The sequence below is a fragment of the Branchiostoma belcheri genome, unplaced genomic scaffold (genome assembly GCF_001625305.1).
Source record: "Branchiostoma belcheri isolate BF01 breed outbred unplaced genomic scaffold, Haploidv18h27 scaffold75, whole genome shotgun sequence".
In the NCBI taxonomy this organism is placed as follows: domain Eukaryota; kingdom Metazoa; phylum Chordata; class Leptocardii; order Amphioxiformes; family Branchiostomatidae; genus Branchiostoma; species Branchiostoma belcheri.
The window spans coordinates 1,625,403-1,680,288 of NW_017804409.1; the positions used below are offsets into that span (position 1 = coordinate 1,625,403).

General features: G+C 40.0%; 3 protein-coding genes and 1 pseudogene across 4 annotated transcripts in view; 3 read left to right on the plus strand and 1 right to left on the minus strand.

The window, feature by feature from the left end:
- The window catches only part of LOC109485403, a 66,329-nt pseudogene extending 65,342 nt beyond the window's left edge, over positions 1-987 (minus strand). Inside the window, exon 1 of the transcript XR_002141124.1 lies at positions 838-987. The product of XR_002141124.1 is annotated as an uncharacterized LOC109485403 (transcript). The remainder of the gene's footprint in view (positions 1-837) is intronic.
- Positions 988-10,792: 9,805 nt separating this feature from the next.
- Positions 10,793-31,582, plus strand: LOC109485379. The gene is made up of 6 exons (XM_019788936.1): positions 10,793-11,505; positions 13,322-13,469; positions 28,869-28,992; positions 30,064-30,208; positions 31,111-31,193; positions 31,566-31,582. The coding sequence occupies exons 2-6, from the start codon at positions 13,326-13,328 to the stop codon at positions 31,580-31,582; spliced, it is 513 nt and encodes a 170-aa protein (XP_019644495.1). The 5' UTR covers positions 10,793-11,505; positions 13,322-13,325.
- A 904-nt stretch (positions 31,583-32,486) lies between these two features.
- LOC109485391 (GRB2-associated and regulator of MAPK protein-like) lies at positions 32,487-35,054 on the plus strand. The gene is made up of 3 exons (XM_019788953.1): positions 32,487-32,639; positions 33,264-33,945; positions 34,868-35,054. Exons 1-3 carry the CDS (start codon positions 32,504-32,506, stop codon positions 35,010-35,012), a joined length of 963 nt encoding a protein of 320 aa, XP_019644512.1. The 5' UTR covers positions 32,487-32,503; the 3' UTR covers positions 35,013-35,054.
- A 2,826-nt stretch (positions 35,055-37,880) lies between these two features.
- LOC109485428 (alpha-2-macroglobulin receptor-associated protein-like) lies at positions 37,881-48,474 on the plus strand. The gene is made up of 7 exons (XM_019789037.1): positions 37,881-38,154; positions 40,992-41,133; positions 41,654-41,796; positions 43,700-43,808; positions 44,550-44,749; positions 46,151-46,318; positions 47,408-48,474. The coding sequence occupies exons 1-7, from the start codon at positions 37,981-37,983 to the stop codon at positions 47,471-47,473; spliced, it is 1,002 nt and encodes a 333-aa protein (XP_019644596.1). The 5' UTR covers positions 37,881-37,980; the 3' UTR covers positions 47,474-48,474.
- Positions 48,475-54,886: the final 6,412 nt, after the last annotated feature.

The window sequence follows — 54,886 nt, forward strand, 5'->3', positions numbered from 1 at the left end:
TCCCCCTCTCTCTGTCCCTCTCTCCTCCTCCTCTCTCTTTCTGTCCCCCTCTCTCTCTCTGTCCCCTCCCTCCCTCCCTCTCTCCTTCTGTCCTCTCTCTCTCTTACTTTCATTCTTTCTCTCTCTCTCTTATAGACCGATACTTTTGTAAATAGCCTCATAATTCAGCGCTCTCCAAAACGGCTGCGAGGAGGTCCAACAAGTAGCTACAGCTTCAACCAGCCCAAAAACACCGACCCCCCTCCCCGAAAAAAGACGCCACCCTAGCCGCTTGTAAAAGACAAACCAAACGCTGCCATCGCTAGAAGCCTGCACAGGAGGCTACATCCCCTCGGCTTGTTCTACGCAATTATTAACTCTGTACAAACTGTACTTTATTCCAGCCTGGCACTGGCAGATACTCACATGGAATGGCACACGTTAAAGGGTTGACGATCGATACACATCACATGGCTATGAAAAATCAAGCATGAGTAAACGAAAATTCCGTCAAATAGCTGTATGTTTGTAGCTGTGTGCATGGCCTAACGGTACAGAGGCGCGCCTTTTTGTCAACGAAACTGAGTAAGTGCTTTTAAAAGAACATTTCACAAAAACAGCCTGAAAAGTCACAGTACAAAGTCCTCGATAACAACAAAATTACCAACAGCAAAACGCCCACAACGTTTAAAAGAAGAAAATAACTGCGCAAAATCCATCCACATCTAGTTGTACATATGCTCTATAAACTCTATCCAGTGCTAACAAAAAGTAACAACGAATGGGATTAAGTTGGAAATATTTCAACTAAGTTTGCTCTCCAACTGAAGGCTCTAACAGTGAACAAACGTTGCTTACCTGCTCTAAGCAGCCCTAAGAGGAAGAACACCGGAAGTATCATCTTTTCATGTCGTTGGAAAACTGTATAAAGGAAAAAGACTCTACAAGCAGAAAGCTTTGCTAACGACGAACAGCAGAGTGTAGAAGCCTGACTTAGGTGACAAAGTTCGAGGTGACAGGATTGTACCATCTGAAGTACATAGGGGTGTGTGCAGAAACCTATTTTTTATTTCCCCACCCTTGTCACCGATTCCTACGAATCTAACCCAAAAAAATATAAGAACAATAATCCTGCCATTATTAGCTAATTATGTTTTATTGTAATGCGAATTATTGTAAATATATATTCCTATAGTAAAGTTAACATCCCTTCACTGGTTTTAAAAACGCCCACTGCGCAAATATTGGACAGACGATATTTGGTAGGGCTTCGAGGGGCGTGAGTGTGATTTTACTGATAAAGGGAGAAACTTTATTGACACGACATAAAGTACAGAACCTTTCGTAAGGTCGCTTGCAAACAAGACAAGGGGTAGGGTTATATAACATAATAACTTACTTGCTTAACAGTTGTATAAGATAGTGCAAAGTATGATAGTTTCTACTAGTCAAGAACAATATTATTCTTGGAAGCTAAACTACTCTAGAAAAGACTGGCATGAGACTGTAATATTTGCAAAATAGTTGGGGGGGGGTTCTACTGTACTGTACTGCCCTATATTTACAATGTAGGGATAATAACAAATATCAACATCATTGCACAACAATTGTACAGGGTACAAAGTATGGCATCTACTAGTATATATAACGGATGTTAACGGATTCGCCCGCTTCATTTTTTCTGATTTTCTGATTTGCAAAAAAAAAAAAATTCAGAATCAACTGCAAAATGCTCATATTTTGCCCTGAACAGTTGAAAACAGTTCTTTTCTTCCTAGTTGTTACAGTTATTCCATCTTTCAATGCAGTGGTATCATTAAAAGTTCAAAATTCATTGTTTAAATTTAAACCAGCCTGGTGTGTTGACTTCATGGCTCCTATCGTATTTTGGGCCATAATAGGATGCCTAGTCCTGTTTTTATTTTTTTTCGCCCGCCCGCTCCATTATTTTTCTAGAAAAATCCGTTAACCAAGAAATTGAATTGGTGTGGCCTAAGGCTAACTTAACTAATACGAGAGTGTGTAGCTAGTGTAGGATGGGGATGGCCTTTTACAATCATTGGAGGAATTTCTAACGTTCTATCATTTACATTCTTTGATACATTTTTATTATGTATACTATGCAGGGGTTGTCGATGTCACATGTACTTATTTCCTACATCAATTTCCTATTAAACTCTCTCGAGATAAATCCTGGTATAGAAAATGATACTTGATAATTGATGAATTCCGTATATCAGCATGTTTAGACATACAATCAACAAATTATATTCGTATAGCCTCTACCAGGCTTCGGGAGGCGGCTGGAAAGAATAGAAATTGGCCAAATGGACAGAATAACTTGCGTGGGGGTGTTGGTCCGCTAGTGAGTACATTTTGCCGCACCCCAGGCATATTATTCTCTCTATTTGGCCAATTTCTACTTTTTTTCAGTCGCTTCCCGAAGCCTGATAGAGACTAATATTCAACAAGCTATGGACAAAGCCTATAGTCGATAATAGGAACATGCATTGTTTTGCATCTGGGAAGCAAGGATGTTGTTAATGGCTTGCATTACTTCCTGGAAAGAAAGGAAATACAAGGCTATCACAGGGAAGCACTAGTTCTAACATCAAGGTTAGGAGAAGTACTCCGGATATGGAAGTCGTGATTGGTTACAGCTGGACTTGACTTGACTCGCACTTTCTTCATAATGAATGAATGAATGAATGAATGAATGAATGAATGAATGAATGAATGAATGAATGAATGAATGAATGAATGAATGAATGAATGAATGAATGAATGAATGAATGAATGAATGAATGAATGAATGAATGAATGAATGAATGAATGAATGAATGAATGAATGAATGAATGAATGAATGAATGAATGAATGAAAGACCTTTATTGTACGTTTGTGCTCTAACAAGCTAAGTACAGGTCATGAATAGACAAGGAAAAGGATACAGCAATGACACTTAAACTACACATACCAATGTGATCTACTATGTTCAACTTCTTCTCGCTTCTTGACGCAGTTATAGATATACAAGCATATAGAACTAATGATACATGGTTTGTCAAGTTTCATTAAGAAATATGAATTTTTCTGATTCATTTAGATGTCCAAAGCTGTGGAACTATTATATAAGAATACAGGGAATCTCTCTCATGCACATGCCTTGCATTACTTCCTGGAAAGAAAGGAAATAGGGGATTGTCACAGAGGAGCACTAGTTCTAACGTCAAGGTTAGGAGAAGTACACCGGATATATGGAAGTCATGATTGGTTACAGCTGGACTTGACTTGACTTGACTCGCAATCTTTCTTTATCCCTTGGAAAGAATTTTTTTCTGCTGCCTATTTACCGAAGAAAGAGAAACACTTATGAATGCGATCACCAACAAGGCACATATAACATTACCTAAAACAATCTCAGATACTTTTACACTTCTCATGTCATGTTCCGACGAAACTTCCCTGTACATAGGCCAGTATATATCCATCCAAAGCTTTAGTTAAAAGAAATCATATTATATGCGACACAACCAACTGATGTACACTCTAGTTTATACAGTCATATATAAAAACTTGTACATTATCATGTCAGCCATGTTCCATATATATACATGTAACTATATTAACTTTTGAAATAGACTGTTATTTTCGATACATAGAACTTGTAGGTAATACTGTAGACGTGAGAGTAGATGCTAGCTAGCTATGTAGTACTGAAGAGCTTGCCATGCATTGTACCCGTTACAATTGCTGTGCAATAAAGATTGACTTGACTTGACTTAATTGCTGAAGATGACAAGGTACAGGACACAGTGATTTGCAACTCTAGCGGCTGCTGACATTAGCCTCACCACAGAAAGAAAGAAAAATACTAGAGTTCCCCAATCTCATACCTTCGCTAAATAATGTTAACCTTTATGACTGACAAAGTAAAGATTATTCCTCCTGATTATGCAAATAGGATCCTCATTTGCATGAATTATATCAGTTGATCATATTCATACTCGTCCATATCACGAGATATCAAAACGTTTAGCTGCAGTACCATAAGAAGCTCAAAATCTAATCATCTCGAGGTCTTATCAAGACCTACCCACCTACCGAATATGAAGTCAATTTATTTAGGCCTTGTCAAGTTATCGTGTTTACAGACACACACACACACACACGAACGCCTCTGAAAACATAACCTTCTTGGCGAAGGTAACAACATGCCAGAGGTGTTGGTCCGCTAGTGAGTACATCTAAGATGTAAATTCCACTTCCGCCCCCAGTGCATGTTATTCTCTCTATTCGGCCAATTTCTACTCTTTCCAGTCGCTTCCTGCGAAGCCTGATAGAGGATGATATCCGTACGTCTTCAACAAGCTATGGACAAAGCCTGGTCGTTAGTCGATAATAGGAACATGTGTGGTTACAGTTCCTTGTTTTGCATCTGGGAAGCAAGGATGTTGTTAATGGACATGGCTTGTGTTACTTCCTGGAAAGAAAGGAAATATAAGTCTGTCACAGAGGAGCACAAAATCAAGGTTTTGAGAAGTACACCGGATATGGAAGTCGTGATTGGTTACAGCTTGATCAGCATCACAATCTTTCTTCACCTCTTGTGAGTGATTTTTCAGCTGTTTGCTTTGTTTAACTTATTGCTGAAGATGACAAGGTACAGACCACAGTGATTTGCAACTTCTTAAAAACTTTTTTCTTACAAAACCCCAGTACCGCTACAATCTGATTTGTTTGTTTTCCTTGTTTTTTCAATCATTTTAATCGTTAATTTTTATGTTAATTATCTAATCAGTTAATTTCTGCAACAGCGACCTGAATTATAAGACTTTTGTTTAATTTCTTTTCATAGATGTAAAAACTAGTTTAGACACTTCAGTTATTATTTCTGTATCTTGATTTTGTTTAATTAATCAATTATTTCATTGTTTAATTTTGATGTTTAATTCAAATATGTTTTGTCATGTGTCATAGTTACCTTTGTTTGGGGTAGGCCCTTTAAAAAACCACCTAGGTTACTGACCTACCCCGCATATTCTCTGATTGTTATTGTTTGATTCTGTAACTTTTTTATTCGTGCAAATAATAAATAAATTAACAAAACAAATAAACTGTAGCGGCTGCTGACATTAGCCTCACCACAGAAAGAAAGAAAATATAACTGACAGGGACGAATACAACTTCTATAACGAATAACATTACAGGATGGACAGTCCAAGATGAAAAAAATAGGTACAACTAGATCATTGTATACTTACGATTGCGTGGTTTTAAACGTAGACAGGTTCATTCAAGTGTAAATCGGTTTGTATTAAGAAGACGTGTCTGTTTGTGCGATGCTTGTTTTTGCATTGCAGTCTCTGTATGATCTGCCAGGGGGCGTATTGTCTGCAGGGATCGAGATCTACCATCTCTGATTGCCTTGTTTTGCAATGTGCGTTTTACGTTGTGCGCGCGTCGTACGATCACCGTGCGAACTGGGGGCGGGGATATAGTTGATTATTTCTTATTGTTTATTGAAAACCAAAACCCATCGCAGCCTCACGGCTGATTTGTGAGGTTTGTACACAAATCGCGAGCACGTTACACTTGCTAATATCTTATTACATTTCGAAAAATACCTTAAATTGAAATTACTACTTACAAGTTTTAAGATCAAATACTAAACAGTACATTTTAAAAAACATTTTTCATCTATTCATAATCTTTAAAATAGAAATAAACTATAGTTTTTGCAGCTGCGACATTTAAGTGAGTTAAAAACAATTCTGAAAGAACGGCAATAAACTATACTATACTTGAAAGGGGCACGAAATAACAGCTTATTACAAAGTCTCATTGTACAGTCTGACAGCAGTGTACAAAAATGATTTTCTGAGCCTCTCTGTTCTGGCCAAGGGTAGACCGATGTTGTCGTGGTTTCTCAGTTTACGCCCCGTGGATGCCAGTCTCTGAGGTGGAACCAGTTCGTGAAGTGGATGTTCTGGTTTCATCATCTGATAAGCTGCCATGTGTGTTGCCAAATTCAACATCCTTGCTACGGAAAAGGATGTCATAAGAAATTAGATCCTCAATGTCTGTGGTTGGTTTTGTCACAGTATGTTTTTAGAAATCACGGCATCAAAAATGTACAACGTCCTCGAATGTGGCCGCGCCCTAACTTGTATCCGGGAAACAGGCCAAGCTCAAGTTGGTGTGGGCGACAGTAGTATGGCAGGTGAAGAGAAACATCTGTTCAGTTTAGTAAGGCCACATCGACTTAATTTTATGGATGACATTCGCGCGCGCATTGACTTTCGCCTGTCCAAAAAAAAGCCCAACGAGGCTCTGGCCTGGCTCTAGGCCTGGGTAGTCTATGGTAGTCAGCGACAATAGGGAGTAGGTGGTAACTCTGGAGGACGGCATCCAGGCTACCGAAGCTCCACGGCTGAAGACCTACCGGTACAGTGCCGATTCATAAACTCCGCAAAAATCCAGTATGTGCTGGCTTGTCGTATACATCGCTAAGTACTGCCGCAAATTCACAATACCAGCTAGCTTCGTATTCCTGTGGTTTAGTACCATTTTCTTTGTCGGAATTTTTTTTTATTCGCCCGCGCGCACTAGTTTGGTCTTCAGAGGATGTCATCCATAAAACTAAGGAGGTGTCGCCTAACATTCTCTTCTTTGCAAGCTTCGAACGAGAGGACCACTTCTTGTCTACGGTACACAAGAATATATGGTAGTCGCCAGCCAGCTGACACAGACTGACGGGGCTACGAATGATGTGGGTTGGGGGGAGATAGGAAGGGAGAAGAGATGGAATGGAAGGAATTAAGAGAGGGGTAGGGTGCTGAATGTGTACGCTAACAGGAAGTGGGATTTACATCTTACATACACGGATGTTTATACAAAGTCGTGACATGCTATTCTTGACAGAAGTCCATCTCAAAGCATATCTATGACCCATCTATAGCTTACTTCAGCAATCTCGACGTTGTGGGGTTGTGTAGCGTAGCGGCAGAGTGTTCGACTCGGGACCAAGAGGTCCCGGGTTCGAGTCCTGACACGCATCTGATCTTGTGCCCTTGGGAAATAAGGGACTTTACGCGACTTTCATCACTTCACTCAAGTGAAAATGAGTATTGTCATGTTCCGTATTTGTTCTCTACCTAGGTGACGGCATATTAAAAAAATAAGTCGATATAACTTGAGTGTGCTGTCACCACGTCTTGTGATTACATGTTGGAATAAAATAAATCCCGACATTCATTTCCTGTCATTTCCAAGTTCTAAGTTTGTTTAGGGATGTTCTCGTCATGTTGATGTCGACTCAGTATTTCCTGGAACATGCCGGTTACGTCCATCTGGAAGCGCCACCTTGCGATCTTCAATGTCACCACATGTATCAACTTCCATCATCAGCCAGTGTAAAAACCAACAAATGATCGCAAAGACTGTACCATTACATCAATGTCTGCCACATAATATATCTTTAGGTTTTATCGAAATGGTTTCAAAAAGCAAACATCCAAAGCTAACGTTTCCTAATAAACATTGGCAATTGCAAAGAACTACAAACAGCGTTCACAAAATAGTACATTGAACTTGGAGCATTCAACAAACAAGAGTGCTATCAGACAACTAACCACATACCAGCTTTGTAAATATACCAACCCGGGCCCTAGCTATTAAAGTAAAACAAAGAGGCAAGAAATTGTTTCTGTCGCTTCGTTTAAGTGTATATTATGTTTCGTTTGGCGTGTAGAAACCTTTCGTTTATTTTATAATCATTGATATGCATGTCACATTATCTACTTTATTTATTTCATTTGCTATATTTATTTTTCTACTTTTATGTACATGTACTTCATTAGTTTGTCGTACTTTTAATCATTATTACCCAATGTATCAATACTTACTTTTATTGTACTTAATAGGTTAGTTTATGTCTTTTTTCTATTTGTTCCTTCAGTATTATATATATGCTTTGATAATGTATGCCTACATGGCCCTTTTGGCGATATGTATAGTCCATGGGTAAATAAATGAAGTAAAATGAACAAGCCGCTAGGGGGCCCAAAATCTAATCATTTCTAGGTCTCATCAAGACCTACCCACCTACCAAGTATCAAGACAATCCATTTAATCCTTCTCAAGTTATCGTGTTTACAGACAGACACACACAGACACACACACGAACGCTTCTGAAAACATAACCTTCTTGGCGAAGGTAAAATTGAAATGAGAAAGTACTACCCAACCTACACAACTATGTCGATATACTTAGATATAGCTGGAGCATGGCAGATCAAATGACGCCTAGACCACGTGAACACAATGCACAGTGACCCTGCAAATATTTGTGCAATATTTCTACACAGCAAACAGAGAGTGCCTCCCCCATTGTAACACGAAAGACGGCAAACATTCAAATATAATGCAGAACTTGCTGCCCCAAACCTTGCAAGGGGTGACCCTTCTCTCTCGCCCTGACCCTGAAACAAGTAAGCTTTCTCAGGGGACGTTTCAGATATTGTAACAGTCTTCTAAACGGTATATATTTGTTTATTATATGACGATGGCATGCCCGTAGCCAGGATTTTGAATGGGGGGGTTCTTCCCACCGCTTGAGGTGACCTCGTAGGCGCGAGGTTCTTAGGGGGTCCGGGGGCATGCTCCCCCGGAAAATTGTGAAAAATGAACCTTCTAAATGGCATTTCGTGCATTTTTGAGAGGATTTCCAAGAAAAAAATCAGAGATAAACTCTTATTCAATGACAAAGGGAGTAGTTTTTCTATGATTCCAGTCCATCTTTTCGAGAAAAATGTTGGACCTTTACATAAAAAGTGGACCAAAAAGTGGACCTTTACATAAAAAGTGGACCTTTACATAAAAAGTGGACCTTTACATAAAAAGTGAACCAAAAAGTAGACTTTTAAATAAAAAGTGGACCAAAAAGTGGACCTTTACATAAAAAGTGGACCAAAAAGTGGACCTTTGAGCCTTGTGTGTGTGTGTGTGCCTCATGGCTTGTGTGTGTGTGTGTGTGTGTGCCCCCTGGCTACGGGCATGGATGGGCGCTTTTATATCGAAATATGATGCAGATTTGCAGTCCAAACCCTGCACTGGGTTACTAGCACTGGGTGACCCCACTCTCGTGTCGTGAACCTGAAACAAGTAAGCTTTCTGTGGGAACGTTTCAAATGATGAGGTAGAATTCTTAACGACGTTCGATTGTTGTATTGCACATGAACAGATGTTGATTCAACGTCATACATGTCGTAAAATCTTAAAATGCTTGACTATAATATATAGATATATAAAGTTCTTCGTGGAATAAAATTACGTATATGGATGACATCCGCGAGCCCATGAATTTTCGTCCGTTCAAAAAAAAAAGTTTTCGACCATACTGTGAATCTTACAAAGCAGCTGGAAAATTAGCAAATATGTGCCGTAAATTGAAAATATATATACTGAAAATCAATTCTAATCTCGTAGAATGCTAAAATCAATTCCTAAGGAAAAGAAGAAAAATGCGAAAAAAATGTCTATCTATTATTCTATTTATTATATTAAAAATTCAAATTCCACATAAGACTCGATAATGCTCGTACTATAAGCTCCATCTGTTCTTACATGTACAATTGTCGAGAAGAAGCAGAACCTGTACATATGTAGTTTTACTATAGATAGATTTTAGTCTACCATCGCTATTTGCCGTGACCTGTACTTAGTTCGCAATGAGCACTAAGGCCACACCGATTTAATTTTATGGATGACATCCGAGCGCGCATTGATTTTCGCCCGATCTCAAAAAAAAAAGATCACGTATTCCGAGGCTCTGGCCTGGCTTTAGACCTGGGTAGTGCATGGTGGTGATAACTCTGGTTGACGGCAGCCAGGCTACCGAAGCTCCAAGACTCAACAACTCAGTACATACGTACAGCAGTGTCGATTCATATATTCCGCAAAAATCCAGCATGTGTCGGCCTGTCGTATACGTCGCTATGTAATGCGCCAAATTCACAATACCAGGTTTGTATTCCTGTGGTTTTGTAGCATTTTTATTTTGGGCCGGATTTTTATTTTTTTCGCCCGCGCGCACTAGTTTGGGGGTCTTCAGAGGATGTCATCCATAAAATTAAATCGGTGTGGCCTAATGTACACTAAAGGTCTTTCTTCTTTTTTCAATTTTTTTTTTTATTATTCTCCATACCATACTCCGTGGCAACTTTTTTGCCAAACTTTTTTATTCACACGCTCGCATCAGTTTTTGGGGTTCCCAGAGGATGTCATCCATCTAATTAAATCAACATGTCATAATACGTACGGAAAAGTTAGATAAACATAATGCGCAAAAACCACACAATATATCATAGCGTATCAGTGACTTATTAATTGGGCAATTCCACTTGACATTTATTGATTGGGAATCTCATAGCGGAAAACTCTGCCCTTAACTATTTCCGCTCAAACTTGAAGACGTCCAGTGGCTTTCTTAGACTTCCTTGAGTTACTCCACTCCTCCGATATCCGTCTTAGAATACCCTGGAAGCCAAACTCGTTTTCCGGGCCGCAAGAGCCCTTCGCCCGCTGGTCTAAAGTACCGCTACGGGGTAGTCTAGCCCGGGGGGAGTTTTTTCAGGGCCGAATACTTCCCACGGGCTCAATTCCACCGCAGCGGTAATTTAGGTCTGCGGGCGAAGGGCTTCTGGCTGCCGAAGGAAACGGTTAGAGGCCCGTAAACTTGTCTGGCACCCAGACTATCTTAGAACCACTTGTACGCCCTTCCCACACGGGAAGAGCTCCGATTTCTAACCCGTAGTAACTTGAAACGCCCCCCTAAGTGGATAATAGAGTGGTCTGCATGTCGGTAAATGAGAGACAGGTCCAAAGGTGAAGTCATGTTTCAACACGGATCTTTTCATGTCCACAAAACCCGCGTTTTGTATGCAGAACAATACTCTTCTCATGCCCCGTTTGCATGTCGGTATTTGGACGGATGAAAAGTGCCCCCATTCAACCACCAGTACTTCTTCAGCCGGGTTGTACTGAGAAGAAAACTAGCCCAACTGTTGTGAACGACGCGACACGGTTTCTTGAGATCATTCCCCATTCACCTCGCCACAGCGGAAGTCTAGAGCCGCGGTAGGCAGCAACAAGTGGGTTGGAGAGACACCCCGCGAGTGTTTTGCTCTATATCGCACCAAAGGCTCTGCATAAACACGCCGCCTGAGACTCTGCTCACGTGATTTCAAGTGGCCTGTCCCTCAAGAGGACCCGGGAAAACGTCACTCACGGTCCGGGCTACTTCCCGACAATTGTCGTCTGCAGCGAGAACGAACGCGCGCGACGTGACGCAACACTAACCGGGCGATAAGAGACCCCCAGTTCCCGCTTGCGCGCGCCGGCTTTGCCTGGCTACATCCCGACGTGGTCAAATAAACAGTTCAATGCTGTCAAACTTCCCACATCGACCCCTCGTCAGTCGGCACCCAACCACCTGGTGTTAAAGTTCCCCGGCGAGAGCTCGAAGGTAAGTAACCGCGGTGTTTTATTCTACCACACCGCTAGTAGGTCATGTCAATGCGGCTTGTAAGGGTTGTCATTATGCCGTCTGTAGCGAGAGTTACTCGATGATTGCGGGTTCGGTAATTGCCATATTTAGACATCTTCTTCACGTCGCGCGAGGCGGGAGAAAGCCAATAGCACAAATGAGGGCTGCTCCTTGTATACTAGACACGTCCAGACGACATTTTAGACCGGCCGGGGTTTGCAGTTACAACCGGGGTAAGTCCGATTCTGGTGGCGTTGTCGCCTGAACACCTATCATGGCGATGCTTGGTAGGCTCTTAACGTCAAATTGAGTGTCTAGTCATTGGTTCGAATTCACCGACGGTGTACTTAAGTGTGTGCTTTTAGTGTGCATGTGGTGGAGGGGTGCTTGTATTTTGAGGTCACAACGAAAGACACCATGAATACAACCCACTGTATCTGTGTGTCTATAGCCCATTCTAGCGCGGAACCTATGATTTAAGATGCCTGCAAATAAATCAGTACATTTGTAGAAGATAAAGAGGCTCAGACAAATTGTGTTGTATTGTTGCATGTTTGTGTGTCTGTGTGTGTACAAGTGTACTGAGAGATATGGGTGCCGCGCCCCACTTTTGGACCAGATATTCTTTACACACGGTGTCGCATTACAAAATGTTGGTCTGAAAGCTAGGGCGGACCACCTCCATAGTCCATACCCATGTACGTGTTCTGGATAATACTTGCTAAGGCCACACCAATTTAATTTGTTGTTTCTCGGATTCGCCCTGTCCATTTTTTTTGATTTGCAAATAAAAAAATGATTTTAGGTTCTGAATCAACTGCAAAATGTTAATAAAGACATATTTTGGCCCCAAGGGTTGAAAAAAGTCCTTTTCGATGTAACAATGCAAATTCGTTTCATTAAAAGTTCAAAATCTATTGCCTTAATTATAAACCAGCCTGGTATGTTCACTTCATGGCTCATATTGTAACATTTCCGGTCTTCATGGGGTGCTTTGGCCTGTTTTTTTTTTTTTAATTTTATTTCGCCCTGTCGCTTCATACTTTTTTCTGAATAAATCCGAGAAACAACTAATTAAATTAGTAAGGCCTAAATACATTTATTACTCTCATGAATTACTATAGATGATTTAAAAACGTGAGATTATTCATTAGCCACTGCCTCAAAAGAATAAGTCAAACCCTAGTAATGCACGTAGAAGCATTTGTTAGATGTGTAGACTAGACACTTTTTTTACCTTGTACGCCGTTATTACAACAGCGTATTTCCTTGCAATTACATATAGCCTTCGGGCAAGCTATATATATGTAAGAGTCCTCAATAAAGCTTGCAATATGGATGATAACATTGGTGAAATGACAGTGAATGTATCATTGTGGAAATATATATTGTTAGTACATTAAAGGCTGCGGTGCAGTTTTTAGGACTTGGAAACCCGATTTTTCAAAGTCAATATTCTAGTCACTTATCTACATACTGAGTTGAAACCACACTATCCCAATGTATATTGGCCCTTATGGAGCAAAAATAACCAAAATTCTGACGGAAAATGGTCACTGGAAGGGCCCTTGGCTGATTTTTAGGGTACCTCCCATAAAATAAAGGACTCATTTTGGAGCTTATTTCTCGAGTTTAGGTACCCAAAGTACGAAATAATGATTGAAATGTGCTATTAAATGTGAAGCAGTATGTGTCAATATCATAAGAGATTTCTTTATTCAGAATATTTCCAGTTTTGCTGCTCTGAGATCGTATTGGATGCCTTTAATACATGTATGTCTCTTTTTTTGTACAGAAAGATGGCGAGGTTGGAGTACGTGAGTTGGTCCCCTCGCCGCTACACACTGCGGGAGTTTCTCCGCTCCTGCGCCCTCCCCAAAATCGTAAAGGTCACCCAAGGTCATTATGGGAACGCCGATATCGAACAGCTTGCTCTGGATCAGGTGAGTCCAATAGATCATTACGTCACGTTCGGCCTCTAGGCCACATCAATTTAATTTGCTGCTTCTCGGATTTTTTCTGAAAAAAATCAGGAGCGACAGAAAAAATTCAGAATCAATTGAAACAATTAGATGTTCAACTTTTAATGAAACAAAATTGCATTGTTACATTGGAAAACTTAAGAACTAGGAAGAAACGGCCTTTTTTCAACCGTTGGGGCCAAAATATGTCTTTCATTGAGCCTTTTGCATTTAATTTAGACCCCCACTCCCCCCAATTTTTTTTTTTGCAAATCAGAAAAAATGGACAGGGTGATCCGAGAAGCGACAAATTAAATTGGTGTGGCCCTACCAGGCTTCGGGATGCGGCTGGAAAGGGTAGAAATCGGCCAGAAAAAAAGATAACATAGCAGAGAAATAGCTCCGCACTGAGAGAACATAACAAGCTGTTAAAATGTTCTCTCAGTGACGACCAACTCCCCTGGTATGTTATATCGTTTTTCTACTCTTTCCAGCCGCTTGCCGAAGCCTGGTAGAGGCTAACGTTCACGTTCACTCATTCTGGTGCACTACTGTATCTGTATCTGTATAACCGGTATAACCGCCTTTCGGCGTAACACACCAGCTTCGCAGGCACGCGGCGCAGCGGCAGCTGGCTACATATACACCGATCGACTTGTTACACCTCATTCTTGAACTTCTAACTCTAGACATTGTTTAAAGCTATCTAATGACAATGCCCCTACTGTACTTGGTGACAGTGAGTTCCACTCTGCGATAGTTCTAGGAAAGAATGAATTCTTGAACACCTCAATTCTTGGTTGATAACTCTGGTACTTGAAGGCATGGCTATTTCTTGTTCTCTTCTGGCCTGGTATTAGGTACTTGTAGTTGGGACGTCCACCAGTTTATTAGTCATTTTGTGCATACTGTTACACATGTATAATCTGTTATTATAGTAAGGTCTGACATTTTGATAATTCGTTCCCCCGCGAAGAAGCTAAAAAAAATTTGGTCATGGGAACGTAGCTAGGACAAAACAAAACGATTTCTAACTGAAAGGGGAATATGATCCTTTTGTAGTGTGTGCTGAGCGTAGCTATTTTAGTTCAACAAAGCAACAGAATCAAACCGGGTCGATTAGGTATTGTAGAGACGTAAGAAAAGAGACAGGAACAAAATGTCAAGACGGAATAAAAAGTGTAAGATAACCGAGCTACGTTTGGTCAATAAATGCGAGTTAAGACGTGGTCATTTTTTATCTTTTAAGTTCACATAACGCCAGGGCTTTTTTTATATTCCAACATGTAATCACAAGACGTGGTGACGGTACACTCAAGTTTTTCAACTTATATTAGTGTCGCCACCAACACAGGGGACAGTACAATACTCATTTTCACCTGAGTGAAGTGAGGAAAGTCGTGTAAAGTGCCGGTGGCATGTCAGGACTCGAACCCGGGACTTCTTGGTTCCGAGTCGAGCACTCTGCCGCTACGCTTCACGACCCCGCCAGGACTTGGAATGACATGTGGGTTATGAAATGGAAAATGGGAAAAACCTGACTTGCAAAGTTACTTTATAATATCTTCCCTACCCGTTTTTCTTTCTATGTACACGTGCTTTGAGTACAAATATAACCATTTTATTGACTGGTACGTATAACCACATTTAAGTACGATGGCATGTTGTTTCACGTATGAGATTTTATACACATTGATACATAGTCAAGGTCACACAAAAATACTTTTCATCTAAAATGATTGATTCTCTCGGCTGGTGGCTACAGTTTTCATCTATAGACCTCTAAGCCTCAACAAAATGTATTTGCGACCTAACGGCCTACCATTTATTTCGTCAAGACTATTGTTGTTTATTTTCTTTGTTGTTTGTTTTATTTTACAAAAGCGGAATACAGAAAGTAAATATCAAATAAAACAGAACATAATAATATAGATAAAATAGGAATATAGATACTAAATAACCCATACAAAATAAATGTCCTGGGGACAGAAAAAATGCCATAAGCCCCCCTTTCAATAAAGAACATAATTAATAATAACAATAATAACACTAATAAAAGAAAATAAGATAACTAATTAATCATATGATAATAGTTGTGGCCTTTACCCACTGGTTATGTTTATAAATTTAAACTTTTTCTTCTAAAAAGAAGAGAAAACCATCTTATTCCATTCAACCCAGGTCCATTTTCAACTTCAAATAGGGTATGAGTTTATTTTCCCATCTGTTATAAAGTAGACAATCTCATAACGACGTAAATTCCATTCAAAAACGCTAAACAAAAGGTTTTATGACAAGGTGTGGTGAACAGGACGTTATGTTGTAAATTTAACTAGAAGAAGAGAAAACCATTTTATTCCATTCAACTCAGGTCCATTCTCAACTCAAGACATCGGGTTTTGTTTTCTTTTCCCATCTGACAATCTCCTAATGACGTAAATTCCATTGAGAAACGCTAAACAAAAGGTGTGGTGAGAAGGTGTGGTGAACAGGACGCATAGGTGTGGCTGAGGACATTCTAAGGCGCATTCCAAACACTTTTAACCGCCCACCGGGCGGACGTTTTCCTTGACAATGAAAGCATTTCGGGCCAGCTGACCTCATCTTTATCAGTCTGCGACAGACCCTAGGATAGACTATAGACATCGGTAAGGCCATGTTGATTTGATTATATGGATGACATCCTCCGGGAGCCCCAAAACTGATACGCGCGTGCGAATAAAAAAAAGTTTTGCAAAAAAAAAAGTTCTTTTCATTATGAAATCTACGTGGTCATGAGGGTTGAGCAAATGGCACAGAATATGGTTTGGCGAATAATCTAGTCTTCAAGTTTATTTCTTTACAATTTCGCTTTTTTCGTTTGATTTTGGCATTCTACGACATTGGTATAGTTTTTATTAATTTTTTTTTGTAACTTATGGTATATTTTTGCTCATTTTGCAACTGTTTTGAACGATTTACAGTATGGTTGAAAACTTTTTTTTGGTAAACGGCCGAAAATTCATGCGCGCGTGGATGTCATCCATATAGTCAAATCAACATGGCCTAACAATATGATGCCTAGAACTTCAACTGAATCTTCTGACACTTCCAGAAAATCATTCAAGCAATTGTAGCCAACGACTCTGCCATTTATTGTGCTCAAGAGCAGTCTGAAAGATCACGTCCTCCGAGGCTCTGGCCTGGCTCTAGGCCTGGGTAGTTCATGGTAGTTAGCGACAATACGGAGCCGGGCATCCTGGCTACCGAAGCTCCACGACTCAAGAACTCAGTACATACATGTACATATACAGTGCCGATTCATAAATTCCGCAAAAAGCCAGCATGTGCCGTTTTGTCGTATAGGTCGCTATGTACTGCCGCAAAATTCATAATACTAGCTTTGTATTCCTGTGGTTTAGTAGCATTTTTATTTTTGGCCGGAAGATTTTTTTTATTCGCCCGCGCGCACTAGTTTTGGGGTCTTGTGTGGCATTAGGAATGATAAATAAAACTTACTTAAGTTCCAAAAGATTTTTCCTAAACTACTTTGAACTTGAAAGAATGCCCCAATTGTACTGAAAGCTAGTGTCATTTTACTAAACTACAAAACTCCAAGAGCATTCAAAACGATATCTAAACTTGTTTTTTAATTCTTTAACTTGATTGACGCTCTGATAATTCGGTGATAACCTACAGTACTTTTCTACCTCTCTAGAAGCGACTATTCAAATCTACTGAACAGACTTCATAGCACCGAGACGCCAGTTTTATCTTAACATGTACGTTCCAGTTGACACGCGACAATGTTGAAAATTCCACTTAGGATTCTTCAGTATTCAACGGAGGACTTGCAAATAAATTGTAGTTAGGCCACTGCAAGTAAATTTTATGGATGACATCCTCCACAGACTCCAAATCTAATGCGAGCGGGCGAAAAAAACAAGGCGGACCGAAAAAAAACAAGGTTCCTACATTTTAAAAATTCGACTCAATCATTGTACAGATGGGTTTGATTCAGTGAGAACATCACATGTACACAGCTAACATCACATATCACTGCATCAAAGTAAGAAACAAAACATTAAATCATATAATACTAAATTTCCTTGTCTCCTCTCTTTATAGTTATCTGCCATCCACTTTCCGGCATGACAACAGACATCTTTGCCCATTTTCGGCATGGTGACCACTGTCAGAGGGCAATAAAATTTCTTGTTTTTTTTCCAAAATCAGGCGAAAATTTATGCGCGCTGATGTCATCCATAAAAATTACTTGCTGTGGCCTTACCAATTGCCCCTGACGACCGACGGTTACCAATGACCTCTTGATGTCATCCGACTATTGTCCGCCCGCCTCCCACGGTGATATAGTTTGAACGAGGAATTTTTGCACGATTGGATATTTGCATAAGATATCAGAAAGGTGGAGGTGATAATTAAAAAATGTTGGATTTTGCCCTGGACACGTGGCGACCCTAACATATAGTACACACACACACACAGCGATTTCACACAATAATGTACCCAAAAAAGTCTTCGACTCGCGTAAAACCACTAAAAAAACAAACGTTATTTTGCTAATCTTCAATCAGATTATTTAAAGTAGCCGTTATCACCGTAAAAAACAACATGTCTGTCAGAAAATGTCAAGATTTTCCCACCGAATATCTGCTTGGAGAATAGCGTCTTTATTCATGTCGCCGATTCAATGCCAACTAAACTAAAATTCTTTAACTCGCCTAAAACAATAAAAAAACGTTATTTTGCTAATCTTCAATCAGATTATTTAAAGTACCCGTTATCATCATAATAATAACAAGTCAGTTAGAAAATGTCAAGATTTTACCACCGAATATCTGCTTTGAGAAAAGCGTCTTTATTCATGTCGCCGAACTGAACTAAAATTCTTCAACACGCCTAAAACAATTAAAAAAATAAACGTTATTTTGCTAATCTTCCATCTGATTATTTAAAGTACCCGTTATCATCGTAATAATAACAAGTCAGTTAGAAAATGTCAAGATTTTCCCACCGAATATCTGCTTGGAGAATAGCGTCTTTATTCATGTCGCCGATTCAATGCCAACTAAACTAAAATTCTTTAACTCGCCTAAAACAATAAAAAAACGTTATTTTGCTAATCTTCAATCAGATTATTTCAAGTACCCGTTATCATCATAAAAATAACATGTCAGTCAGAAAAATGTGGAGATTTTCCCACCGAATATCTGCTTGAAGAAAAGCGTCTTTATTCATGTCGCCGATTTAATGCCAACAGTACTGAACTAAAATTCTTCAACTCGCCTAAAACAATTAAAAAAACAAACGTTATTTTGCTAATCTTCAATCAGATTATTTGAAGTACCCGTTATCATTATTATAATAACAAGTCAGTCAGAAAATGTCAGTATTTTCCCACCGAATATCTGCTTGGAGAAAAACGTCTTTATTCATGTCGCCGATTCAATGCCAATTGAATTCTTTAAAAAATCTGAAAAAAATTCAACTAGCCTAAAACAATAAAAAAAACCAAAGGCTTTTATGCTTATCTTTAAGCAGATCATTTGAAGTACCCACAGTCATCATTATAATACATAGAAAGTTTATTGCAACCGTTATTATAATAACAACATGTCTGTCAGAAATGTGGAGATTTTTCCACCGAATATCTGCTTGGAGAAAGGCGTTTGTATTCATGTCGCCGATTCAATGCCAACTGAACATTTAAAGGGCCGACGCCTTTATCTCCCCACAAAACCCCTTCTGTGGCACGTCTATATCAACAAAAAGGAGTTTTTTTTGTCCGCCAGGTTGCTGATATGTCTGCTGACCTACATGTTATCAAAGAGAGCTTTACGGGGCTAAGTGCCTGAGCATACTTGGTTACGGCTATATAGCTAACCTACAATGCCGTTGTTTTTCCCCTCTAACACTGTCTACTTTTCTCCGGCTTTGCTGTAGATATCAGGATGTTTCTTTGGAGAAATTGCACATTTATGGTCGGGGGAAAATGCCCTTTCTATGATGTATGAGTGCGATTAGTAGATAATTATGTCCTAACACGGTAATTTTACTGGTTTAAGCCCTCGATTTGTTCTCAAGTGTCTACTTTGTCCGACAACGCTTGTCTATTTCCTCGCGGGGAGAAACATTAGACATTACAAGGTATTTGCATCTGTATAGGGCATGTTGGCGACTCGCTAGGTCAAGTTTATTATTACACACACCGTTCCCTGGGACCATTTCTGCCGTGCTTTGGCCACAAGACGGTGTTTCACCCCCACCACAGTAATTGATATCCTAATCTGTTGCAACAATACGCCTCCTTCGTTTCAAACGTAACCGTCCGTACAAAAAGATCCCCCCGCACTTACGCACACTGAAAGGCGAGACAGTTCATCATTCGGCCCGGCGCTTTTTTCGTCCACATCGTGTGAAAAGACGTGGAGTTGACTGTTTGTTGGCGTCCTAACACCGGCTGTTATTAGAGCCTCTAGGCCTTATATCCTACTACAAAGGACGCGGAACAAAACTTAAACCCAAATTAATTTTCATCGTTTTCTACTTTTCAACCGTTACAGTGACGAAAGCATCGAATGCCGTTTGGTAGTGAATGTAGGCAAAGAAAACTACGGTGCGTGTCTGAAGCTTTGTAGTGCTTCTATACCGAGCAATATATAGCCAGGTTTCTAACAAGCGATTTAAGCCCCTGTCACACATTCAGAACCCTCCCCCGAACACCAGCCGCCCAAGGTTGGCTTGGGTTCGGGAGCAGTCGAACCAGATTTAGGCAAAGCTACCTTTCTATACGAATCGAATTGAATTTGAGTCAAATCCAAGGCAAATTTGACTGCCAACCACGCCCCTATCCAAGCTTGGAAAGGTATGAAGATTTTGAAAATTTTACCTAAAATCACACAGGCAGAGCTTTAATCGTCATGTAATTCATATATTCAAACCACATTGTTTCTCAAGACATATTTCTGAAACAATGATTTTATTGGTATATCTGCTTCATACTAGTATTTTTCCCAGAACACATTTCAGAATCCAAAGTAAGTACCACGAGTAAAAAAAATGATGATTGCATTTTGAAACCCACCCGAAAAAAATGATACCGTGCAAACCATATTCAACCTCTTTCGTGACATTTATTCGCTTAGAAAGTGCATTTGAATTATTACAAGGACATCCCTGATAATTCTCAAAACTGTACATCTACATCTGCATTCTAGATTCATAACACACCCTGCACCGTGTCCAATAAAATATCCGCACTCTAAGCTTTCTAATAACACCCTTCCACTACCGCTGCGCTAAGTACTTTACAATAACCCTCTGTCCACAAAAGTGTGCGTACGAGCCAAATGACACGTTTTCTGGACTAAGAGCCACTTCTTAACATTTCAATCATTAGCCATTGATCGTCGCTGCATAATTACGAGGTGACGCAATGCCCTGTCAATGTAAAGTACCTTATAATGGACTGAATGTAAAGCAGTTTACAGTTCCAAAGACCGGCCGGTCTTTAGAAAATGCCCTACGTGGGGTAGTGACGTCACACGCATGGGATAGTTAGGCGGTGACGTAATGTGAAAACGTCCCCTGTACTGCACAGGGTCTTGCCATTCCTGATAGGCCATGTTAATTTGATTATATGGATGACACCAACGTTCGGATGAATTTTCGTCTCACAGCACGAAAACAGACATTTAAGCAAATTTTCCACAATATGTAAAGAAGTATTTAAGTTGAGAAAATAAATATTTCAGTAGACTTCACGACTTCGTAAAGGCTGCTGAAAGGAAAACTCCGCCTTTCCGTCACCTTTCAGTGTGCTTAAATACGACGTAAACATATTTCATATCTTTAAGCTTTCTTTACAAATCCGTAAATAGATCTGTTTCAAGAAAAATAAGTTTTCAGCCGTACTGCAAATCGTACAAAGCATGCATCTGCAAGCTGTGCAAATATAAATAAATGAAGGGAAACGATACTAATGTCGTAGAATGCCAAAAGCAATTCCAAATGAAAAGAAGGAAATGTGAAGAAATGAAAAGTCTATTATTCGCCATAACATACTAGGTGTGTTTAGCCTTCATGACCGCGTAGATTTCATAATGAAGGCAACTTTTCACCAAACTTTTTATTCGCACGCTCGCATCAGTTTTGGAATTCCCATAGGATGCCATCCATGTAATCCAATCAACATGGCCTGAAGGATTGATGAATTAACGGATCCTTTATGGCCGATTTATAGTTTGTGGTAGCAACATTAACAGTTGAATAACATAATCAGAGCGGCCTGGCAACTGCAAATAGTCACAGGCATGAAAAAACATGACTGAGTGACTCACACTCAGCCGAGCTTGTATGTGCAGTATAGAAGGCTACAAGCTACCTATTATATAGGTGTACATATAATGAGGGTATTGAAGACGAATTCCAATTTATGATGCCATGTCCAACATATGAAAAAAACAGACTAAAGCTGACGCAATCCATAGCTTCCACTCAAAATCAGATATCTTTAATGTGCTCCTTTCATGTCCTACTCAGATATCAGTGTACGTTGGAAAATTTGATATTTGAATCACTACAAAAGCGACATCATATTGTAAATAGCTGATATATCCCCTGAATTACAGAATGTTTTAATAATATTCTTCCTTAGAAAACACAATAGATTAGGTTTAATATCATTATGGACTTGCTCGTTAGAATTATATTTTAGTATTGGTTCGTGTATGTACCCTTGTTGTTTCTTTGCCATACATTGTACCAGCTACAGTTGTTGAGCAATAAAGTTGATTGATTGTAAAATAATGGCCATATAACCCTGTTCAATGTCTAACAATATGTCTCTCTGTTGTGAAAGCTTTTCGACCTCTTTTTCTATGTTTTTCTGGCAAGATTGTTTCATTATATTCCTTCCTCACGTCGTGTGAAAGGTCCACTTGTCGGAATAGGTTTGCTGCAAAAAAAATCAATATCTCGATGGAGTTTAAAACGTGGACAGATGAATCAAGGAGCAAAAGTCATAATACTGTGGCCACAAAACGACCTTGCAGTAATGTTTGTAGAGTTATACGGTGTAAAGTATACATGCTAGCTCTAAATGTCTCTTGTATATTAAAGTCACATGTACGAGTATCAATCGCATGTACATGTAGAAGAAAATGATCTCAATCTACGCCCAAAAGCAGTTACTCAAGCAACTGGATATGATTTTGGAAACGGTCAGACGTTTCAGCTAGTATCCAGTAGCTTTCGTCAGTGACTGGCTAGTATCCACTAGCTGAAACGTCTGACCGTTTCCAAAATCGTACCCAGTTGCTTGAGTAACTGCTTTTTGGCGTATCGTATCACCTGGATGTCTAACCTTCATCGATGATCTCAATGTAGTTTTAGCCCACCGAAGAGCTAATCTCCCACTGGTTGTGACAGAGAAGACAGACACTATGTACAGTATTTACAGGTTCATCGTACCGGGTAACTTCCCCTAGCTCTTTTAGTACAGCACAATGAACGGTGGACCACAGTTTGTTTTTTTCATAAGATATTAGTAGAATTGAATTTTTTCGACATTCTCTCCCAAATGGTACTGGTTGTACAATTGAAAATACATCATATTGGAATCCAACCCCAACTTCAGTGCAATACTCGGGTTACTAGTTTTCATAGCAACATATTGAAGCGGCACCAATTTTTCTCTGTTAGTTCTGACCAATTAGGACCCGTAATCCAATTAACAAATTCTTCTGAACAGTCCATAAATAGACTTTTTACCGACGCCGAATATAGTTACGATAGAGACAAATATAGATTGATGGATGATAATCGATCTTATATTGTTTGAGGCATTCCGATCATTCAATTGTTTTGTTTGCACCAGACCTTAGATGCATGCCTTTGGTTCTGAAGCCCGTCATTGTTCAAATAAAAAAGCTAATTAAGTTATCAAGTCTAGAAATAGTAACGCGTCATAGACAAAACAGGTTAAGGCGTTTGAAAAATGGGTACCTGTTATAGAACACAAAGATCGAGTCATCTTAAGCGGACGGCTTTTAACAAGTGTTAAGGGCGGTGGAATGTTAAGTGGAGCTTCTGTTGAAAGGAGACGCGACGACCCGTGTAGACCCTCACACCGGGAGTCCGGGTTGGACGTGACCGTACATCGGGTCTATTCATGCCGCCTGACAGGGGAGAACCTTCCGCTGCCCAGTCTTTTATCTCCGTTTGACTTTCTTAATTATGGCTCCATTTTTGCCCCCTACTGCACACTCCTGCACGTCCTTGAACTCTCACCGACTTTTTGTCTGTGTCCCTCCTTTGGTATTCGCACTTTTGGCAGTTTTTTTTTTACATAATATGGCTGTTGTTACTTTTTGATTGCAAACTGATGAAGGTGTTCTTGGGATAGCCATAGTCTCTACCAGACTAACTACGCTGGCTACTAGTATATATAGGAGAATATTTGCTAGGGGAGTTTGGCTGCGTTATAGTTGGACTGGCCGCGCAGTTAAAGAAACTAACTAACTTCCCGCGGCCGGACTCCATTGGCCAATTTTACTCTCTTTTTTTGCCGAATTCTACGATTCCGTATTCCCGTAGAAAGGCCTGGTGGAGGCTACACGGATTGTCCTCTATGTGTTCATGCCTTATACAAATTCAGCGGTCTTGTTTACGGAAAAGCTTGGCTGCATGAACATTTTACGCCATAAAAATCATGACGACGACCTAGGTAATCTCCAAGCAGATCTTTTGGTGGGGGTAAGACAGTATCAAATTGGCCAGTGTGTAACCATTTCCCCACCCAAGAGCCTGGTGGTCAAGGCAATAAACTACTTGGCAAGAATATTTTGATCAGGCAACAACTAGGTGTTAATAGCCTTTGACGTTTCGAGTGCCGGCAGATCTTGGGTGGGGAAATGGTTACAGACTGGCCAATTTGATACTGTCTTACCCCCACCAAAAGATCTGCTTGGAGATTAGACCTAGGGCCAATGGGACCGTGCCATGAGAACAGTAACAGTGGCTGTGAGTGACCCAAAGATTTCGGAACAGATCTAGCTATATGGATCATCAAGAGATATAATATATGAATCTTTATTGCATGTTCTTGCCCAGATGGGCTAAATGCACAAATGTGACCAAATGTGGTCGAGAGGATAAAAACATGAGTATTGCATACTGGAACGCTATATTCTAATGCTAAGTGCTAGGAGTCTATATATTACAACAATACTATATACTATCATCTACTGTTAGTTGCCCTTTCTTCTCTCTTTTTGAATCATCTGGAAACATAATTACATAGTTTGTCTACTGTACATTCGTTCTTGTATGACATCAAGTGTTTATACATGTCCTGCTTTGACATTTTCTTACATATCTTGTCTAATTGTAAAGTATCGAATACCTCTTGGCGTTCATCTTTATATGATGTACAGTCAAGTAGGAAGTGTATCTCATTTTCAACATACAAATGATTACAGCATTCGCATATCAATGATTCTTGGGGAATTATGACAATAATGGGATAGGAGGCCGATGCATATGTAAATGGGAAGATCCAAGTTGGCAGACACTTAACGAAAATTACTGATAGGAAATTGAAACTCTACTACTGGATAAATTACGGAGATAATTTCCGGACGTTTCTAGTGACATCCGCCACTCTTCTTCAGCGTCACTAATGAACTAACAGAACTCGTAAACACTTCTATAACAACTGGAAAAACAGTTGAACATGAGTATTGTTTACCTGGGTGTCTAACCTTCATCAGCTTTTAAAGAAAATTGGTGTCAGACACGCAATCTAATATGATAAACTGTTGTACCTAGAAGTTATTTTAATATATTCCAACATTTTATGACTAGACATGGTGACACTCAAGTTATATCAATTATTTCATGCCGCCACCAACGCAGAGGACGAATACAGGACAAGACAATACTCATTTTCACTTGAATTAAGTGAGGAAAGTCGTGTAAAGTGCCTTTCCCAAGGGCACAAGATCGGTGGCATATCAGGACTCGAACCCGGGACTTCTTGGTTCCGAGTCTTCCACGCTGTCGCTACGCTACACGACCCCGCCTAGAAGTTAGGATACTGCATGACGGCATGAGCAAACTCCGTATATAATACACAAAAAAAATTAAAATAAGTTATTCGTACCCTCCCGTACAACGCTAACACGCGCAGCGCGCCATCCATACCAATATGACACAACGTACATAGCGACTACAGAAACACGTCAGCGAACAGACGGCACGCCGGAAATATAGGCCACAGCAGATAAATTGTATGGATGACATCCTCTGCAAACTCCAAATCTAATGCGAGCGGGCGAAAAAAAACAAGGCGAGCCAAAAAAACAAGGTTCCCACATTTTCAAATTTTTGCTCAATCACTGTACAAATGGTTTTGATTTAGTGGAAACATCACATACTAGTATACACAGCCAGCATCACATATCACTGCATCAAAGTGAAGAAACAAAACATTAAATCTGAGCCTTTTCTTGTCTCCTCTCTTCATAGTTGTCTGCTATCCACTTTCCGGCATGGCAACAGGTATCTTTGCCCATTTTTGGCATGTTGACCACTGTCAGAGGGCAAAAAAATTCTTGTTTTTTTCCCCAAAATCAGGCGAAAATTAATGCACGCGCTGATGTCATCCATAAATATTACTTGCTGTGGCCTTACTTGTCTAGAAGCCCACAAGCCGACTAATGAGTTTAACTTTCTAAAACCGTCGCCTATACCTCAACTACGTATGTTGATTTTATGAGTAGTCTTTATTTGCTCAGTTTATGGTTGCCTAAACGTATATCAAGTTAATACGTGCAGTGCGTATGTGTGTCGCTAATAATCTCTGATATAAAGGCACAGCGTGGTCGTTCGCCTGATTGATTTCATATAAATACTAGTTCTGCGTCAGTGCAATTATTCACTGTGTAGCAACCGACTGAATATAAGCGTTCAGTTCAACATGTATGCTGTACATTCAGATATACCGTTTAATGGTGAATAAAAAATCAAATAACTTAAAGATACATTTATAGATTCTTTATTGACACAACAAAAAAGTACAGTGACTTTTGTATGTTCTTCTACAACTAAAGATCTAACACAGCTAAATACATGTGTGGATAACGTCATCTTACGTACAGAGTATATGTATACTGTAACAATAAAGGTTTAACTATTCTCTAACATGTGGTCTCTAAGATCGAAACATTCTTCCTATTTGAACACTGTATTGGTTATCTCCCCTGAGAATGTAGTTGAATTTATCAATAGAATTTAACGTATTAAAATCAATTGAACATTAAGCGATACATTAAACATGTCTTGATAAACAGCCGTTAGGGATTTAAGCGTTTCTTGTTAAGTACAATTTATTGACCTGAACCCATGACATCATAAATTTCACACATATGTAAAAGAGTTGGGACTGAGATATTACATATGTAGTAAACAGTTGCTCGCCTGGTGTTCAGTCTATCGTGGTTATAGGGTGGGTTCTCTTCGGGGCTGCACGAGCTCTTCGCCGCCCGACTCAGCTAGGCTTCTCGGTAGGTTTTGCACGATGGGAGTTCAATTAACCCTACCACGATAAAGGTCGCGCACAAAACAGGCGTAAGACTACTACCGGGCGTTCTGCTGAGCTGGGCGGGAGGAAAACTATTAGAGTCCCGAAGACAGCCTGCCCCAACCACGATAGGCTGGATACCAGTCTAAAAGGTGGAAAAATTTATATCAGAGAGATTATTATCTAATCCGAAGCCACAGAACACTATGAGATGGTAGTCCTTTCACAGGTGATCAGTCTACCAGGAAACTACCGAGACGAAACATCAACACTTACTCTGTTCAACAAAAGCGCTATCATTTATCGATCTATCAAGTAAAACGGTTGACCGGTCCCAAATAAGGCCACAGTATCTAAATCTTATGGATGGCATCATCTGTAGACTCCAAATCTAATGCGAGCGGGCGAAAAAAAACAAGGCGGGCCTAAAAAAAGGTCAAACAATTTCAAATGTTGGCTTAATCATTGTACAAATGGCTTTGATTCAGTGGAAACATCATATATATACACAGCCAGCATCACATATCACTGCATCAAAGTAAGAAACAAAACATTAAATCAAAGCCTTTTCGAATTCTTGTCTCCTTTCTTCATATTTATCTGCCATCCACGTTCCGGCATGACAACAGACATCTTTGCCCATTTTCGGCAACTGTCAGAGGGCAAAAAAAATTCTTCCAAAATCAGGCGAAAATTAATGCGCGCTGATGTCATCCATAAAAATTACTTGCTGTGGCCTAACAGGCTAATACACACTCGCATATAGCATATAGCGGCGGTTTATGGCGTCCGTTATAATGGAATGGAGGAGAAGTTAAGGGGATGACTGTGACATTGCGCGTCAGTGCGCGCCCTGTACATGATTTGGGGAGCTCGCTTGGTTGAAGATCCGGCGTGGAACCAGCTTTGGACGTTAGAAAATGGCCAATTATACCTCTCCAGCTGCGACCTTTGCAGCAGGCATAGGGCAACTAAGGCCGCATACAGCTCTCTGATTACTACATAGTCCCGTTCTTACTATTGCCTACATAGTACATAAGAATAAGGATTTTGATTCATGTTGATCTGATTATGGATGACAACCTCTGGGAACCTCACAACTAATGCGAGCAGGCAAATAAATGACAATGACAATGAACTTTATTGCATATTCACGCCCTACACGGGCCTAATGCACTAAGTTAAATAACTTGGGTACAAGAATAGACAAAGCAATTATTACATTTGTGTGCTACATTTCTATCTACAGGATCTATAACTACAGGATCTCTTCTCTCTTTTTGAAACATGTATGAACAAATTTACATAGCTTTTCATCTATATCATATCGCTTGGATGTCATGGTATGTTTGAACAATTCTATTTTCGGCAAGTATGCATATTTCTTACTGTAAGGAGCTTATAGAGGATTTCCGGATGTCATTGTATACCGCACATTCTAAGACAAAGTGTGCTTCATCCTCTATACAGTTATAGTTACATAGAGTGCAAATTCTGTTATTTGCGGGAGTCTGGTTACAAAGTTTGGCAAAAAAGTTGCCTTTGATATGGAATCTACGTAGTCGTAAAGGTTAAATTAATGACTAAACATGCAGAGTATAGAGTAGTCATTTCTTCACATTTTCTTCTTTTCCTTTGGAATTGATTTTAGCATTCTACGACAATAGAATGTTTTTCAATATTTTTTTCAGTTTACCGCATTTTACAATTTATTGTTATTATCACGTAATAGCGGTTAACTGTATATATTGATGCTGCGATAATGATTAAAAATCATACTATAAACACTTCTTCCATAGGTGATCAGAATACACAAGGAGCATACACAACGCCGAGTGGTCGCCAACGACAAACATGGCCGACACCTCAGCATACCGCTCAACTACCAGAGCGTTCTGTTCGAGAGAGTGCGGAGAGAAACAGGTACAAAGAACCACTTGAACTTGTGTGTCGACTTCACACCTGTATTCACTAACATAACACAATCCCTTATGCCTTGGTCACAACCCGCCGTACGTGCTTTTTGTCCGTACGTTTCTTGGGAGGCTACTTCTACTACGTTTTTTTTCTGAAAATTGGGAAGAAGTGGCGTCGACGCATGTCACTCGCACGGTTGCGTAAGGTGTAAGAGTGTGGTCTGCACGCCACGTCTGGTCGTGAGCGGTTGCGTGCATCGTGCGTTGCGCAAGTAGTAAGTGAGTTGTACGTGCTTGCTTACAACGTACGATCTCTGTGCGATTGCAACTTTACCGTAAGGAGGCCGTACTCACACTTCTTACGTACGGTAACTACGGGGCACGCGCGTCGCTCGTGCTCGCACGTACGGGTGGTGAATCTGCAGACCGAACGCAGAAAAAGTTTTACATGCACTTAAAGTTCTACGGCGTGTCTGCGTGCTCCCAAATCCGTAGGATTCCGTACGGAGGCGGTACTCACCACGCACGGATGCCCTACGTTTGCCAACGTTTTTGCACGTAGACAGCACGCAGAGGCACATACGGAGGGTTGTGACCAAGGCTTTTGCCTCACCTACCACCATGCGAAAGCTTCAAGACCCTGTCAAGACCTTCCCCCGAATGTGTTCCCGAACACCAGTCGACCAGGTCCGGCTGACGTTCGGAAGCACTCTGACCACATGTAGGCCACGACTACCTTTCTATACAAATCGAAACGAATTTGAGTTCAATTTGAGTCATATTTGATCCCCTAACACGGCCCAAACATTACAGGAAAATAGACAATTGTGCAAATTTATCGTGTCTTTATGGTCCAACAAACCGTGTTATGGTGGCATGTGGTGTCTTTCTGGTAAAAGTCTCATTCAACAATTAACGTTGACATTATAGACGGAAAGGTTGTTTCCACAGAATGCAACTTCAACACTGACAGTTCTTTTTTACATTCTCGATGTTTGCGTTGAAAATAGGAAACATTGAGTTACATGTTCATTCACAAAAGTTGGATCTCTTGATTGTATTTTATCGTCTGACACAGACAAGAGACCGAGGAAATCTGCCGGGACAGAGGAGCTGCCCGCTGCCTTTCCGATGACCATTGCGGACGTGGTGGCACAGTACCCTCTCCCGGTACTGGTCAAGATCCACAGGTCTGAGGAGCTTCGCTTCAGCGTGGACAACAGGTACATATACAATGTAGTGTGTTTTTGCACCCACGTGACTATGACGTGAGCATTGCCCGCCATGCTGGTTGGTTACACATTGTGGTTGCCAGCACTTCAGCAGAACGTACTGCACTTGTGCGAAAGCCGCAATGCATTGTGCACAGCACGTCGGCAGAACGTTTAGTTTAATGTCGGATGAATTCGCATATTTAAGGATATCCCATATAGTTTTGAAATTCAAAAATAGTTTTCGCGTGCTTAGTTTTTTAACCAACTTAACATTACCGTTAGATACGTCAATTTGCGGATCATACGCAGACCAGTGGTAACATTAACCTAGATACCTAGTTAGCAGTTGGAATTGCCTTCCGTATACATTCTGCGCAACATGAACGAACAGACGATATCATGTATCTGTATCTGTATAGCCGGTATAACCGCCTTTCGGCGTAACACACCAGCTTCGCAGGCACGCGGCGTGGCGGCAGCTAGCTATATTACACCGATCGACTTGTTACACCTCATTCTTGAACATCTAACTCTAGACATTGTTTAAAGCTATCTAAAGACGATGCCCCTACTGTACTTGGTGACAGCGAGTTCCACTTTGCGATAGTTCTAGGAAAGAATGAATTCTTGAACACCTCAATCCTTGGTTGATAACTCTGGTACTTGAAGGCATGGCTATTTCTTGCTCTCTTCTGGGCTGGTATTAGGTACTTAGTACTACACGTTTGCGCATCCTGAGAAAAATGTGGGAAAGTGGCCCAGGTACTTCTTACATGTAACATCAACGTCAATGACAGGGTATTCGATTTCTTACCGGCCAAATCTCACGGGGATTCTGTTTCCCTCTGAAAGACAAGAAGGGGTGTGCCTTTCTCTAAAGCGCCACCGTTCTGATTTGGTGTGTATTGCAGGAAACAAGTGCCGAGGTTTGACGTCATAGAGCTGACGGATCTTCAAGATGAAACCTACCTGCTGGGAAACACCATCAACAACGGTAAGGGACCACATAATTATATGATAATGACAATACTGAGGATAATATCATAACATATGATAACATGTTTTTACCAAAACGTTGGGCAATTGCCAATTCACCTTTCACTACATGAAGAAGTCAAAGCCCTCTCAAATAGCTTAAGTAGAAATAGGCTTAGGATACCTAGATTATATATCTATTTTTTTCTTCCCTGTTTGTAAAACATACATTGTACATAAGACACAAAAATCCATAAGATTCTGCAAATATAGTTTCACCCCATGGTCTCTTGCTATTTTGAACAAAGCTCTATATGTTGCCTTACGCTGTAGGTAGCTTGTATAATTGTTGTACAATGAAGTCACCATGATACTTACGATACTTTATTAGGATATTTCATGTACTGAATATCTGTTAGTTACAAAATCAACTGAAAAAGCAACTAATCTTCCTGGATTCCAAGACACGTTACTAGAGCTGTGTACCGGTACGCAGTACCGATACTGTACCGGTAAAATTGATTAGGTACAGGTCCAAAATACCTAATCCCTCAGTACCGGTACTGTACCTAAACAATTTCACACCAATTTTATGCCTATTTGTGACCTCAAATGTGTAAATAGCTGGTTAACAATGGGTCCCTGTGTAAGGACAGTGTGTTCATGAAAACAAAAACATATATATAGCCTATATTTTATCTGAGCATTCGCCATAAACAAAGAATAAACCTTAACTATCAAGTTTATTTATGTTTTTTTTTGTTATTGAAGGAGTTCAGAAGAGCATATAAATTGGTCGAATTGTTCAGGTACAGGTTCAGGTCCGGACCTGTACCTAAACCTGTGTACCTGTACCTGTACCTGTACCTAAAATTTGTTTAGGTACACAGCTCTACACGTTACACTTATATACTCAATCATTTTTTTAACGGAGTGGTTCAATGCAAGGCCTATACGGCCACTTCTCGGCATTGAACTAGAAAGATGAGAGAAACATGGCTATGTCAAGAGATGGCGGTGAACGTTTGATTTGAAAGCCTGTAGATTGTAGGTTGGTGGCAAACACTTGTCAGGGAGGGGATTCCAAAGCTTGGCCATACGGGGAGAGAAACTGTCACTGTAAAAAGATTTCGAGAAGTTGTGTGAACTAGTAGAGAACCTAGTGGATCGCTTAAAAGTTCCGAGTGGTGGAACTAGTTGGGTGAGTTCTGCAGAGCAATGACCATGAAAACATATAAAAACGACAACATTGCACTGCTATACAACATGTATAAATCATCATCATCGCTTCTTGCAGGTCTCCTAAGCAAGTCTGTGCTGGTTATCCCGATGTTCCTGAAGCTGGAGTTAGCGATAGCGGAAGGTCTAGTGGGCGGGGATGATGACCAGTGGCTGGAGCTTGTCGGCAGGTACGACAGGACGGTGGTCCGCTGTGTGGACTTCGAGCAGGCCTGCGGCAACAGAGGTACGTGCGTGTACTGCTCCGGTCACTAATGTACACGTGTGTCTGTTTTTACGTACATTGCATGCTTGGTCGATGAAGGTTAGACATCCAGGTAATGCAATATGCAAAAAAGCAGTTACTCAAGCAACTGGATGTGATTTTGGAAACGGTCAGACGTTTCAGCTAGCTTTCGTCAGTGACTGAGAGATTGCATTATCTTGTCTGCCTTTTGTTCCCTTTTCGACTTCCAAAAAATTGTCTTCACTTTATTTGCATATCAATCAATAGGTTGTGCTTATAAACCTGCATTTTCCCTCTGGTCTCTCAGTCACTGACGAAAGCTAGTGGATACTTGCTGAAACGTCTGACCGTTTCCAAAACCATATCCAGTTGCTCGAGTAAATAACTGCTTTTTGGCTCATTGCATGCTTGTATTGTCCGAGTTATACCTCTGTATATATGGCGAGTTGAGTGTATCATAGAAATTTAGGCTTAATTTGAGCAAAGTTGACTACAGCCATTACCATTTTGTGGAACCACTTCTGATTAAAAGTGTTTGATGCTGTCGTTGCATTTGTAAATTAAAAAAAAATACCGTAAAACGGTTAATTCTAGCTCAGTTTGACTTTTTGTCTCCCTTTCCAGACATCTTGATGTATCCTTCACGACTAGTTGAAGCTCGCCAGCACGTCCTGGAGGACATTGAACCCCACGTTCTCAAAATCCACCCCCTCTCCAATGACAAGACTCTGTGGCCGAGACCGCTGTCTGACTCCGAGACACAGTTCAACACTCAGCGGGTGCGCCACCGTCAGAGCCCCGAGGCCAAAGGCCCGGCCTCCCCGGTGCTCAGCTGGCCCATGACGGTGAGCGTCAGGGGCAATCAGCGGAGCCGCCGCAAGGAGGTGCCGGAAGACGAGAAGTCGCAGAGGCGGGCCTCTGCTGATCTGTTGTCCGCTAATGATGAAGGCGTCCCCGCTGCTGCGGACGATCTCGTGGTTTCAGAAGAAAAGGCCAGGTACCGCCAAGCGCCAGAAGGTGGGCCAACAAGACAAGACGTCGCGAAGAATGTAGCAGGTCAGAGGGAGCGCAGAAGGACGCCCTCGCAGGAGCCTCAGCCCGTCAGTGCTACTTCTACTCGCACGGCAGCTCTGAAGCCCAGGATTAAAGAACCGAAGCAGGAATACGAGCATCCACCCTCCGCTTCTATCAAGCCGTCCCCTGCCCCGACCACCAGGTACACAGGGCTGTCGGAGGTTCCTGAGGACACCACGGCTCTGAACGTAGACGATTTGTCGGAATGCCTCAGGATGCTAAAACTCGACAGGTATTTATGTTTACCGAAGGAAAACATATTGTTTTTACTCAGTTTCTTCTTCCTCTTCTGTTCCAAACACTAACCTCTGACCTGGCCAATGACATGATTTGTTGACGTCTGCCACCATGGTGACTGGTGTTGGATTACATAATGTTGCAATTTCATGGTCTGCTCTACTTCTGTCACCATATACACGTAGTACATGTATGTGAATGTGTTTGAGTAAAAATTAACAGAGCAGACCACGTCCGAAGGTAAACATTATACATTTGCTTTGCAAATGTTACTTCTCTAGTTGTATTTATATTTATTGGCAATGAAACAGATGACTACAAGGATTAGCACAGGTAAATTTAAATCTGGCATTAAACGACTGACTCACAAAAAGTACAGACGTAACACAAGAAACAAACAAACAAATACATTTGAAGATAGAAGCCAGATATATGTAGCTGCACCTCTGGATTTTGCTTCTGTCTGTAATATAAAACTATCTATGCTAAGGAGTACAAGGAGCAATTTACACAGCACGAAATCCCAACTGTACATTGGGACGTTATCCTATAACTAAAACTTGACCCTGCACTTTTAGCAAAATTCGACAGGTTTCGCTCTTGACTAAGACTGTAAAATTTTGTTTTTGTTGAACCCGACATGCTTTTTTTAACAGACGGAAACATCCTACTTTCTTCTAGTCTATCAATCACATTTGATAAACAACGGTGCTTGGACGTTATCATAAAACTTGACTGCACTTTTAACAACATAAGTCAGGTGTCGCTCTTGTCTAGGACTGTAAAGTCTTATATGCTGAACTTGCGGTATGCGTTTTTACTTTCTTCTGGCCTATCAATGACATTTGGCAAGCGAAGTGAGGGGATTGGAAAACGTTACTTATCATGCCATATCTTTATTTATTTTTGACGTACAGTTTCGTCAACGTCTTCAAGGACGAAATGATTGATGGGAAGCTCCTGATGGATTTGGATCGAGGCATGCTCATCAACGACCTCGGCATGAACGAGTTCCAGGCTACAAAACTCCTGAGGTTTCAGAGAGGCTGGCGTCCCAAGTGACGGGGCGTGTACGTGGGGATTCTAGCATCTTACAGGAACATGAAATGAACGCAGAATGGTGTGATAAATAATATCAACGGAATTGTGATAATAAGCCTTACTTGTAGATTATTACATGCGCTGGCGCGGCGCCATGGAATGGAATTTGTATAAATCGTATTATCTCCAAGGTATTTCGAACAGCGGCTTATAATAATACATGCTGTGAGATATAATTCAGCCAGTTTGACATGGTGTCAAGTATTTCCGCCGAATAGTTAAGATTAATCTACTACTCAAATTGGCTATTCTACCCTTGTTGTTTCCAAATATTGATATTTCATTCCTGCTATTTAGTTTGTAAAATCTCTTCGATGTTCTTTAATATTCAACAATTCTATGTATATAGCCTAGAAAACAACTTCGGTAAGACACTGAAGAAATACCTTATTCATTGTTTCTTAATCTTCCAAAGACTACGTAGTGCATGTACGTAAGGAGAAATCTCTGAAATTACTCACAGTTTTATTCCATGTCTATAAAAGTTTATGTATATACTATGGCTTATAGTGTTTGATAACTTCTAGGTTTAACCATCTAGCATGGTAGACAATACTTACGTCAATGTCACGTGAGGGCAAATACTCCAAAGAAGACTTGGTTATATTGTAGGATGTACATGTACCATGGATACACTAAAACACCGATGTTAACTATCATGAAAGTTCATCTGTGTTGGTAGTTACATGTTTAAAGTTAAAACTTTTGATCCAACACAAAAAATTCTCTCACCTAGAGCTTTCGACCAGTCACTCTGGTCTTCCTCAGTAGACTGACCCAGTGAAGATTGTCACGTGGCTTCTTTGAAGTCAACACTGGGTCAAAGGTATCTGGTAGACGATGTCGGCCCCCGTCGCGGCTCAATGAAGGGTGATGGGCCCTGATGTATATGTTAACTATTGTGATTCCGTGACAAGTTCTGCCAATGAATTATATGTACGTCTTGCTTTAAATGTACAACGAATACTCTAGCAATAGTATTGGGATAGATACAAAAGTGAAACATATAGTTCTTTTATAGATAATCAAAATGTTTAAAATAGAAAACATGTACATTTCCCATATTAAGAACGACTGAAAAAGCAATGTACAAGTAGAACAATTATAATTAGACTGTTTCACCAATCTCCTGAAATATTTGCTTTAAGCAAGAAAACCATATTATCTTTCAAGTATAGAATAGAATCTATTCGATTTTATGAGAATAGTTTGAGAACCATACAAAAGTCGCCTAGTGGGGCGTTAAAAGCTGACCATTCCTCAAATGTATCTATTTTTGTTAATCGTAGTTCCCCACCTGATTGTGCTTTGAAAGCAGTTATAACGTTTCAGTTGTATCATAAGATTTTGTTGCTGGCTTTACATGCAAGATACAAGGACATATCATCACATGCTCATGCTGTAAGTTTTGAGTAGACACTTTGTTGATTTGTTTGTTTGTTTGTGATCACAGATGAGCTGGTCTCAGTCATATTTGTGTTAAGTAGACGATTTGGTGGTCTTTACCCTGGAAGCCAAACTCGTTTTCCCGGGCCGCAAGATCCCTTCGTCCGCTGGGGTAAATTACCGCTACGGGGGAGTCTAGCCCGGGGGGAGTTTGGCTGGCCCTACAAACGAATAGGGCCGGCCAACCCCTCGGGTTCAACTCCCCCGTAGCGGTAATTTAGATAGGCGGGCGAAGGGCTCTTGGCTGCCGAAGGAAAACGGCTAACGGCCCGATACTAGTTTGGCATCCAGGGTAGGTGGTCTTGTGAACCACTTAGAAATATATGTATGTTGAATGGCAAAGTACAATTGCCGTGTTTGCCTACTGCGAATATAAAGACTTGCTAAGTAAGATCTCCGTGGCTGTTTTTGTTTTTAGTCTTTTGAAATAATTCTCTTCAAGCTGGAAAGATGTTTCCATTTATTTTTATTTTATTGAAATTGCAACAATGCAAATGCCAATACACGCGGAACAGAGGCAGCTGTTGCTGGTGTTGTGTCCCGCACATAGAAACGTATACTGGACAGACAATACTCATTTTCACTTGAGTCTAGTGGGGAAAGTTGTGTTAAGTGCCTTTCCCAAGGGCACAAGATCGGTGGCATGTCAGGACTCGAACCCGGGACCTCTCGATTCCGAGTCGCGCACGCTGCCGTTGCGCCACACGACCCCACACGTTTCCATTATAGGTACTTATCACTGCCAGTCCCGTCTTTTGGAGAATGCTGTCATTCAAAGTCGACCAAAAAATCATTTATCGTTTCCAGGATATGTCAATCAATCAATCAATCAATCAATCAAAATTAATTACCTGAGATCGAATGTTAAAGTGGCAAAGTTTGCAAAGTATCATGACATACTGAACACCTTCAGCAACGCCAAGAGCATGTAATCATCAAAATCAGACGTTACTAACACTTGACGTAATATAATACCGGAGGTATGAGATAGCCGAACTCTAGTTAAGTAATTACAATTCTGACAAAATTCTGAAGATAACTATACCCTGCGCAACTCGATTTCAATCGCCTGCCACTGTCACGCTAACGTAACTTAACGACCGAGTACGAAAGTTGCTCCTCACTCTATAACAGGCCCTTAAAAACGCTTAAAACAGCTTTAAACACTTGCCTGTGATCTTGAAGCTGACATTAACAAAGTATATCATGGACAGACTAATCAAATAAGGTTTGAAGTTCATGTTAATACCATCTGGGCCCGCTTTCCAGACAAAACCTGTCCTCATGCCACAACTACTTACATGTGGCTTCCCTTGTTGGTTCAGCGGTTATACAGCGACACTACAGGCATAATAAGGTACTGTGGGCGGGGAGGTTAAAGGTTAAACGTGTGATTCAAAGTCAGTGGAAAGCAGAGGACAGCACGCAAGTAATTTTTCTCACCGCTCACAGTTTGTTCCGCCGGGTTTTCTTGGATCCCACCATGGGTTCCTCACACTTTTGCGTTCACCTTGTCATTCTGGGCTTCTGTGCCCAACTTTGCCTGACTGGAGCGGGCAAATATTCGAAAGAGAAGAACGATTTGCACCCGAAGGAAAAGGCTGATCGCGAATTTCGTTCAGCAAAGGTGGAGGCCGTATGGGTGAAAGCACAGAAGGTAAGAGTACCATGTTACAGCGTTGTACAAATTATACAATCGGATCTTTGGAATGGCTGTAGTTACATGTAAGTCTTTGATAACGGATAATCTCCAAGAAGATTTTTTTTGGCTGCAAAGATAGTACAAGACCAGGCGCAGTATCCATGTGCCAGACAGTTACCATAATTTTTGCCAACCGGAGATTGGCGTACTGAAAAAAATTACTAGGACGAAAAAGAGAGCCCCATAAAAATGCCCAAAACTCGCCAAAAATAAGACAAATCTTAAACCTCTCCTTGGAGAGTAGAAAGGACTAAAAAAGATCAGATCGTAACGTTACAGTTTTGTCGTGTGTACCGTACGTACGTAACTTCCGCCCCTCCCCCTTGAAAAGCAAATTAAATGTTTCCTTTTTTCCTGCGGCGTGTGTTTTGGGTACGCCCTCAGAGACTGATACGGGGCAGTACCGTTAGAAAAACAAACTTGCACTGGTTTTACTTAAAGGGAACCTTTCCATGTGTGTGTAACGTTACGTGAAATAAAATTTGGCGTCGACGTTTCTATGATATTTTTGTGTAACTCGCATAGATAAGCGACATCAATTCATTTTTGGGAATAGGTGCAGGTGCACCCAAACTAAAACGGTGCACCCAAACTAAAAAAATTGGGTGCACAAAATTTTTTGGGGGGGTGCACCATATAACGTTAATATGTATAAGATGCAATAAGTAGAATGTCAGCAAACTTTAATAAATAGAATGTCAGCAAAACTTATGTTTCATTTCAAAAGAAAAGTACCATGACAAAGATTCTATTTTTTTCTGACACTTAGTTAAGAATATGCTGTATTCTACTACTCATTAAACATCTTTACATAAGTGTAAACTTACAAAACTATTTGGGTGCACTGGTTCACCCACAGAAAAAAATTGGGTGCACAGCTCCAAATTTGGGTGCACTACATGTAACTGACTAAGGTGCACATGCACCCAGTATTTCGAGCCCTGATACAATGTATGTTCATACATTGTGTAACGTTACATAGCACTTTACTAATACAATGTACATGTTGAAAACCTTTGCTTTTGTAATCAGAATCCATTATGCTAGTGTTGCAATTGTTTTAGCTAAAAAAAACCTGTCTGTCAAAGCATTTTCGTGGGTGTGACAGAAGAAAGATGATTGGCTACAAGTACATTCATAATTTATAACTAATATTGCTACAGGTGGCAGAGATAAGACAAATGTTTGAAATAGCCTTGGATCATCTTTCACACACTGTAAATTATTAACTGCAAGTGCAACATGTGGCAAATTTCCTTTACTACATATATCTGTATCTGTATAGCCGGTATAACCACCTTTCGGCGTAAAACACCAGCTGTTAGGTGTATATAGTACAAGTACTAGTAGTTTGGGGCAAGAGCAGGATAAAACTATATGTTGGTAATTGTTGATTGACTTGCTTTACATGCTTAGGCCTTGTTGATTTCATTATATGGATGACATGTCCCACACATGAATTTTTGTCCCTCTTCCAAAAAAGAGTTCGACCAGAATGTAAATAGTACTAGTACAACTACAAAGCATGTTGTATGTTGGAAAACAATACTATAGCTATGTAATGCCATAATCAAGGAAAGAAGAAAATGTGAAGAAATGAAAATGAAGAGTCTATCATTCCCATACCAAGTCATTTGTTCAACCTTCATGACCACGTAGATTTCACAATGAAGGCAACTTTTTTTTTTGTTCGCACACTTGCATCAGTTTTCCCAGAGGATGTCATCCATATAATCAAATCAACATGGCCTGTTTAAGTTTGGTAATCAAGCCTGCAATGAGTAAGCACTCTTTGTAGGAGAGGGTGAGTTGTCCTGATCTGATTGGGGCAGACTTAATTTGATTACACACCTGTCATGTGACCTACATGTGTGTTAGGGCAGCCTGTGTAAACTTAAGATGGTTCAGTGGCTGACAAAGAACTACTTCTATATATATAATTAACCCTTGTCCTGCTGGCAATTTTTACACAATATTTTCAAATAATTTCATGTCTTAATCAGGTCACAGACCCTTGATTTTTTTTGCCCTGCGGCGGCGTAGTTACTTCCGCATTCGTTGCGTTTCGCTGCGGTGTGATGCGTTGCACGAGAAACACCCCCAAATCGCACATATACAGGGCACTATATAGATAGTACTGTATGTGCAGCCCATATATATATGGGCCCCGCAGGATCTTAAGTGTTACTTCTGGGGCTGTGTTAAGCAGACATTGGGGATTTGAAAAAAGAAAAAGTTCCTTGACTGGTATGAGCTGTACTTATTTAGATGATCATTGAAAAATCGGCCTTTTTGAAACAAATGGTAAGGCCACACCGCCTTAATTTTATGGATGACATACGCGCATTGATTTTCGTCTGTTCTACAAAAAAAAAAAAAGGATCACGTCATCTGAGGCTCTGGCCTGGATAGTCCATGGTAGCTTGCTATATAGCGACAGTACGGAGCCGGTGGTAACTCTGGAGGATGGCACCCAGGCTACAAAAGCTCCACGGCTCAAGACCTCGGTACAGTGTCGATTCATAAATCCAAAAAATGTGCCGGCTTGTCGTATATACATCGCTATGTTGTGCCGCAGTTCTGCCGCAAATTCACAATACCAGCTTTGCCTTTGTATTCCAGTGGTTTAGTAGCATTTTTATTTTTGGCCGGATTTTTATTTTATTCGTCCGCGCACACTAGTTTGGGGGTCTTCAGAGGATGTCATCCATAAAATTATGTCGGTGTGGCCTAATGTGAATAAAAAGATTTCACAATTCTGTTGTAAATGTTGTATTTTTCCGCACATGAAGCTCGTGTCTGCAGCCAAGCTGGCAGACCTCCACAGTGACCTGAAGCTACACGAGATGGAAGAGTTCAAGTGGAAGAAACTCAGGGCAGACGGGGGTGACCAGGATGGAATGAAAGAGGCCAACCTGAGACAAAATCTCCATAGTAAGTTATACTGCATCTGTAGAAGGATAACTAAGTAAGAATTCTCAAACAAATGTAGTAAAGATCTAGACCATTTTTACATTAGAAATAGGTACATGTAAATTGCATCTTGAACTAGTTGAAGATGACAATTTTGACAATTCAACACTTGGAAATCAGGAAAATGTCAGTAAATATTCTTGTTTTTAGATTGAAATATTGAAATATGGAAACTCACAAAGACAACAATTTATCTTAAAAAAAAAGATAATTAGCTACATGTATAACTCAGATGATTGGTCAAACTTGTTTAGGTAAAAAAAAAACATATATAGGGCTGGACCTGGACCTTAAATTTGTTAGGTTCACAGCTCTAATTCCATGCTTGATAGTTTTAATCACTTCTATAATACATGTATCTGCTATTAGTCTGTTGCTGTATTATCTACTATTTTGTCAAGAAGTATATTTTGTGATACAAAATGTAGGAGCAGTACTTTAGGATTTTCTGTGTCAACAAAATAACTTTTTCTCTTCTTAGAACTGATGATCAAGTATGGGATAGATGGAGGCAAGTATCAACCCATGAGAAATGATGTGGACACAAACATGAGACATGCGAAGGATGTGGCCAGTGAGTTCACAGACCAGAGGATCAGGAAAATCTGGATGAAGGCACAAAAGGTGAGATATATAAATTTTTTCAATGTCCAGGGTTCCAGCTAGCACAAAGTAGCGTAGGGGCCCCCTACGCTAAAATTTTGACCCCCTACTACACTAAATTTCCCCCACTACGCTAAAATTTTGACCCCCTACGCTAAATTTCCCCCCTACACATACAGCATTGTGACTGTATTTCTTTGTTCAAGAATGCCAGATCAAATGTGGAAAATTACCAATCAATGATACATTGTACATACCTTAGAAATAACATTTTTTTCCCTTTGGGTATTCCTCAAAATTAATGGCCCCTTCTTTTTTTAGCTCAAATTTTTAAAAGCTCCGCACCACGGAAGGAGGGCCCATCGACAGGCAGCCAGCACCACTACGCTAAAATTACATCCTAGCACCCTGATCATGATGTCTGTACATGTAGTAAAGCTTATCTTTCCTGAGCCTTTAAAGGCATCCAATGCGATTTCAGGGCAGCAAAACTCGAAATATTCTGAAAAAGGCAATCTTTGCGATATTGACACATACTGGTTCACATTTGAGTCAGTACATTTATTTCATACTTTGGGCCTTTAAAACTGCAGAAACAAGCCCCAACATGAGTCCTTTATATTTTCTGGGTGGTACCCTAAAAATCAGCCCATGGCCCTTTCAGTAACCATTTTTCATTAGAATGTTGGGTATTTTTGCTCCATGAAGGTCAATTTACATTGGGATAGTGTGGTTTCAACTTACTATGTACTAGTAGATAAATGACTTGAGTATTGGCTTTGGAAAATTGAGTTTCCATGCCCGTAGCCAGGGGGGTTCGGGGGTTCGGAAGAACCCCCCACAAGGCTCAAAGGTCCACTTTTTGGTCCACTTTTTATGTAAAGGTCCACTTTTTGGTCCACTTTTTATGTAAAGGTCCAAGAGTTTTCTTGAAAAGATCGACTGGAATCGTAGAAAAACTGCTCCCTTTGTCATTGAATAGAAACTTATCTCCAATTTTTTCTTTGAAATCCTCTCAAAAACGCACGAAATGCCATTTTAGAAGGTTCATTTTTCAATATTTCCGGACCCCCCTAGGAACCTCGCGCCTTCGGCGCTCGCCTCGCGCCTACGGCGCTCGAGGTCCCCTCAAGCAGTCGGAAGAACCCCCCCATTCAAAATCCTGGCTACGGGCATGGTTTCCAACCCCTAAAAACTGCAATTTGGATGCCTTTAATAGCTAATTTTCTCAACAACTTAAATTAAAAGAAAGGCTAAGTTTTACATGTTTGTGGCGTGGTGTGTACACAATTGGACATGCTTTCCCCTAAACAATAAGACCTTTGTGATTAAATGATGCAGAGTGCCTCATTTAAATCTCCCAAAGTATGTTAGACTAGAGCTGCAGTTTGATACAATTATGCTAGAGGGCATTCCTAACAAAGAATATAAACAAAGATAGGTTTTAAAACGTTTTAGGCTGGCTAGGACATTGATATTTGTGTATAGATACAATGGAAAACATACTAACTAAGGCCACACCAATTTGATTTCTTGGTTAACAGATTTTTCTAGAAAAATAATGGAGCGGGCAGGCGAAAAAATAGAAAAAATAAAAACAGGCCTAGGCATCCTATTATGGCCCAAATTGGTACGATAGGAAGTCAACACACCAGGCTGGTTCAAAATTTAAACAATGAATTTTTAACTTTTAATGATACCACTACATTGAAAGATGGAATAACTGTAACAACTACATGTAGGAAGAAAGGGACTGTTTTCAACTGTTTAGGGCAAACTATGAGCATTTTGCAGTTGATTCTGAATTTTTTAATTTTTTTTTTGCAAATCAGAAAAAAATGAAGCGGGCGAGTCCATTAACCAAGATGATAAATTGGAGTGGCCTAATTATAAAAAATGTGTGCCCTTTGCACTTTCCACCCAGGCTGGATTCTCCCCAGAGGAGTTGGATGAATTAAAGACAGAACTGAAGCATCATCAGGAGAAGGTTGAAGAATACCAGATGATGGCCAACGAGTTACCAGAACACCAAGGTGGGTTTAGCAGCCAAAACTGGTTTATATTCACCTGAATATTCGTGTTACTTCTTGCATAAAAATCTCACCTTCTTGTGCTGAATATAATTTCATCAGGTTGTTAAAACATGGGATTAGGAATATTGAGATTTTCTTTTTTCACAACCAGTACTGTATAATGTCTCTCTCCTGCTTACGTTTTGATGTCTATCAGACATCTTCCTGACTGGAGTACTGTTCTTACCACTTAACTAGAGTATGTGTAGCCAATTTGTTGTGGGCATTTGCAGTGAGAATGCTATCCCAAACGTGGCTATTATGTATCCCCCTCATTCCAAAGGGCTCGAAATTCATTTTTGGGAATAGGTGCCTAAAATATTAGATGAACAAAAAATTTTTGGGATGCACCATATGAAACAAAAACTTATTACAAATCTCACTGCTACTTCTGAGCTTAAATTTACAACAAAGATTTTATTATTTTTCTGACACTTGTATGCCAAGAATATCCTGCATACTATTATACATTTTATATGTACCAAAATACCTACAAAAATATTTGGGTACACCAGTGCACCCACAGAAAACAACTGGGCGCACAGCTCCAATATTTCGAGCCCTGTCCCAGTTCATCACAGGAGTTGACTTTCTTATCCAGACTGCCTCCTTGATCCAACAGATTCGTCTGTTACTCATTATCTTTTGCATTGTTCTTTCGATGTTGAATTTTTTTTCTTTTCTTTCCTTATCTTTTAATAGAAAACACCATTGAAGGAAGAGAGAAGAACGTGGAGTTGAAGCAAAAGTTTAAGGATCTCAAAGACAAGCTGGGCAAGCTGGATCTGAAGATATCCTCAGGGTACATCGATGAGATGGACTTCAAGGAGCCCAAAATCAAGGAGCTCTGGGCGGCTGCACTCCGGGGGAACTTCACTGATGATGAGCTCAAGTCTATCAAGGTGATGATGGTGTTGTTTTGTTTTTCTTACCATATGTACTATCTTAATTTGATTCACTTATCAATGATCAGGGCTCCAAATACTAGATGCATGCACCTTAGTGGACCCAAATTTGGAGCTGTGCACCCAATTTTTCTCTGTGGGTGTACTGGTGCACCCAAATATTTTGGTAGGTATTATTGCACATATTAAATGTATAATAGTACACAGGATATTCACAGGATATAAGTGTCAGAAAAATAATAAAATCTTTGTTGTAGTACTTGTTTAAGGTTTTGAAGTCAGCTCCCATTTCAGATTCAAGCTCAGAAGAGGAGCAGTGAGATCTGTAATTAAGTTTTGTTTTATATGGTGCATCCAAAAAATTTTGGTGCACCTAATTTTTTAGGTTGGGTTCACCAGTGCACCTATTCCCAAAAATGAATTTCGAGCCCTGTCTTACCACAGGAACTACCATATCACTGATGCAGACCTTATAAAAACTTTTGACTAGTTCTGTCAGTTGTCCTACCTCCACTCAGGTGAAAATGAGTACTTTGCTTCTGTTAGAGACATCCTCTCATATGGGATGTGAAGCCTATAGAGATCCTGTGTTTGAGGAGCCAGAAGCACATTTAAGAGCCCACCACATGTATCAAAGAGATTAAGAGTTATTCCCTTACACTCAGTCTGTTGTCCAGGTTTAAAAAGTGATAGTTATTTTGTTATGTTGTGTGGCATAACAGCAGAGTGTTTGGCTCAGAACCAAGAGGTCACGGGTTCGAATCCTCAAACCTGTCATGTCACCAAACTTGGGAAAGGCACTTTCCTCTCTTCACTCAGGTGTAAATGAGTACCTAGCTTCGGTAAGGGACGTCCCTCAGCTAGGACGTTAAATGGAGGTCCCGTGTTTGGGGATCGAGAGCCACACTCTATGCACACTAAAGAATCCACGTACAATGTATGATACTTACGGATACTTATCAGCGTGTAAAATACCTGGTTACCCAGTTGCCCCGGGCAACCAAATTTAGGGCAACCTGGTTTTGAACCTAGGTAGCCCAGTGTGCTACCTGAATTTTAAGAATGCCCCCCCCCCAAAAAAAAATCATGCCCACTTGGCTTGTACCACTGTAGCTGGGAGATGCTTTTTACTTTTAGATATCAATTGCTATTTCTAGTATCAGTTACTAGTAAGTTACTAAAGGCTGTTAGAAATATTCTTAAAGGCTTATGAATGTACTAACATTACTTAATTTGAGGAAAGTAGTAACTTATTTGATAGGTGGGGCAACCTAAAACTCCTTGCCTTTGGTTGCCCACTAACCTGGTTCAAAAAAGTATTTTGTACACTGCTTATGAAAGAGTACAGGATATGTCAATCTTTCCACACGAATGAATAAATGATAATTGCTTTTGCAGGAGGAACTCAGTCATTTCCAGAAGAAGATGGACAAACATTCCCACTACAAGCAGGCTCTTGTAGCATCTCAGCAGCAGAAGGAAGACATCGGGGAAGAAAAGTTTCCGCAAGAAAAGCAGGCACGCCATGCCGACCTTCTGGACAAGGTTAAGGAGCTAGGGTATAAGGTAATGTGTTATTCACGGTTTTGATAAATGCTAGGAAAAAAGTTGCTGCTTTGAGGGCTTAGGCCATGTTGATTTGATTATATGGATGACATCCTCCGGGAGCCCCAAAGCTGATGCGCGCGTGCGAATAAAAAAAAAGTTTTGCAAAAAAAAAAGTTCTTTTCATTATGAAATCTACGTGGTCATGAGGGTTGAGCAAATGGCACAGAATATGGTTTGGCGAATAATCTAGTCTTCAAGTTCATTTCTTTACAATTTCGTCTTTTTTCGTTTGATTTTGGCATTCTACGACATTGGTATAGTTTTTATTATTTTTTTTTGTAACTTATGGCATATTTTTGCTCATTTTGCAACTGTTTTGTACGATTTACAGTATGGTTGAAAACTTTTTTTTTTGGAAACGGCCGAAAATTCATGCGCGCGCGGATGTCATCCATATAATCAAATCAACATGGCCTTATATATGTATGGTTTGAAGCATTGCAGATTCATCTCTTCCAAAAGACCACCTGTTCTTGGGCAGTTTGACTGTTCTATACATGAAATTGATAATGATATGAATCATTGTAGACAATGCATATTGATTTACAAACTGCAAAACTTGCTGAAGTAAAAATGTGATAGTCATTCCACACTACAGATCAAATCATTTATCAAATGGTACACTCATAAGCTGTATGTTGGGTTGTGTCGCATAATGTCATCCTGATGGTGTTCAGGGGGAACCCAGAGGTCCTAGGTTCAAACCATGTAATGCCACCAATCTTGTGCCTTTGGGAAAGGCACTTTGCACAACTTTCTTCACTCCATCCGGATGTAAAAATAAGTACCAGACTTCGGTGGGGAGGCTGTGAAAAGAGAGTGTTAGGCTCTGCTTACCATGCCCTTGACACTGTATCAGATTCTGTATCTGTATAGCCGGTATAACTGCCCTTCGGCGTAACACACAAGTTGTTGTGCATATACTAGTAGCACAGTTGATACCCGCTGCCCTTGTACAGCCTCAAAGAAGGCTATACGGGTCTAGCTTTACCTTTACCTTTTTACACACATATGAACTCATATCTCTGCTGGCTCATTTTTTCACAGGTGAAGAAACACTACAAAGACCTTCATCATCGAATCAACAAGGAGCTACCCATAGATGAGCTGTGATGAATAAAGTGTACCTGCACGGTGTCACATTCTCAACAGCAATGCTGCTACAGGCTGGAGGATTGGGGACAGATAGTTTTATGAGCAATACCAGAATTAGACATACATTGTATTTGTAATTTGTTTCATACTGAATCATAGGTCATAAAACACTAATAAATCATAGGTCATAAACAGATGCTGGCTGGAGCCCTGTACCTAAGCCTGAAAGGCTGGCATTTAGACTATCAAAGACTACAGAAATCTTCATTGACAAATCTCCAAGGAGCTAACAATTAAAAAAAAATGTAAAGCTGTGATAAAATCTAGTACAGAGCCTCATATGAAACTGATGCTTTATTTTAAACTGATGCCAAAAAATTTCAAGTCCTAGAACAGCCAAAAGTTTCAAGTCCTAGAACAGTCAAAAGTTTCAAGTCCTAGAACAGTCAAAAGTTTCAAGTCCTACATGTAGAACAGTCAAAAGTTTCAAGTCCTAGAACAGCCAAAAGTTTCAAGTCCTAGAACAGCCATACAATGTAACAAGGAGCTGAGATGAGAAAGTGTTTAGATGAAAACAGACATTATAATTGAGAAAATAATCAACAGAAGGAGCTTGCATGGTCATACCTACATTTGTAGGTATATATATAGAACTGTCTTAACTATTTCATTATAGCTAATGATCTTGTTTCATCATTGAATAAGAATGAATCAAAATAATGGCAGAGTTTTCTATTTATGTTTTACAAAGTGTAGTCTACAATGCATGTGCCAGAATTACTTAATTCTATGATGAACTACAGTCATGATTTATAGTATGTATGATTTCCATGATTGTATATACACTGATATGATATTATTGAAAATTTAAGAGGGACAATACTGTACTCTACTGATGTTCACTCAAGCATTGTTCAGATACCTTGAATCTCTGATGTGAAACATACAATGTAGGCATGAATAACTGAGATGTTGCTACTAGTATTATATTTTAGTATGCATGCAATGGTAAGGCCACACCAATTTAATTTGTTGTTTCTCACATTTTTTTCAGAAAAAATATGAAGCGACAGTGCGAAATGAAAAAAAACAAAAAAAACTGGCCAAGGCACCCCATGAAGGCCAGAAATGTTATGATATGAGCCATGAAGTCAACATACCAGGCATGGTTTATAATTAAAACAATAGATTTTGAACTTTTAATGAAATGAAGTTGCATTGTTACATTGAAAAACAGTAACAACTAGGAAGAAAATGACTTTCTTCTACCGTTGGGGCCAAAATATGTCTTTCATTGTGCATTATTAATTTGCAGTTGATTTGGAACCTAAAATCTTTTTTTTTTGCAAATCAGAAAAACATCGACAGGGCGAATCTGAGAAACAACAAATTGAATTGGTGTGGCCTAATATGATTTTGGATGATGTATACCCAACTTGGGTGCCAAGTGTTGGTCATAAAGCAAATCAAAGATGAATTGAATTTTTTTTGTCATTTAGTAATAAGGGTAATTCTTAGATCTGGACACAGGTATTCTCAAACATATAGATGTTTGTATAAATATTCTAACACAACCCCCCCCAGTTTTTGGTATGCATGTACACATGTAGGTTCTAATCCTTGAACTCTGAATTTAAATGTCAATTTACCTCTGCAATTTTTTATTCATGATTTTCCACGCTAAATACACAATCTTATGGAGAAAGTTTTGTTGATTAAGACTTGAAAAATTATAGTTAGGATGTTTGACTGATAACAGCACTTATTGCACTATAAACAGATGTACTAACTTTTTAAATAAGTTCATATTGATTATGATACTTATGTCAATTCCCTTGACTGTAACAAATGCAATAATATTACTGCCATTGGCCATTCCAGATATATGTATTAAAATGATGACCACATTTTTTAGAGTCTATATTCGAAAAGAAATACACAGAATCACAGAGGTTATCTATGATACGTAACCTTCTTGTTTATGGTACAATAAAACTTGATGTCAAAAACATTTCCTTGTTAATTTTTTGTGTCATTGATGTAATTGTTGTGAAATTCGAAGCTTGCTGGAATGCAAGAATTTTTTACTTGTGCTTCATATGTTAACATGTAATTCAGAAGGAAAACATATTGTTTTTACTCCGTTTCTTCCTCTTCTTCTCCAAACAGTGACCTCTGACCTAACCAATGACATGATTTGTTGACGTCTGTCACCATGGTGACTGGTGTTGGGTTACATAATGTTGCAATTTCATTGTCTTCTCTGCTCCTGTCACCATATACTACTACTAGTAATACATGTATGTGAATGTGTTTGAGTAAGAATTAACAGAGCAGACCATGTCCGAAGGTAAACATTAAAGCCAACTATATCAACTAGAGAACTAACATTTGCAAAGCAAATGCTTTGCAAATGTTAGTTCTCTAGTTGATATAGTTGGTTTTCCGTGTGTTTTCTATTAAATCTCCATTCAGATAGAAAAGTGTCACTTATTAGAAACCTGGTACATATAAACCAGAACTGATACAAAGTTACATGCATATGGTCACAAAACAGCACAGATAAACAAAGACACAGAAAACAAGTCCAAAACCATAGACTTATAGTAAATTTCAAGGCAACTTTTTTGCCAAACTTTTTTTTATTTGCACGCTAGCATCAGTTTTGGGGTTCCCAGTGGATGTCATCCATACAATCAAATCAACATGGCCAAGAAACAAATTTCGCGCCAAAATCTACCCCTGTCAGTTGACCTTTGTCCCCATGCTGATGCTATCCAGGCCGTCCTATTGGTCGAAACGCGTCACATGACCCAATCAGGAAGTGGACTCGCTAAAACTTTTCCTGTTCCTCCAAAGTTGAAGTCTACCACCAAATTCGGAGAAAACGACGGCTTTTTCTTCGAAATAACCGTGTATAGGAGTGTTAAAAAGTCACCGACGTAAAATGGGTTGTTGACTAAGTTGTTTTTATCCCATTCGTGGCCGTAGGACGCAGTTGGGGACGTTACGAATTAATTTCTGGGGTAACTTCCTGGTCAGACCAGTTCCAGAATGGCGGGGAGTGGAGGTAAGAGTTCCTCTTTAAATTTCTATTTACCCATTTTATTGTAAATTTTCCGAAAATATGAACTACTCAGTGTTTGCATTGAAGACAAACAACGGGCCAAGTATAGGCATGTGGTTGGAATTGCAGTTTTTAAGTTAGGTAATGATTTTAATTATTTTGCAGTCAACGTGTATTTGATTATTGTTAAAGCCTACTAATATGTTACTTTAAATTGGCATCATGTAACATTTTTGCACCAAAATTTTTTTTAAAATGTTCATATGATTGTAATTACCCCCACTTCTCAACAGTTTTGTGCAATAATGTCAGATTTCGGACATTTACTGTTGGCGCTAAATCATCCCACAAGAAAGCCAGGCATCAGTTTGTGGTGCCACCACAAACTACCAGAATCTAAACAAACATGGCTGACATGGTGTTTCCAATTTTTTAATACAAATTTTGAACATACTTTGTCACCTCCACTTCCTGAAAGGCACTTATTTTTGCAATGAAGCAGGCTTCTGAAGAAATGGCCTGAAAATTCACTTTTTGTGTCATTCTATTATAATATATGTAATATATATATATATATATGATTAACGTTAAATAATGTAGCCTTAACAAATTGTCTTGTCTTCAAGACTGCCCATAAAAAATGATCTGAAGATTGCATGTTATATCAGAGTGCAACTTTGAGTCCAAACCAGGCCAAACATTATTTGTCCAACCAAGTCCACAGTGTAATTACATAAATATAAAATGCAGTCATGCATTGCTGAATAAAATTAAATCATGTGGTTCTGTTATCACACAAGGTGGCAACATGATACATGTACATGTATATGACTTCCTTTCAATGGTAATGGCTTATATGGATGCATTGGCCAGTGTTGTTGTGTGTATGTGTGTTTGTGTGCATGCTAATGAAAGAGTTAAAAACTGACATCAACTCTTTATAATGATTGGTCTGGGTTAGCTAACCTAAATGTTTAGTTAAAAGACATTCAAGACATTCTTGAGAAGGCCTGTTATGACATCATTGGGGGCCTGCAGGGGGGGGTCCAGACAACGCTCTACGCTGAATTTGGAAACTTCTCGATTACGCTTTACGATAAATTCCAAGTGGCTACAATGCATTTAATTTAGTAGAATTAAAATGGCAAATACGCTCTACGCAAAATGCGCCAATTATGCTCTGCGTTGAATTAGAGCGGCCCGTCTATGCTCTACGTAAACACGGCACAAAATCCCTAGTTTCCGTGTGAGAAATTGCCGCACACTTTCCCGGATATTTTAGGTTTCCGGTAGAACCCGGGGGTTTCCGACCTGCACACGAAACGTGTCCAGTCCCGTACATGTCCTGTACACTCCCGGAAATGAACCACTTTTTGTGTGCAGGTCGTGTACTGGACGTTATATGCCCGGACACGATCCCTGTACATCCCCGTACACGGCAGGAAATGGCCGTGAACCGCTCCGTGCGTTGCTGGAATATGCATAATTTAGCGGCAATTATCACCTAATTATTCTCCACACGGCAGCGGAAATTCGCCGTGTACGGGTCGGACATGCCGGTACTACCCCCCGGCCAAAACCCGCCCCGCTCTCGGGACCGGTTGCTCCCGTTCCCGGGACCCGTTGCTCCCATTCCCGGGGCCCTGCTGTTCCCGTTCTCGGGACCCCACTGCACCCACTACGGGGACCCCCCTTCCTGCTCCCGGGGCTTCGCTGCCCGGCTCCCGAGAAATCGCTTCCCCCGCTCCCGGGACACATTTCGATGTTTTAGGAACACATTTCATTCATAAAAAAAAGTAATACATGTTTATACTTCATTCATCGTTTTATTGGTATAAACAGGATCGCCATTTACAGACTGACAAAAATAACGCTCTATGTATAGTGTATACACGTTATGCACTATGCTAACACTATACAATAATGTAACCTGGTACTTTACAAAAATGTGTAGCCGAAACATAGAAACAATAGCTTTTTCCCGAACTAGCCTTCCAGGGACTAGACTTTTAAAATCGTTGGACCCGGTGTAAACTCAGAAATTACTAGTAATTAACAGATTTCTCTAACTTTAAAAAGTAAACTAACATCACATCTCATCACAGTCACCTCCAAATAGAAGTCCATTTTAGCAAAAAATGTCAAAAAGTAACTAATACTGACATATCATCAGGTTAAAAGAGGAAAATAGCCCTCAGATCATGAAAGTGAATGGCGCTTACACAAACAGTCAAAAGACTAAATTTTCAATAAACAAAGAAGGCCTCAAACAAAGTTCTTCAAAATACATGTACGTGTAGCAAAAACATAATGGCAGACCTAACATGAAGTTAAATGAGGCTTGGCAGAAAACAATATCACGTCATTACAAAAAAAGATCATTTGCTCAGAAATTAATTACATGAACACGTATTCAATTTACAATGTCGTTAAAGACAAGCTGTCGGTTTCGTAAAGTTTGCGTTGTCGCCTCTACAAAATGAGGCTTAGTTGTAGATTGAAGGCCAGGAGGTATGCCCCCCCCCTTGCTTCAGGGGACCATAGCGAAATGTTTTCATCCTGGAAGGACAAACTGCCCCATGTCTGTCTGCGGGATGGCGTGGTGTTGGTGTCGGTTGTGATCGCAGTCAGGCCGGAGCGGCGTGCTGGGCGCGGGGTGCACCCCGGGCGGGAGTGCAGCGGGGCCGGCCTGGGTCGTCGGAGCCTGCCGGGCGCTTTAACACAGCACCCTCGCCTTTAGATCTGAGCCTGGGTGTGCAGTCTGCCTGTTTGCCTCCAGCCTGGCCTGCAGGACATGGAAAAACGAAAATCTAAGTCAAAAGTCGAAGGCATTTTTGAATTTCATTTGAAGTTACGTGTACATGTACTAGACGTTTTATAAACAAGCCTGGCAAAGATGCGGACGTCTGTATGGACACATTTCGAGGAGAAGTCATTTATCATTTTTAACGAATGTTTTTAACGTCAGACAGCAACAATTTTGTCCAGATGAAAAGGCTCCATTCATCAAGCATCAACGTCTACTTGTTTCTTTTCATTGTAATCATGGGAACAATACAAACACAACATTTCCCTCGGTAATGAAAACAATTCAAATTGTCAAGAGCCTTGTCGGCCTTCGTATGCAAAGATATACATTTGCATAGACTCACCCTCTTCTGTGTGACTGCAGTCGCTTTTCTTTCTTTCTTTTCTGAGCTCTCCGACAGCCTGGCGATAAAGTTTCTTCAAATCGTCTCAAAGTATCCCAAATCCGCGCCTGAAAAAAGTACATATGTTCTGAGCAACATACAAACTATATCGATGTACTTCTAAGTAGAAATAATAAACTATGTTATTAATCAGTAAAAAAATAGTGTACACTTCTTGCCAAAATAAATATTTCTGCCGTAGGCACAACTTAGCCAAGGTTTTTAAACAACATGTTTAAGATATATGTAACGATAGTGCCGTATATATAATAGTATCCTTGTTTTAGCTTACCCTTCCTCCTGTCGGTTTGCTGGTTCGTTGCGGTGTTGTCCTTTCAATGTAGTAGAGTCATTTCTTCCGTTGCGAAAACGAAGTAACAGAACGGAATGTTTGACGCCATTTTAGTTCAGGAACATACTAGTAATCTTTGCAAGCAGAGACAAACGTGTTTTGAAAAAGCAAACCGTCGTTGTGACAAAGCAAGATTCAAACGACCCACCAAAACAAAGCATCGCGTCTCTTATTGGCTGGTCCCGGCGAGAGCAAGGTAGGATTGGTCGTCAGTCATATAATCACGTGATCGCGTTCAATACTACAACGATCTTGTTTTTATATTATAGGTTTTAAGTTAAATCGCCTGTGCAGTCTGAACACTTGGATGATAGGATGTATCTGATTGTGTGAATGTATTTATTTCAAGGCAGACAAATGATCTTCATAATTTTAATTCGTCATGATTACATGGCTTTATTCGTTCTAGAATTACACAACTTGTCGCTCACTAAGTGAAATAAAACCGCACTTCAACTCCAACATAACCTTACTCTTTGTAAATGTATCCAAAATCCACAATTAATGTCATGAGGGTTGACTTGTTTTGCTGGATTTCAGTATTTTACCAGGCATGGGGACGCTGTGAGTTCTCCCTTTGTTTACACAAAGGCTATTCACATAAACGGACGCCATGTCAGACACATCGCAATACACATCGACCGAACTACAATGTAAAGCTTGCATATTATTACCCATACATGTACCTAAAATCATAACAAACTGATCAGGTCATGTTAGTTCAAACCCCTTTAGTCAAGCGTTTGATTACATCATGGTAATGAACCTCACGGATAAACTATTATTTCCAAAATAAAAAATTCAGATTTAGACCGGAGTGT

Excerpts from the sequence above, each read along its gene's own strand:
- LOC109485379 (XM_019788936.1), top strand. The coding sequence starts at position 13,326 with ATGGCGAGGTTGGAGTACGTGAGTTGGTCCCCTCGCCGCTACACACTG. Across the intron at positions 13,470-28,868 it reads AACAGCTTGCTCTGGATCAG|GTGATCAGAATACACAAGGA; the intron begins GTGAGTCCAATA and ends CTTCTTCCATAG. Across the intron at positions 30,209-31,110 it reads CGCTTCAGCGTGGACAACAG|GAAACAAGTGCCGAGGTTTG; the intron begins GTACATATACAA and ends TGTGTATTGCAG.
- LOC109485391 (XM_019788953.1), top strand. The coding sequence starts at position 32,504 with ATGTTCCTGAAGCTGGAGTTAGCGATAGCGGAAGGTCTAGTGGGCGGG. Across the intron at positions 32,640-33,263 it reads GCAGGCCTGCGGCAACAGAG|ACATCTTGATGTATCCTTCA; the intron begins GTACGTGCGTGT and ends CTCCCTTTCCAG. Across the intron at positions 33,946-34,867 it reads AGGATGCTAAAACTCGACAG|TTTCGTCAACGTCTTCAAGG; the intron begins GTATTTATGTTT and ends TTTGACGTACAG.
- LOC109485428 (XM_019789037.1), top strand. The coding sequence starts at position 37,981 with ATGGGTTCCTCACACTTTTGCGTTCACCTTGTCATTCTGGGCTTCTGT. Across the intron at positions 38,155-40,991 it reads TATGGGTGAAAGCACAGAAG|CTCGTGTCTGCAGCCAAGCT; the intron begins GTAAGAGTACCA and ends CCGCACATGAAG. Across the intron at positions 43,809-44,549 it reads CGAGTTACCAGAACACCAAG|AAAACACCATTGAAGGAAGA; the intron begins GTGGGTTTAGCA and ends ATCTTTTAATAG.